The 72,089-nt window shown below is 41.7% G+C and overlaps 1 protein-coding gene across 2 annotated transcripts; it reads right to left on the minus strand.

The window, feature by feature from the left end:
* Positions 1–15,533: 15,533 nt before the first annotated feature.
* On the minus strand, positions 15,534–47,427 carry AQP1 (aquaporin 1 (Colton blood group)). 2 transcript variants are annotated; one of them, XR_015740312.1, is made up of 5 exons: positions 46,786–47,424; positions 28,775–28,939; positions 19,615–19,695; positions 18,334–18,416; positions 15,534–17,610 (listed from the first exon to the last, which is right to left on the minus strand). XR_015740312.1 is itself a non-coding variant. In XM_026720291.2 (4 exons), the coding sequence occupies exons 1-4, from the start codon at positions 47,173–47,175 to the stop codon at positions 17,437–17,439; spliced, it is 810 nt and encodes a 269-aa protein (XP_026576076.2). In that variant the 5' UTR covers positions 47,176–47,427; the 3' UTR covers positions 15,534–17,436. The 2 variants fall into 2 exon arrangements, 1 of the variants encoding a protein (XP_026576076.2); XM_026720291.2 differs by lacking the exon at positions 18,334–18,416 and having other exon boundaries at positions 46,786–47,427.
* Between the last annotated feature and the right edge of the window lie 24,662 nt (positions 47,428–72,089).

The following is a 72,089-nucleotide window of genomic DNA, read 5'->3' on the forward strand; positions in this document are numbered from 1 at the left end:
ATGAAATGTTTGTAAGAAAACAACCAAGTTCATAGGGCCACAAGGACCATGCTATTGTTCACTGTTAGCTTTTTTGTCTGAGCTGGTAGTTACTTGATTGGGGTATTGTTTATTTTTTGATCATCAGCTTAGTATTACTCTGTGCTCTTATGGTATTGATTGTCATTCTTTGTCTTAAAAGAGCAATACCCAGGCTATGCTGATTCACCCTCAATTGCATCAGCCTAACATTGCACCAGACTCACAGCAGCTGGCAGCTATTAAATTTTATACCTCAACATCTTTGCTGCTCTTCTCTGCACTCTTTCCAGAGTCTTTTTTATATTGTGATCACCAAAACTGGATACGGTATTCCAAGTGTGGTTTTACCAAGACTTTTTAAAGTGGCATTAACACTTCATGGGATCTGGATTCTATCCCTCTGTTCATGCAGCCTAGGATTGCATTGGCTTTTTTATTTTTGCTGCTACAACGCATGGCTGGCCACTTTTCTCACCACTGAATTTCATTTTGTTAGACAGGGCCCTGTGTTCAAGTCTGTCTATAGTCAATTGCAGGTGAAGAACAAATTCTCTGCTGTCAGACTGGTTATTTGAACATCAACATAGAGAAGATGATGGTCAAGGCCGGTAATCAAAGATGGAGATTTTGGGATCCATGGGCCATCAGAGGTTAAACAGCTTTTCAATGAAGGCACAAAGCAGCCTTCTTTCTTAGGAATGGGAACACTTTAAATCTAGTCAATGTTTTATAAAATATAAGTGAAGAGGGGGGGAAATGATTATGGAAAGTTTATAATTGTTCCCATAGAAGTATGATATTTAATTGAAAAGTAAAGTGAAAAATGTTAAGACTGTAATGAATATTAATATCAATGATAGAATTGAATTGGAATGGAATGTTGTTTTAATTACATACATGTATAACTTTTTATCTTCTTTTTTTTTAAGAATACTGTGTGTAGTTTAAGAATGTACCAAGCAGAATCCGAATGGAAGTTGATCCGAATATATTGTGTGTTATAACTTTAGGGGAAAGATATAAAGGCGTCATACTCCAATCAGTAACTACAGGAGAAATTTTGTTTAATGAGAAAAGATAATAGACAATTGAAATAGGACAGACAAAAAATATAAATATAATGATTTGAATTGAGATGAAATAAATACAATAAAATTGAGGAAATTAAAAGAGGGGAGAAGCCATGTAGAAAATGTAAAATTGTAATAAGATATGGAATAGTATATAAAAATGAGCATGAACCTGAATTTGTGTCTGTACGAAGAAATGTAACCGGGGATTATGCTGCTTTCAAAAAAGATGTTTTAATTGTATTTCTTTTCTTTATGTGAAAACTCAAATAAAATTTACAAAAAGAAGCAGCCTTCTTTCTTTCTTCTATTAATGCCTCTTCACAGTTAATGGAAATATTATATAACGAAAAAGAAAGATGAAATGATCTCACTGCATTTTGAAAGGCAAAACGCATAAGAGGATTAAGAGTTTTTTAACTATCTCCATCAGCTGCCTTTTTAGTTTTTGCAGGAAGAAGCCACTTACAAATTAAATGTTGCCAGACACAGAATAGATGGACTACTGTTGAGCTGTTGAGAGGTGCATCTTAATTTTCCTACATCTTTATTTCTATTAACTGATCCAAAATATTTCTGAGGCTAATTGCTATGTATGGGAAGATAACTGTTAATGTATTTCATTTTAAAGTAAGATGTGGGGCTTGGGGCTTGAATGAATAAAGTCTTCAAGTCAAGGTGGATATGAGGACATGTTTGCCCAGTTTTTTAGTCAATAGAATAGAATAGAATCTGGGAGGAACCTTGGAGGTCATCTAGTCATACCCCCTGCTCAAGTGGTGGCTGTCCAGTCTCTTCTTAAAAAACTCCAGTAATGAATCACTCACAATGTCTGAAGGCAAGCTGGTTAATTGTCTTCACTGTTAGGAAGTTTCTCCTTAAATTCCAGGTTGCTTTTCTCCTTGATTAGTTTCCATCTATTGCTTCTTGTCCTGCCTTCAGGGGCTTTGGAGAATAAGTTGACTCTTATTCCAAAGTCTCAGCATCCTTTTTGTAGTATGGTGACCAAAATTGATTGCAGTATTCCAGGGGTGGTTTTACTCAGGGGTGGGATTCAAAAATCCCAGCAATCGGTTTGCTACCCAGTTGCTAGGTGGGCATGGCCTACTGGACCTTCCAGAGAGCTGTTTTTCACCTTCCCAGGGTCCGGAGGCTTCCCCGGGCCTCTGGGAGGGAGAAAACGGCCTCCTCCGGGCTCGGAGGCCCACCGGAAGCTGGAAACAGGCCGGTTTCAGACTTCCAGAAGGCCCGTTTTTCCCCCTCCCAGAGCCTCTGCACAGACCCTTCACTTACCTGCATCGAGAATGGGCCACCTGGGGACTCCTGGGAGGGGCGGGAGGGGCCAGCCAGTTGACTGAAACACCAGTTTGGCGAAACAGAATGAAAACATAACATCCGCTTCACCCTAACCAGCCTGAACCGGTAGAATCCCACCCCTGGTTTTTCTAGGGTTTTGTAAAGTGGCAGTAATACTTAACGTAATTTTGCTTCTCTGCCTCTGTTTATACAATCCAGGACTGTATTAGCTTTTTTGGCTGCCTCTGCACACTGCTGGCTCATGTTTAAGGGATCCTTCACTGGGACTCCAAGGTCCCTCTCACAGTAACTGTTTTGGAGCTGGCTCGTGTAGTTTGGTTTTTCCTTTTTGGGTGTCCTTGTTGCTCCCACAGCTTGGTTGTTTTCCTGAAGATATTTCATGACCCAGCTAGGTAACATAATTAGTGCCAGGAGGAGTGGGGTTTAGAAAAAGGAGGAGGAGGAGGAGGGGAATTGTGCAATCCTCGATGCTCATTGAGATAGGTTGCAGACATTTCATGACCCAATTAGGTAACAACATCAGTGCTAGAAGTGAATGGGGTTTGCTCTTTATTTATATACAAGTGGCTTGTCCTATCATTGTGGGTGACAGTGTCCTTCGTAGTTAGGCTGCTGTTTACTGTTAGCTTGTTTGTCATTTCCTTGAATGGGGTATCGTTTGCATATAAACAGAGATTAATAGTACGATTAACATTAGACCAACAATAAAAAAGGATACAACATCCTACCCATTTCCACCCACCCAAGCTCACTTCTCACCTCTGAAAGGACCTAATGGTAAAGACTGCAACGATGACACCATTAAAGCCAACCTCTTTAACACATTCTTTGGCTCAGTATTTGTAAACAGCAATGGATTGTGTCCAGCACTACGCAATCTAAAACCATCTCTATCTATTGGACCGGATGGAGTTTGTGCCTACTTCTTAAAAAAGCTATCCACTGCCATAGCCGAACCTCTAAGCATAATCTTTGAAAAATCTTTCAGGACCAGTTCCTTGCTTAACCTATGGTCAAAAGCCATAGTCATCCCCATCTTCAAAAAGGGAGACCCCAGCCTAGTTGAAAATTACAGACCAATCTCCTTATGCTGCGTCACCTGTAAAGTCATGGAATCAATCATTAACCAATCCATCATCCTCCACTTAGAGACAAACAACCTACTCTCTAATAAACAATTTGGTTTCAGGAAAAAGCTATCATGTAATCTGCAACTCTTACACTTCAAAAACATATGGACTACACAACTCGATCAGGGCCAAGCAATAGATGCAATCTACATAGACTTCTGTAAAGCCTTTGATTCAGTGGTACACAACAAACTACTCCTAAAACTAAAATCTTATGGTATCTCTGGACACCTGCATAACTGGATAGAAGCATTCCTGTCAAACAGACAACAAATGGTCAAAACTGGGAGCATCCTATCAAATTCTGTACCTGTCAATAGTGGTGTCCCCCAAGCCAGTGTTTTAGGACCAACTCTCTTCATACTCTACATAAATGACCTCTGTGATCATATCAAGAGCAACTGCGTCCTCTTCGCTGATGATGTAAAGCTATTCAACACCACAGACAATACTGCTACTCTTCAAAAAGACCTTGACTATGTATCAGAATGGTCAATCAAATGGCAACTTCAAATCTCAACAAATAAATGCTCTGTCTTACATATCGGCAAAAAAATCAGAAAATAAGATACAAGCTGAATAGTCAAGATCTTGTTGGTGATCCAAGCTCTGTAAAGGACTCATCTCTAATGATCTAAGTGCTAGAGCCCACATAGCCAAAAAGGTGTTAAGAGTTGTTAACCTAATCCTACGTAGCTTTTTCTCTGGTAATATCACACTACTAACTAGAGCATACAAAAATTTTACTCAACCAATACTCGAATGTAGCTCATCGGTCTGGAACCCACATTACGTATCTGATATTAGCACAGTTGAGAAAGTCCAGAAATATTTCACAAGAAGAGTTCTCCACTCCTCTACTCATTGCAGAATACCTTATGTCACCAGACTTGAAACTCTAGACCTAGAAAAACTAGAACTACACCGCCTTCAGTCCGATCTGAGTATATAATATCATACGTTGCAATGTCCTACCTGTCAATGAATACTTCAGCTTCATCCATAACAACACAAGAGCACACAATAGATACAAACTCAAGGTTAACCGCACCAAACTTGATTGCAGGAATTACGACTTCAGCAACAGAGTGGTCAATGTCTGGAATACTCTACCTGACTCTGAGGTTTCTTCCCCAAACCCCAAAAACTTTAACCTTAGACTTTCTACTATTGACCTCACCCTTTTCCTAAGGGTGTAGGGGGCGTGCATAAGCGCACCAATGTGCTTACTGTCCCTGTCCTATTGTTTCTTTTATTTTTCTTATATGTATCCATGTACTCATAACTATGTTTTTACTTATACCTATTATCTTATAATCACTTGACAAACCAAAATAAATTAAAATAAATAAACTTCTGGAAGGAAGCTGTCCCACTGATTAATTCTTCTCACTGTCAGGAAGTTTCTCCTTAGTTCCAGCTTGGATCTCTCTGTGATTAGGTTCCATCTATTGCTTCTTGTCCTGCCTTCAGGTGCTTTGGAAAATAACTTGGCCTCCTGCTCTCTGTGGCAGCCGCTCAAATACTGTTATCATGTCACCTTCTTTTTCCTAGACTAGACATGCCCAATTCCTGCAACCGTTCTTCATATAGTTTAGCCTCCAAATAAACCTATTTTTTGCTCTTCTCTGCACTCTTTCCAGAGTCTCAATATCTTTTTTATATTGTGGTGACCAAAACTGGAGGCAACAATACTTTTCTGAGTGATCCAAAGGAATCCTTTACTTCCCCAGGAAATCTTGAGCACTTTTGCCTCCTCCAAAGGAGAACCTCAGTTCCTCAAGCGTTTATTATCACTTCAGGCATCTGATTTTCATTTTAACGTGTGTCATCGTATAACCAGAAAAGCAACAGTAAAAGTTATTCCTCTATTACTCTACTCTTACTCGAGAGTATTATTTTGCTTATCTGTTTCCACGGGCGTTTTGTTTTAAGCTTCTCTACAGAGATTGTATGCTCTTCCAAGTAACCACATTGACTCAATGAGATGAGAGACCTTGACATTAAACTAAAAATGGGAAGCTACCGATGGCTTGGCATGACTCACTATTTTCCCTGAGATTCAGGAAGAAAAAGCCAATATTTAGTGGCTTTGATTTCCTTTTTTTGTGTGTAGAGAAGTGCTTGCTTCTAAGAGAGTCACGGAGAGTGGCCTTGTCACAGGAGGGAAGCCACAGATAGAGGAAAGGTTGACAGACTCCGATGGGCAGAAGAAAATAGGCATGGGATCCCCAAAAAGGCCCAACAGGTTTCACATTCAAATACAGGTAGTCCTTGACTTACAACAATTCACTTAGTGATCGTTCAAAATTATGTCACTGAAAAAAAAGGGACACGGCCAGTTTTCAGATTTACGACCGTTGCAGCATTCCCATGGTCACATGATCACAATTCATGTTTTGATTCATATTTACAACGGTCGCAGTGTTCCTGGGGTCACGTGATCCCCTTTTGTGACCTTCTGACAAGCAAAGTCAATGGGGAAGACAGATTCACTTAGCAAATGTTACTCAACAGCTGCAGTGATTCACTTAACAACTGTGGTTGTAAAATGGGGCAAAGCACGCTTAACAAATGCCTTGCTTAACAACATAAATTTTGGGCTCAAGTGTGGTCATAAATCAAGGACTACCTGTACAAGGCAATGCTTTAGTGGGCTGCTTAAAGGCAGGATTATCAATTGCCACTTGTTCATTACCTGGAGGAAAAATATTTTTCATCCAGGTAATGAACAAATAGTAATTCTGAAGGATCAATTAACGTGTCTCTCTTTTGTGGAAATAGATATGGATGATTTCTAGAATTGGAGCAGATTTCTGAATTTCAGTTTATACCCAAGGAAGAATAAACTAAATTTTCCCTCCCTTCATTTTCCTCCCACTTTCCCTCTCCTTCTTTCCTTCCTTCCATCTTTCCTCCCTCTCTATCCTTTTTCCTCTCTCCCTCTCTCTTTTTCTCTTCCATCTTTTTGTTTCTTCAGTCTTCCCTTTCTTCACTCTCTCTCATTTTTCTTCTTCCTCCTTCCTCCTTCTCTCTCCTTTTTTCTTTCTCTTTCCCCTTCTTCCTTCCTTCTCTCTTTCCCTTCTCTCTCTTGCCTTCTCTTTTATCACCGTCCCATCATTCTCTTCTTCCATCTCTCTTTTTTCTTCCCCCTTGTCTTTCCTCCCTCCCTCCCTCTCTTCCTTCTCTCTCTACTTCCCTTCTACATATTTCCTCCTTTTTTCTTCTTCTTTTCCTTCTTTCCTTCTTTTACCTTGTCTCGCCTCCCTCCCTTCATTGATTAAAATGTCCATCCGTGCTGTCTACTCCATTCACAGATATGGACTCCCTCTTGAGTGTCACTGAACCCACAACCAATAACCCAAGATACCCTAAATCTTTATACCTATATTGACACCTGGTCTGAAACCAGGTAAGTACGTCTTCCTTTAGGCAGTTGGCAAAACCTGGCAATTCAATCCTACCTAGAGAAAATCTGCTCAAAATATGAAAATCCTTCACTCACCAAGGAAAGCTCTCAACACCCAAAACTCAACACCTGGACATATGAGATTCCATACCCTGCAGGGTGGGAAAACTGCATTTCACACATACATACAGACACTGGAACCTGTACATTTCCTGAGGCAGACAGACCAGCAGACATGTCCACACACCTCAGAAACAAACAACAAACTATATATACGTATATATGTGTGTGTGTGTTTGTTTTATACATACTTACATATATGTGTGTGTGTGTGTGTGTGTGTGTTTTCTTAAGTTTTCGCAAGTACTTACATGTATGGCATTCAGCTTCATTCGGGTATTTTCCCACGTCATTGTAGTTGTGCTTTTAAAGTTGTAGCAACGTTTCGGCAGAATCTCATCTGCCATCATCAGGCTTCTGTGCGTTGCTACAACTTTAAAAGCACAACTACAATGACGTGGAAATACCCGACAACTGAATGCCATATATATATATATATATATATATATATATATATATATATATATATATATATATATATATATGTATGTATGTATGTATGTATGTATGTATATATATATATATATATGGTTATTCGGGTTTTCTCCTGCGTAAAATTCAGGAGAAAGCCCGAATAATTTTTACGTGGAGAAAACCCGAATAACCAAAGATACATACACAAGTGTGTGTGTGTGTGTGTGTGTGTGTGTGTGTGTGTGTGTATACGTGTTTCTCATATAATAAGGCAGGGTCTTTTTTTTTTTTGAGCCCGAAAAAATGGCTAGGGCGTCTTTTGGGGTGACTTAATTCCTCCCCTTGCATCTTTGGGCAGGCGGGCAGCGATGGCTGGGATGTTGACCTCGGCGTTGGTGGGGCACTTCATATCGGGGTCAAGGCAGGCAGCACCATATCCGGGTGTGCAACAAAAGTACTTCCTAACGGCAAGCCCCCCCTGCCATTTCCCCCCCCCACATTCTGCATGTTTTAATATAGGCCTTAATTTGTGGGGAGGGGCTTAATTTCATTTCATGCCTATAAAACATGCTGGGACTTCCTATTGGGGGAGGCCGTATTGTTGGAGAAACAGGGTATGTATATGTATGTGTATGTCTATGGGTATGGGTATGCGTGTGCGTGTGCATGTGTATATGTATATGTATATGTATATGTATATGTATATGTATATGTATATGTATATGTATATGTATATGTATATGTATGTATGTATGTATAGCTGTACTGCCTGTAACATTGTCCGATAAACCCTCTTCCATTTCAAGCAACTTGATCTTCATTGGAACCCAACTCAGAACAAATCAAGAACTTTCTTTTCCTTCCTTCTTTCCTTTGTCCCTCCCTCTCTCCCTCCTTCCCTCCTCCCTCCTTTTTCTTTCTTTCCTTTCTTCAACTTCCCCCATCCCTTTCCTATCCTTCTCCCTCCCTTCCTTTGTTCCTTCCCTTCTATCTCCTTCCCTCCTCCTTTTTCTTTCTTTCTTTCCTCCCTCCCTCCCTCCCCGCTCCTCCTTCCATCTCCCACCATCTCTTCATTGTCCTTCTCTCTTCCTTCCTTCCATTTGCCCATCCCTTCCCTATCCTCCTTCCTTCCTTCCTTCCTTCCTTCCTTCCTTCCTTCCTTCCTTCCTTCCTCCTCACTGCTTTCTCCCTCCCTTCCTCCCCGCTCTCCCCTTATACCTTTGGACAAATTTCACTCCAGTCCAAAAAGATGGCAGAAGAAGTAATCGTCAATATTTTGAAGAACAACCTCCATTAGAGAATGTTTTGTGAAATCACCATGAAAGGAACATTTGCCTTCTTAAAACATTGATAGGCAGTTTATACCAACAAGAGAATCTTCGGGGAGTTGGGAAGCATTGAGTATTTTACAAAAGTTCCCATTGTGATTCAACGCTGTCTGATAAATATATTTCTGATCGTTTCCCACCCTCTTAGTTTATTTGTTTATTCCTCCAGATTGGGGTTCAAATCCTCCTCACCCTAAAATCCCCATGGTTAGGGAAGACATTGGGGCATTCTAGCTGTTAGGATGTTAACATTTTATTGGCAATAGAAACTAGCAAATGGTGAGTTACTAAGTGAGTAATTGAATCCAGCTAGGAAGGTAAGATAATTTGAACTCTCACCAATCTGTAAATAAATTTTTGCCCCTAAAAATTCTTATATCCTTTGCAAGTTCTCTCATGCCTTGAATGTGGCATGAGTCCCCATTTCAAATATGTTCAAACAATGTTGATGAAATTTCATTCATGCTGTTCATGTGGAATTATCAGGGGGAAAGACATCCCAATTTGCATCAGCTATCTTTAGATCCAAAAATCAGAATGGATGAATTAAAATTGACTTTGATTTTCAATATAATATTTGTGCCCAGAAAGCAAATGAACACTTGGTTATAAAGGAGAGGTCAGTTTTGTTCAACATGGCCACCAGGAGGTTTCCAGGGTGGGCAAAAAAGTCAAGATGGCACCCACAATCAAAGTCCTGTTCCTTTTTTAAAAAGTACCCACCTCACTACTGTTTTTGCAAATCAATTAGCAAAAAGTGAATTGAAGGATTAACATTTTATCCTGATTTTAATGGTCGATAAACAATTTCTGGTAGGAGAGCTAAAATACAGGTAGTTCTCAACTTGCAACCATTCATTAGTGACCATTCAAAGTAATGATGTCATTGAAAAAAGTGACTTAGGACCATTTTTCACACTTACAACGGTTGCAACATCCCCATGGTCATGTGGTCAAAATTCAAATGCTGGACAACTGGTTCATATTTATGACAATTGCAGTGTCCCGGGATCGAGTGATCCCCTTTTGTGACCCTTTGACAAACAAGTCACTGTAGGAAACCGGATTAACCTAACAACTATGTCACTAGTTAAGCTAGAATTGCACTAGTTAACTGCAAGAATTTGTTTAATGACTGTGGCAAGTAAGGGCATAAAATGGTGCAAAACTCACTGTCTCACTTAGCAACAGAAATGTTGGGCTCAATTGTGATTGTAAGCAGAGGTGGGCTGATGGTGATTTGCACCAGTTTGGGAAATCCGGTAATTATAATACTGTGCAATTCGGTGAATTGGCAAATCCCACCACTGGCTGACCCTAATCCCACTTGTTTTTCAGCCTGATTTTCAGCCTGTTTTCAGACTATTTGGGGGCCATTTTCAGGCCATTTTGGGGCCAAAAATGGCCTGAAAATGCCCCCCCAAACAGCCTGAAAACAGCTGAAAAACAGGCCCCAAAATAGCAGAGGGCGGGGCCAGCCAGTGGTGGGATTAGCCCTAATTGGCTGAATTCTACCTCTGCCTTTGAGGCGAATGGCCAGGAGGCGGGGTGAGTGTGATGAGTGACATGCCTATCCAGCCAGAGAACCGGTTGTTAAAATATTTGCAGCCGTCCACCGGTCGTAAGTCAAGGATTACCTGTAAGGCAGGCATTTATGCACAATTTTCTGCCGACAGGAGAGATTTATGAGAGAGCAAACATATCTTTAGCCTTTAAATCCCTTATTATTTGAGGAGCTCCTGGGAAATGTAAAGCTTTAAAAAGTAATCCCAAAGGTGCTAAAGTGCTTTTTTCAAGAGACTGTTGAAAGGTGTCAAAATGCCTTTCTTTCGAGGATTCGATTTTCCCACTGGGAGAGCTCCGGTGCAAGGATACGGACAACTGCTTGAAAGCTGGATCTTTTTATTTTTCAGGAAGGCGGGGAACAGTGAGAAGTCTGCGTTCCTGGGCTAGCTAGCTTCTTATGGTAAGTCCCTGGTTTTTTATACCCTTTTCTCCCTTTGTAAGTTGATTTTGTGTGAGTGTTTGTATTTGCGCTTAATGTTTCAAATCCTGTTTGAGTTTGTCTTTATTTCCGCCGGAGGGCAAACTCCGTGGGGTGGCCAGATTGTATTATTGGTTTTCTCTAATCTCTTTTAGCTTTAAGATAGTTTTTTCATATTTGTTCTGTGGCAATCTCCTGTCTGTCCCTTTTGTAATTTGTATTTTGTGTCTTTTGTCTGTTTGTTTTGCTTATTTGGTATGTCCTGTGTTTGTAAGGGTTTTCTAAATTATCTTTTTGTTTCCTTTTCTTATTTGTCGAGTTTTCTTAATTACTTAGGCTTTTGTCTATAGGGATTCTTTAATACCATTTTTATTTGATTCCTTTTCCTAGGTAAGTTTGCTTTCTGGCTGACCTGATGTTCCCCTTGAGCTTTTCCTGTTTTTTTGTGACACTACTGTCTTCGTGAAGTTCCTTTTCCACGAGGCAACTGGATTTTCTTGTTTTTCTTTTTTCTTTGAAGATGTTTCACTTGCCATCCAAGAAGCTTCCTCAGCTCTGACTGGGTGGTGGGGAAAACAGGAGAACAAACCCACCTGGGCAAAGATTCAATGGTCCGTCTGGATTTGAAAGACAAATGTCACTTTTTTGAAGGTAACCAAGTCCACATTTTGGACAGAGAAGACCGCTGGTTTGAAAGAGGGGTCCAAGAAGCCACCTGTGTCAAAATTGAACAGCTCTCTCTCTCAACAGAGGGGAAGGTATATGGCATCTCCAGTCTACCACACCGTCCTTTCAGCAGTTCCAAGGAGGCTCCACACCCATTTGCACTCTTCGGGTGACTTTGAGGACACAGATAAACCTCTGGGTGGCCTCAATGACCCTCTAAAAGGATGCAAATGACCAGCTGTCTGCAAGGAGTATAAATCCTCCCATTCCCCACCATCCAGTTAGAACTGAAAAGGCTTCCTGTCTGAGAAGGGAAAGGTCTTCAAAGAAAAAAACCCCAGAAAGTCCAATCGCCTCTTGAAAAACAACAACCACGAGACAACCATGACTTGGAGGACTCTTCACTGATTTCAAAAAGCAAGGATAGCAAAATTCTTCCTCGAGCTAATTGGAAAGAAACCCACCTGAGCATATTCACACAATGTCAACCTTGGAGAGGTTTTTCTGGACTACTCTACAAGATTTGCAGGGACTTGTAAAAATCTTCCAGGGGAGGAAAAACCAATTTCTTTCTCAGCTGCTGCAGAAATTTCCTTCCTGGAAACTTCTGCAGTTATAATAAAGGCTTGGGGAAAATTAAAAAGAAAAACAAAACACGTTAGATATGTTTTGTCTCTTCTTAATTCAAACAACAGCAGACGGCACAATGGCAGCAATCATGTTACAGGGAGTTAAATAACTGATGGTAAATTTCCAGGGTCAGTTGCTTTGGAAGCCTCTGGGTGGGGCCTGTAACTTTTCTCATAAAAGCAATCAGTTTGTGTGGGGGTGTCTTGTGTGTGTGCATCTGCTTCTCTTTTGCTCTCTCTCTCTGTCATTATCATCATGTACTATCTAGTTAGCTATCTATCTATCATATTATCTATCTCCATCTTTAATCTATATCTCTATCTGTCCATCTATCATTATCTATCTATCTCTATCTATCCTTATATCTATCTATCCATCGATTTATATCTATCTATCCATCTATGTATCTATGTATCTATGTATCTATCTATCTATCTATCTATCTATCTATCGATCTATCTATCTATCTATCCATCCATCCATCCATCCATCCATCCATCCATCCATCTCTATCAGTTATCTATGTATCTTCTATGTATCTATCATCTATATCTGTCTGTCTATCAATCTATCTCTAACATTATCTCTATCATTTATCTTTCTCTATCTATCTATCAGTATCTATCTCTGTCTGACTATCTGTCTGTCCATCCATCCATCCATCCTACATATCTATCTATCTATCTATCTATCTATCTATCTATCTATCTATCTATCATCTATCTATCTATCTATCTATCTATCTATCTATCTATCTATCTATCTATCATCTAGCTAGCTAGCTAGCTATCTTACAGTATCTATCTCTGTCTGTCCGTCCATCCATCCTACATCTATATCTATCTATCTATCTATCTATCTATCTATCTATCTATCTATCTATCTATCTATCTATCATCCATCCATCCATCCACCCATCCATCCATCCAGTCTGTCGGTCTGTCTACTGTACCTACCTACCACTCTTTCTCATTATCTTTCTCCCTCTATCTCTCCTCTAGCCTTACTAGTTCTCTACATCTATCTATATGTCTGTCTATCTATCTCTATCAGTTAACTATCTATTCTATGTATCTATCATCTATCTCTGTCTGTCTGTCTATCTATCTATCTATCTATCTATCTATCTATCTATCTATCTATCTATCTGTCTGTCTGTCTATCTATCTATCTATCTATCTATCTATCTATCTATCTATCTATCTATCATCTCTCCCTGCCTGCCTACCTGCCTGCCTTCCTGACTGTCTGTCTGTCTATCTATCTATCTATCTATCTATCTATCTATCTATCTATCTATCTATCTATCTATCTATCTATCTATCCAAGTAGTCCTAGGACCGCAGTTCCCCATGTTAAGCAAGACAGTTGTACAGTGAGTTCTGCCCAATTCTACACCCCTTTTGCCTGCTACACCTGTTAAGGAAATCACTGCAGTTATTAAGTGAATCATGAGGTTTTTAAACAAATCTGGATTTCCCCCATTGACATTGTTTGTTGGAAGCTTGCTGGGAAGGTTGCAAATGGTGACCACATACTACAACCACACTAAATGTATGCCAAATTTTATTAGCTATGTTACATCAAAACACACAGACACACACAATTTGGCTCAGAGGGAATGAACTGCGTTTGGGAGAAGGCCGGTCTGCCATTTTTCTCCAGGCATGGTGAATGTAACAGCCAAGGATTAACCATCGTGTAAAATTGGGGAGGTTTATTATTGATAAGTTTTAAAATGTGGTCCATCCAGAATTCTATTGGAAGCAAATTTGGGCCTCTCCTTTTTGCAAGATTCTCGGTGGAACAGGCAGTGGAATAAATATATCTCTTCCTAATATTAATAGTAATAATGAGGAAGAGGAGGTAGAAATTGAGTTGAGGCCACCAATTAGCAGAGAGCCATATTCTGCTTAGTTCGCTGTAAAAGCAATTACAGCTTCTTTTCAATATTTCCTGGAAGAACTATCCAAATAATTGCCCTGGACTTCCATGAAATGGAGAAACTGATTGCTCCCAGCTCTTTACAAACAGCCTCGGTTATTTCCAAGGAAATAGGAAACGGAGGACATTTCCAGGGGAAGTTGAAAGAGTCTGAAAATCTTCCCTGGAGCCCTTGAACCTATGGGAAGAGATGCCACAGGTTTATCCTGGGTGCTCTCTGAGCTGGGTGGTTTTCTTGCAGACGTCTCATGACCCAACTAGGAAACATCATCAGTGCTAGGAGGGAATGGGGTTTGTGGAGAGGAGGAGGAGGAGGAGGAGGAGGAGGACTGTGACTGCTTGGTGCTCTCTGAGTTTGGTGCAGGGTTTCCTGCTTGGGCCGGGGGGTTGGACTAGATGACCTACAAGCTCCCTTCCACCTCTGATTATCTGCATCAGATTGCATTTTAAGCTTCCGCTCTTCGTTTGCATTTTCAGCCATACATTTCCTTTCATGCACATCATGAATCCAAGCGCATCGGTGCAGAAGTTGTTTATATATTCACGAGATGTCAACACAACTTGTTTTGGTAGGGTTTTTTTTTATACGTGGAACAGAAATAATGGTAGATCATCATTAGAAACAAACCTGAGAAGATTTACATAAAGTCTGGCTTGTGCTACATAGCTCAATCTTACATAGTACAGGTAGTTCTCGCCTTACAACCACAAAATTTCAGTAACTAAGCGAGGCAGCTGCCATTTTTACTAATTTACTTGCCATCATTTGTAAGTGAATCCCTGCAGTTGGTAAGCTAATATGGTTGTTCAATGAATCTGGCTTCCCCACCAAATCTGCTTGTCACGTGACCCTGGGATACTGCAACCGTCATAAATATGAATCAGTTGCAATGGTCTTAAGTGTGAAAAACTGTCTTAAGCCCCTTTTTTCAGTGCTGTTGTTAACTTCAGTTATTAAATAAACAGTTGTAAGTTGTGGAGAACTTGTACATAAAAATCTGCAATGATTCTGACAGAATTCACTTTACGTCCAGTTAAGCTGACCGTCCACTTGTCAGAGGACCAAACCAGAGGTGGTATTCAGCTGGTTCTGACCAGTTTTGGAGAACCAGTAGCGGAAATTTTGAGTAGTTTGGGGAACCGGAAAATCCCACCTCTGACTGGCTCTGTCCCATCTATTCTCTGTCTCCCAAGTCCCAGCTGATTGGCTGGGTCTCCTTTGGTTGCCCTGCACTGGAGAACGGAGCTGGAAAGCAGGTCAGTGGGGTGGGGAAAGAATGGGGATTTTGCAGTCACCCTGCAACACCCACCAAGCCACACCCACAGAACCGGTAGTAAAAATGTTTGAATCCCACCATTGGATCAAACACAAATTTTAATTCAGTTTGATCCGGATCGATGTCCCCAACTTGTGCCATGTTCTAAACCAAGCGAAATGTTTTTAAGGGCAAACCAGCCCTCATTTTCCATGGAGAGAAGAAAAACAATGACAACCAGCAATACATTCAGATATTCAGATGTTTTTACTTGGATTTTGTGGAACATTTCTGGATGGAAGATACACAGCGAATAATCAATACACTTTAGGTTCCCAAGCAAGGCAACTGTGAAATTGTCACCAATTTCACAATTTTAGTGACAGTTGACATCCGTAGAAAATGAAGTTAGGAAATAAACATATTTAGAGAAGCGGTTTAGAGAAGAGAGATTCTTACATTAAGGTATGGCGGTAATCTTGTAATATGTATAGCTTCTTTATCAAAGTATTTTTTTTCTTTCATGGTTTGGACAACATGCAAAGTGGCACGCATATATGTACATGCTAAGCAAGAGCTGGTTATTAGGCACCACGCTTCCAAGTGACCCTGTTTAATGCCTTGTGGGGATATAATCTATAAGTGGTCATCAGTGAGCCATGTCAAGCGATGCTAAAACATACGAAGAATGGTTGCAGGAATTAGTCTAGTTTAATGCAAAGAAGGACTAGGGGTGACATGATAGCAGTCTTCCGATTTGAGGGGCTGCCCCAAAGAAGAGGCAGTCAAGCTATTCTCCAAAGCACCTGCAGGCAGGAGAAGAAGCCATGCATAGAAACTAATTAAGGGCAGATCCAATCTAGAACTAAGAAGAAATTTCCTGACAGTGGAGAACAATTCAGTCGGTTGAACAATTTCCTTCCGGAAGTTGTGGATAGCTCCAATACTGGAGGTTTTTAAGAAGAGATTAGACAGCCATTTGTCTAAAATGATATAGAATCTCCTGTTCTAAAGATCTTCAACAAGCGAACAGGATACCTTGGGTGATGAGGGATATCTGGAGATGCTTCAGCAGGAGAAGGCATCTGTCTGGAATGCTATAGTAGTGCTTCCTGAATTGGGCAGTGGGTTAGACTAGATGATCCTAAGGTCTCCTCTCACATTCAGTGATTCTAGGAGAGGCAACTACACCCTCATCCCAGAGAAGGCCTACCTACCTACTGTATGCCAGTCTCTGTCAACCTTGGTGACTTTAAGATGGGTGGACTTCAACTCCCAGAATTCCCCTAGTCGCATGCTTTAACAAGTATAGACTTCAACTTTCAGCTGGATAATTCTGGGAGTTGAAGTCCACCCAAAGGTGAGGAACACGGCTCTGTTGCTATTACGAGTCAACGCGGATTTGAGGGCATCAAAATGTGTGTGTGTGTGCGTGTGTGTTTATGTGTGTATTCTATTCTCTAAACCAGGGGTTCCCAAACTTGACAACGTTAAGACTTGTGGACTTCAACTCCCAGAATTCCTCAGCCAGCATAGTCTTAAAGCTGCTAAGTTTGGAGACCTCTGCTCTAAACAAGGGAGAAAAATATTTATTTTCCTAATATCTCCAAATGGCCCAGGTTCTCTAGAATATTCTACTAAATTTATTTTTTGCCATTGACTTTCTCGTTTCTAAAATCTGGAACTTGGTCTAAGATCAAGGCATTTCTCTTCCTTGGCTTTTTTTTTCTTTTCTCCTCTCTCTCTCTGGATAACATAATTCCATATTTATTCCTTGCTTCAGGCAGGCTCTTCCTATCATTCTAGGCTGAAATAATACAAAAATAATCTACTTTTTCAAGGCACCTATCCCTTTGGCTCCAGAACAACAACAACAACAAAAAAGAACACACGAGGCTCCAGGAATATCTCCCTTCAATTCTCCCAAAAGGCTCAAGTTTAGAAATTTGGAGAGGGGAAAAAAAAAAAGTAAAAACACAGAAGGAAAGTCATCGCAGCTTACAAAAATGGAAAAATGGCAGGTCATTTTAGAAAGAGTCTATAATACTGATCCAACAGATGCACGTGTGAAAAAAAAAGAGAGAGAGAGAGACAGAGCACGTTTTCGGAAATGAGTGCTTTGGCTTTCCGAGATCCCCCTCTTCCCTTTATTTCGGTTTCATCTCTACTGGCGAGTCGTCAGCGTCGAGATCGTACTCTTCCACGCTGCCACTGGTCCAAACCTTCATACGGTCTGTGATCTCGCTGCTTCGTGGGGCCAGGATGAAGTCGTAGATGAAAGCCGCAGTGGCGCCCCCCAATAAGGGGCCGACCCAGAAGACCTGAAATCCAACCCAAAAAGAGCACCGATCAATCATACGGCTGTGCCCGCCCGCAGGTTGGCAGAGCTTCCAAGCCATCAATCAATCGCTACCCTGTGTGCAGGGGTGGGATACGAAAGGGTTAACTACCAGTTCGGGATTTACCAGCTTCCTGCCCACTGTAAATCATCATCAATCATCATTAGCGAGTCATTAGCACGCTTGCCTGCAAGAAGCAGCCTTTTTCTTGTTTTTTTTTTTGTAACTGCAGCTGTGCCTCGTTCGGCAGCTGAAGTTGAAAAACCAGGAAATAAAGATCAGGTAAGAGCCCGGGTGGGCTGGTGGGCAAAAACATCAGCAGACATAGAACCGGTTCTAGGTCTGCTGCTCTTCGGAGCTACCGGTTCTACAGAGGTGGACAGAACCGGTTGAAACCCACCCCTGCCTGTGTGTTCCCTCAATGCATGTTGGATAATCTCTACCCCAAACAATGCAAGAGAATATTTGGATCTTGGGGTTGAATGGTCAGTTCCTTGGTTCTCTTTGAGCCTGGGAGTTTTCTTGCAGGCATTTCGTGACCAAACTAGGTAACATCATCAGTCCTAAAAGGGAACGGATTCTAGCTTCTAGCACTGATAATGTTACTGTGATGACTCAAAGGGGCGTGGCACCAGGGCAGCACAGTCAGATAATCAGTAGGGGTCCCTTTATTAGCTCCAACTTTGCCCCCAATGTCCTGGTTACCTTCTGGCTGGAGAAAAACTCTCCCAGGAACAGCTTTTGGATGCAGAGAATCAAGTCCAAAACATGGTCAACAAAAACGGTAACTACAAGTCCAAACAAGGCAAAATGAGGTAATTAGTCCGACAGGGCAGGAGAAGGAATTCCAGATGTGAAGGAATGGCAGTAATTCAACATGATTGAGAGGATGCCAGGAACACAGATAAGCAAAGTCAACACAAGATAAACTCACATTTGCGACCAGCAGCTGCCGCACTTAGCATGCATCTCTTTTAAACTCTCTTCCCAGGTGTGCCTAATGAAGGGAATCAGGGCCCTTTCCTCCCCCGTAAGCCACGCAACCCATATTTCTCTCTTCTCCATTCCTCCCTGCGTCCCCTGGGATGAAGAGGGGCTGGGCCTGGGTCTTCCTCTGAACTCCCTTTCCCCTGTTCTTCATCTCCCCTGCTCTGCCCAGCCGGACCTTGCCCTTCCCCAGTTTCCTCCATAGCCAATGGAGCCACACTCCCACTCCCTGCCAACTGTTCGGATTCAGACTCTGACAGGGGCATGACAGTTACCTAGTTGGGTCACGAAATGTCTTCAAGAAAAGAACCAAGCTCAGAGGGCATCAAGGATGTTACAATCTCCTCCTCCCCCTCCCCCTCCTCCTCTTCCTCCTCCTCCACTCTGATACCCAATCCCTTCTAGTACCGGTGATGTTACTTAGCTGGGTCATGAAACGTCTGCAAGAAAATCATTAGGGAACTTACAAAATGACTACACCAATAGTCCTCGACTTAAAGCCCTTCACTTAGCGACCTTTCGAAGTCACAATGGCACTGGACAAAGCGTCTGAGGACCAGTCATCGCACTTATGACCATTGCACGCGATGGTCATGCGATCGAAGTTCAGCATTCGGCAACCAATATGTCACCTGCTTTAGAAGCAGAAAGAAACAGCAGAAGGGCTGAAGTTTGGGGTGACGGTTGTCAACAAGGTCGTGTGCACATGTGTGTGTGTGTGTGTGTTTGTGTGTAACGTGACACTGCTGGAAACTGTCACCCCAAACATTTGGAGGGCAGCCCCTCCGACGTTTCCTTCCGCTTCTAAAGTGCTTCTCTTTGCCTTTTCCTTAGCTTATCATTTGCTTTTGCTGTTCCCGCCGCCATCTGTATCCTGAAGTGACACCCAGCAACTTTTAAGGTAACTTCGATGAAGCTTCTTCTATCCAAGCCTGGGATTCTCCACTTAGCCCTTCCGTGATGCATGTGTCCGGCTTGCGATCCCGATCGGAAACCTACCCAGTGGTCAGCGAAGTTAGTGGTCACCAGAGCTGATCCAAAGGAACGTGCAGGGTTGATGCCGCAACCAGTGTAATCAATCTGTGAAGAGCAAAGAGAGGGAGGTTTGGTTAGCTGGGAGTCGTGCCTGCAGGCCAGGATCAGTCATTTCAGCAAGAATTGTTTAGGGACTTCCGTTCAACGCAGGAGAGCTGAGTTTCCAAGTTTTAAAGATAAACGGGCAATTCAGGCCAGAGTTGATGAATGCACCATTCAGAGGGTGTTCTGACTTGATAAGGCCTCATTTGGAATATCTGCATCCAGTTTTGGTTGCCAAGATGTAAAAAAAGATGTTGAGACTCTAGAAAGAGTGCAGAGAAGAGCAAGAAAGAGGATTAGGCGACTGGAGACTAAAACATACAAAGAATAGTTGCAGGAATTGGGTATGTCTAGTTTAATGACAAGAAGGACTAAGGGAGACATCAGAGGTGGTATTCAGCAGGTTCTGACCAGTTCTGGAGAACCGGTAGTGGACATTTTGAGTAGTTCAGAATCCCACCTATGACAGGCCCCGCCGACCCCATCTCTTCTCTGCCTCCCATTGAGTCCCAGCTGATCAGCTGGGTCTTCTTTTGTTGCCCTGCAGAGGAGAAGGGGGCTGGAAAGCAGGTTAGTGGGGTGGGGAGGGAAGGGGGATGTTATAGTATCCTACCCCCTGGAGCAGGGAGGGAATGGAGATTTTGCAGTATTCTTCCCCTGCCACACCCACCAAGCCACACCATGCCCACCAAGCCACGCCCATAGAACTGGTAGTAAAAAACATTGAATCCCACCACTGGGAGACATGATAACAGTCCTCCAATATCTCAGGGGCTGCCCCAAAGAAGAGGGAGTCAAGCTATTATCCGAAGCATCCAAAGGCCGGACAAGAAGCAACAGATGGAAACTAATCAAGGAGAGAAGCAACCTAGAACTAAGGAGGAATTTCTTGACAGTTAAGAACAATTAATCAGTGGAACAATTTGTCTCCAGAAGTTGTGAATGCTCCAACACTGGAAGTTTTTAAGAAGAGATTGGACAGCCATTTGTCTGGAATGGTACATAATCTGAGCAAGGGGTTGGACTAGAAGACCTCCAAGGTCCCTTCTAGCTCCGTTATACTTTTATTCTATGCACTGATTTGCTTTCCAATTTGAGGACATGTCAATATCTTCCTTGTTCCTTGAAAAACATTGCAAAGGGCGGTGATAAATGAGGCAATCTGAAAAACCGAATCAGGTTTGTGTGTCGACCAAATGCCCAAGTTAATACTTATTGTCCTGCCTTAGACAGGAAGGCCGTTTGGGTGACTTTGAACCAATCACCAGGAGATGGTGAGTTCTAGTCCTGCTTTAGTCATGAAAAAGCCAGCTGGGTGATATGAATCAGCCCAAGGTTGTTTTTTGTTGTGAGGAAAAGAGGAGGAGGGAAAGTATTAAATATGTTCACTCTGTTGAGTTACTTGCAAAAATAATGAAGGCAGAATAAAAATAAATAATATCTTTCTCTCATGTATCTTTCATTGATGTTTATGTAGTTTATGCACTCTGTGTGAGTGTGTTTGTGTGTGTGTGAGAGAGAGAGAGACAGAGAGTGGGGCAGAGGCAGAGAGAGAGGCAGAGAAAGAGAGAGAGACATAGGCAGAGACAGAGAGAGAGAGACAGAGAGTGGGGCAGAGGCAGAGAGAGAGGCAAAGAGAGAGAGACTTAGGCAGAGACAGAGAGAGAGAGACAAAGGCAGAGAGAGAAATACAAAGAGAGAGACGCAGAGAGAGAGAGAGAGAGACAGAGAAAGACACAGAGAGACAAAGACAGAGATAGAGACAGAGAAAGACAGAGACACAGAGAGAAACACAGAAAGAGACACACAGAAAGAGACACACAGAGAGAGACAGAGAAAGACAGAGAGACAGACACACACACAGAGAGACAGAGAGACAGACAGAGAGAGACAGACAGAGACACACAGAGAGAGACACAGAGAGAGACACACACACAGAGAGAGAGAGAGACAGAGAAAGACAGAGACAAAGAGAGAAACACAGAAAGAGACACACAGAGAGAGACAGACAAAGGCAGGGACAGGGACAGAGAGAGACAGAGAGACAGAGACAGAGACACACAGAGAGAGAGACAGAGAGGGAGAGACAGAGAGAGACACAGAGACAAAGACAGAGACACATAGAGAGAGAGACAGACAGACAGAGAGACAGAGACAGAGAAAGACAGAGAGAGAGGCAGAGAGAGAAAGACAGAGAGACAGAGACACACATACAGAGAGACACAGAGAGAGACAGAGAGAGAGAGAGACATACACAGAGAGATAGAGAGACAGAGACAGAGACACATAGAGAGAGACACACAGACACAGAGAGACAGACAGAGAGACACAGAGAGACAGACATACAGAGAGACAAAGACAGAGACACAAGAGACAGAGAGACAGACAGAGACAAAGATAGAGGGAGAGTGCGACAGACAGAGAGAAGCAGAGAGAGGCAGAGAGAGACACACACACAGAGAGACAGAGAGATAGAGATAGAGACAGAGAAAGACAGAGAGAGAGGCAGAGAGAGAGAGAAAGACAGAGAGACAGAGACACACATACAGAGACACAGCGAGAGAGAGACAGAGACACACAGAGAGAGATAGAGAGACAGAGACACACACAGAGAGACACAGAGATACAGAGCGACACACACACAGAGAGTGAGAGACAGAAAGACACATAGAGAGAGACAGAGAGACACCCAGAGAGAGAGAGACATGGAGAGAGAGAGAGAAAGAAAGACAGAGACACAGAGAGAGACAAAGATAGAGACACAAAGACACAGAGAGAGAGAGACAGAAAGAGACAGAGAGAGGCAGAGAGAGAGACAGAGAAAGACAGAGAGACACAGACATAGAGAGAGACACACAGAGAGACAAAGACAGAGACACACACACACAGAGAGAGAGAGACAGAGAAAGAGAGACAGAGAGAGAGACAGATACACATATAGAGAGAGACACAGAGACAGACACTGAGGGGGGGGCAAAGACAGATACATAGAGAGAGAGAGACAGACAGAGAGACAGAGACAAAGACACACAGAGAGAGAGGCAGAGAGAGACAGAGACACAGACACACATACAGAGAGACACAGAGAGAGACAGAGAGACAAAGACAGAGAGACACAGAGAGAGAGAGAGAGAGAGAAAGAGACAGAGACAGAGAGACAGAGAGACAGACAGAAAGACAGAGAGAGAGACAGAGAGAGAAAGACAGAGACACTCATAGAGAGAGACAGAGAGAGAGACAGACAGACAGAGAGACAGAGACAGAGGGACAGAGACATAGAAAGACAGAGAGAGGGGCAGAGAGAGAGAGAGAAAAAGAGGCAGAGAAAGATAGAGAGACACACATAGAGAGACAGAAGACACAGAGAGAGAACAACCAAGAGAGACAGAGAGAATTTTTAAGGCGGGGGGTGTATTTTGCAGAGATGGAGCTTCCTAATTAAATGGATTGGATACACATTGCCCAATATATGGAAAACAAGATAAGGCAAACCACGATTGATTGATTGAACATCTTAATTACCTTAATGGACTCTAGCGTGTGAAATGCGTCAGGAAGAAAATGAGCAGTGGCTGTTTTTGTTTTCATTTGTGGCAAAGAAAGAAAATATTCCCTTTTTTGTGTGTTCCTTGCAAGTACAGAAGAATTAGAAAGTTGGGCGGACTCTGTCCAGAGCAGTCAAACATACGTGTTCTCTTGGCATGTCCAAGGTGGAAGTATTCTATGGTCAGGCTAGTCCAGAGATTTGCAAACTATGCAACTTTAAGACTTGTAGACTTCAACTTCCAGGGGAATTCTGGGAGTTGAAGTCCACATGTCTTAAAGTTGCAGATCTCTGGAATAGAAACCAGAAAATTGGAAGAAAAGAGGAGAGAAGACATGAAGGAAAGGAAGGGAAAAGAACAAGTAGAGAATGGAGGGATGCACTGAAGTGATAGACATAACAATTGTAGGTGTGCACCCAAGAAGAAGTGAGGAAAAGGAAGATAAAGGCAGAAACTTTCAACCAGTTGATATGCTGTGATTGAATTCAACCATGGCACCATCAATACAGGTAGTCCTCGACTTACGAACACAACTGAGCCCAAAATTTCCATTGCTAAGCAAGGCAGTTGTTAACTGAATTTTGCCCCATTTCATGACTTTTTTTGCTGCAGTTGTTAAATTGGTGTCTGCAGTTGTTAAGTGAAGTCCGCTGGGTGCCATTTTACCTGCTTTGTTGCCACAGTTGTTAAATCAATCACTGCAGTTGTTAAGTCATGACACGGTTGTTAAGTGAATCTGGCTCCCCTCCCCCATTGATTTTGCTTTTCCCAAAAGTGTGTTGGGAAAAAAATCCTTCTGGGTTCAATTCCAAGCGGGAAAAAGACGCTGGAAACATGGAGGCTGTTTGGAAAGATGGTTTAATGGTGGACAGGAGGACCTCGTGGCCTGGAGCTCCAGAGTGAAAAGGAAGGATGATCACCTGCTCCAAGGTGAAGGAAGAGATCAAGAAAAGGGGCTGAGGGGCTGAGAGTGCCTGGGTTTTATAACTTTTGGGGTTTGAATTGGAGCTTGTCTTCTGATTGGTTGTCAGACTCCCGTGGGGCCACGCAGGGGCAACTCTGTAGGCTGTCCTGAGTTCCAGGCTTGGCTGAGCCTGGCAGGATGATGATGTACTGAAAAGGGCTTTTGGCAATTGCTATAGTTTTAGATGGAGATCTTTGTTATGTAAAGTATTCTGGCCCAGGCCTTAATGGTCCACCCATTAACAAAGGTGGGGGTGAGTTTCTTCTTCTGAGTTTCTATTCTTTTTAGATGAAATATTTTTAATATCTCCCAGGATATTTCATTTTACTAGGAGGCGGGTGGGTGCTAACTTCCTACAAGTAGATCACACGATCCCAGGGCATTGCACAACCGTCATAAATATGAGCCAGTTGCCAAGTGACTAAACTTAGGGCTCAGTTGTGGTTGTAAGTTGAGGACTATCTAAGTGGGAAATGAACAATATTCCCTGCCCAATCTGTTCTTTCTTCAGAGCAGCCCAATCCAGCTGTTTTTTGGGTGGTCTGGGACTTTTTTAAAAAAGCAAACGTTCTGGAACAGGAAGTGGTTTGGGAGAGCCAACTTGGCACGTTCCGAGTCCCTCAATTGTGGTCTGGAGAAAGGGTGGAAAGTTCTAGAGTCCCTCGGAATAGTCTATTCCAAAAACAGAATTTTTCACAGATCTACCGTAGAGGGAGAATATGATCTGCAGCTGAGATGAAAACGACTAATCCAACATACTTTCCTACCTGATTTTAAATAGCCAACATTGGATGGTGTATGCTCTCCATCCCCGGAACAAAGATGGTTTAGCTTTTGAAGGTTTGTGGGAATCTTGACAACACGAGAACTTGTCTCAAAGAATGACACATTCTAGGGATGAGCTGCGGCCTCCTCTAGGAATGGTGCTTTATCTGCCTCCACAGGTAAAGTTGGACATCTTAAATGATGTAAAGATACGCCTTCTCCATTATCTAGATCATTCTCCAACCCATCGAGTAGAACATGGGAGACATTAAAAAAAACCCTCGACAGGTTCTTTCATCAACAGAAGAGAATATTGGTAGCTCAAGGTTGAACTGTGGGGTTCTTAGTGCTCCTTGATCCGGGTGGTTTTCTTGCAGACGTTTCATGACCCAACTAGGGAACATCATCAGGGCTAGAATAGGGTTTGGGGAAGATAGGAGGAAGAGGAGGAGGAGGAGAAGGGGAAGATGGAGAAGAAAGAGGAGGAGGGGGAGGATTGTGGAGTCCTTGGTGCTCTCTGAGCTTAGTGGTTTTCTTGCAGACGTTTCATGACCCAAGTAGGGAACATCATCAGGGCTAGAATAGGGTTTGGGGAAGATAGGAGGAAGAGGAGGAGGAGAAGGGGAAGATGGAGAAGAAGGAGGAGGAGGGGGAGGATTGTGGGGTTCTTGGTGCTCTCTGAGCTTAGTGGTTTTCTTGTAGACGTTTCATGACCCAAGTAGGGAACATCATCAGTGCTAGAGGGGAAGAGGGTTTGGGGAAGGGAGGAGGGAGAGCGGGAGAGCGGGAGGACAGGGGGAAGGTGGAAAAGAAAGAGGAGGAGGAGGAGGATTGTGGGGTCTTTGGTGCTCTCTGAGCTTGGTTGTTTTCTTGCAGACATTTCATGACCCATCATCAGTTCTAGATGGAAACGTTCTATCATGCCATTGCAACTGTTATCTTGACTTTTCTGACCTTTTTGTGTCCCCTATGGCAGTATGCTGACTGTTTTGCAACACTTTGGAAGTATGGAGTCTTTGTTCCATCACCTGAATTGGGTAATCATTAATGCTGGTGAGTGTTCATCAGCGCCACTGTCTATAAAGATGCTAGTTACTAATATTCTAGCACCAATGAAGTTACCTAGTGGGGTCATGAAATGTCTGCAAGAAGACAATCAAGCTCAGAGAGCATCAAGGATTCCACAATCTTTCTCCTCCTCCTCCACCTCCTCCTCCTCCTCCTCCTCCTCCTCCTCCTCGCAAACCCCATTCCTTTCCAGCACTGATTATGTTCCCTACTTGGGTCATGAAACGTCTTCAAGAAAACCACCACGCTCAGAGAGCACCAGGGACCCCACGATCTTCCTCCTCCTCCTCCTCCTCCTCCTCCTCCTCCTCCTCCTTGCAAACCCCATGCAAACTACCCAGCTCAGAGAACACCTAGGACCTCACAGTTCAACCCAAAACTACAAATATCCCCTCTCTCTCTCTCTCTTTGTTAATCTTTTCAAAGACCGTGTCAGCCCCCAGTAAGTGAACCAGATCAGAAATCAATCCTACAGTTGAAAGCTACATGTTGATTGAGAGTGGGTACCGTAATTGAATCTTGCAGGCCTGTGCTTTTATCTCTTCCTTTTATACTCACATGAATTATTGTGGTATCAGTCTGAGCTGCTTCCATATCATTGCTGCTTGTTTGGGACTTCAGATATGTTTTGATTTCTGTTGCTTTGGTAACAGACCTGGCCTGTGTTAGGGTTTTACTTAATATGTACACAACCAAGACAGCACTTCAATTCTTTTCCATACAACACTGTTAAAGTATAAAATATAATTCCCTACCGCATTCTATTTTCCATCAGTTTCGATTCTTATTTAATCTATCCCTTTTCTATCCTTGTACTCTACTTCTATGTTCTTATTCCTTTGTGTATAAATCTTATGTTTTTTTTTAAAAAAAAATCTTATCTATTTCTGAGCTCTTGAGGTTTTTTTTTTTCCTTTTGATTTCCCTCTTCTCTATGTTCTTATTCCTGTGGGTATAAATGGCGTGACTTTTTAAATTATTTCTTAATTCTTTTTAAAAAAATCTATTTTGAGTGTTTTTATTCATGTATGTATAAATCTTACGTTTTTAAAATCTAAACTACATCTTAGATTTCTTTTTAATCTTTTCCATTCTGTAGTCTGTGTATATATTGTATGTTTTTTCTTATTTAGGTTTTTTAAATAAATCTAAATAAATTATCTAATTAAATTATTTAATTGGGTTTTTTTAATTACCCTATTTTCTGTGTTCATGTTCCAGTATGTATAAATCTCATTTTTTTCTTTATGTTAACTATTTCTTATGGTTTGTTTTTTAATTCTCTTTTCTTTTCTTATTTCTGTATGTATAAACCTTATAGTTATTTTTTTAACCTCAACTATTTCTTAATTCTTTTCAATTTTCTTCTTTATGTTCTTATTCCTGTATGTATGAATCTTATGTTGTTTTTAATCTTAACTATTTCTTAGTTCTTAGATTTTTTTAAAAATTTCTTCTTTTCAAGGCATGTAATCCTATTATGTATAAATCTTGCTGTTTTTTTTTAATTTTAACTATTTCTTAGCTCTTAGGTTTTTCAAAAAAAATTCTCCTCTTCTACATTCTTATTTATCTGTGCATAAATCTTATTTTTTTTAAAAAAAATTATCTTATGGCCAAATTCACACAATTTGTGTAAATAGGCACGTGAAAGCATAGAGGCTACCTTCACGCAATATGCTAAATTTGTGTTGACTATGGTCAGATTTTATGGGCTTATTGTATGAAATTAATCCAGTATGGTTGATTAATTTATGATTCAGTATATTGCATTAACCCAGAAAATGGGTTAATCCAATAAAAAGGTTACAGATAATCCTCGAAATACAACTGTCACAGTGCCCGTGCAAAATGGTAATACTCCTTAACTATTGTAGAACGGATCAGCCACATGAAGAACTGCAGTTGTTAAATTAGTAACTGTGTTGTAAAGTGAATCTGGCTTCCCCGTTGACTTTGCTCACCCAGACGTGACCCCAGGACACTGCAACCATCATAAATATGAGTCGGTTGCCAAGCGTCAGAATTTTGATCACGTGACCCTGGGGGTGTTGCAACGGTGTGAGAAAAGGGTCTGAAGTCAGTTTTTCAATGCCGTTGTAACTTTGAATGAAATAGTTGTAAGTCGAGGAATACCTGTAAGAATAGAGTTCCAATAATCCTGGAGGCATTTGTTTCCTGACCTGGCCCACCTGAAAGGGCCAACGTAGGCATCTGGATTAAGCCAGGAAACCATGTTAGGTTCATTACGTGGCATAGTGGTTAGAGTGCAGTACTGCAGGCTCCTTCTGCTGATTGCTGGCTTGAGTTGCAGTTTGAGTCTCACCAGGCTCAAGGTTAACGCAGCCTTCCATTCTTCTGAGGTGGGTGAAATGAAGACCCGGATTGTTGGGGGCAAGAGGCTGACTCTGTAAACTGCTTAGAGAGGACTGTGAAGCACTGTGAAGTGGCATATAAGTAAGTACTATTGTTTCTTGCTTCCTTGCTTGCTTGTTTCCTTCCTTCCTTCCCTCCCTCCCTCCCTCCCTCTCATCTATCCACCCATCCATCCATCCCAGCTCAAGGTTGACTCAGCCTTCCTTCCTTCCGAGGTGGGTAAAATGAGGACCCAAATTATTGGGAGCAAGAGGCTGACTCTGTAAACCGCTTAGAGAGGGCTGGAAAGCACTGTGAAGCGGTATATAAGTCTGCTATTATGGTTTCACAAACGTGCCGATACAGCTCCTGAATTCGTACTCACCGCCAGCAGGTGACCCAAAGCTACGGAAAGACCGATGGCCAGTGGGGCTGACCCAGAGAGGTCCGTTCGCCTCTTGTCCGTGGTAGCGAGCACGCAAAGCACCAGCTGCAATGTAGCGATGATTTCGATGCCCAGGCCTTGACCAGCATTGACCCCCGGTGCCAACTGCAAAGGAAAAAGGCCGCAAAGAGGAGAAATCACAGCTCTGCGCCAGGATGAAGCTGAATTGGACACTGGCTCACTTAATGACCACGGTAGCCATTTTATGACCGCCGAGTTCACTTAACAACCTCCACAAAAAAGATCATCAAATCGGGATGGATACATGATCAAACTGACCTGTTTTGCAACCATCGCGACCTATGGGCCAGCTCTAATATGGACTTATGTCCGAGACTATCGGAATTGCTTTGTCTCCAATACGGTGGTTTGTTTTATGACACTGTATTTCCCTCCTGATGTTTTATAGCTCCAAGCAACATAATAAACAAGCTGAGGCCAAAATCCAAGGCCATTTGAAAGAGGAGGATTTGTTTAAACTTACGGTAGGGAAGCTAGGCCTTGACTTACAACCATTCGTTTAGTGACTTCTATATCAGTGGTTCTCAACCTTTTCCGGCTCCACAGACCTGGGAAGATAGTGCCGGCGTGTGTGGGGGCATGGTTTTACATATGCATGTGCAAGTGAAGTTTCACACACTCGCCTGCCACTTGCGTGGACCAGTTCCCAACCGGCCCTGGACCGATTCCCTGTCCTACATAGAAAAATCAATCGTGTTGCTTTGAGCAAGGTGTGAAATGAACTAATGGGATTACTACACAATTTTGCGGCTATGTGTTTTGAGTTTCTCTCTCTGGAGCAAATGTCACTGCCGAACTTCTACAGAAGGTCTTTTGATGACCTTCTAAAATAGCTTTCCTCGGCCTTTCTGGGTTGGTGCCCTGGTGTGTGTGTCGGGGGGCGGGAAAGGAGGGGAATGGTGTTGTGTGAGAGGTAGGCATGCGGGAACAGGGACACAGCTTCATTTGTGCTTCAGGCATGCGGGCACACAAGTGGAGGCTGTGTGGGCACATACCAGAGGTGGGTATTCAGCTGGTTATGACCGGTTCTGGAGAACTGGTAGTGGAAATTTTGAGTAGTTCGGAAAACTGGCATATCCCACCTCTGACTGGCCCCGCCAATCCCATCGATTCTCCGCCTCCTAAGTCCCAGCTGATTGGCTGGGTCTTCCTTGGTTGCCCTGCACAGGAGAATGGAGCTGGAAAGCAGGTTAGAGGGGTGGGGAGGGAAGGGGGATTTTGCAGTATATCCTTCCCCTGCCACGCCCACCAAGCCACGGCCACAGAACCGGTAGTAAAAATATGTGAATCCCACCAGTAGCACACACACTCATTAGGCGCTCGTGTGGCCCAGCTCCCAATGGTCAGTGGCCATGGCTCAGGAATTGGCAATCCCGGGTCTCAAGCAATCTCACCATAGGATGGGCCTGTAGATTCCCAAAGGAACAAAATGGCAAGATTGCTTTATAGAGAATCACTTTGGTTTTAGTTACTCAGCATTAAGGGAACGAAAAGAGATAATGGTTTCTGGTAATTTCTAAGTAGTTGCTGAGAACTGGGTGGTGGATAATAATATGGAGGAGGAGGAGAAGGGCGGGAGAGGAGGAAGGAAGGAAGGAAGGAAGGAAGGAAGGAAGGAAGGAAGGAAGGAAGAGGAGGAAGGGAAGGAAGGAAGATAGAAGGAGCAAGGAGAAGAAGGGAGGGAGAAAGGAAGGAAGAAAGAGGGAGGGGAGGGAGGGAGGGAGAAAGATGGGAGGAAGAAGAGGAGGGAAGAAAGGAAGGAAGGAAGGAAGGAGTAAGGAGAAGAAGGGAGGGAGAAAGGAAGGAAGAGGGAGAGGGGAGGGAGGGAGAAATGGGAGGAAGAAGAGGAGGAGGGAAGAAAGAAGGAAGGGAGGGAGGAGTGGGAGGAAGAAGAAGGAAGGAAGGAAGGAAGGAAGGAAGGAAGGAAGGAAGGAAGGAAGGAAGGAAGGAGAAGGAAGAAAGGAAGATAGAAGGAGCAAGGAGAAGAAGGGAGGGAGGGAGGAAGGAACAGGGGAGGGAGAAAGGAAGGAAGGAAGAGGGAGGGAGGAAGGGAGGAAGATGGGAGGAAGAAGAGGAGGGAAGAAAGAAGGAAGGGGGAGAAAGAAGGAAGATAGAAGGAAGAGGGGGAGGGAGGGAGGGAGAAAGGAAGGAAGAGAGGGAGGAGGAGCAAGGAATTGGAGGAGCAAGGAAGGAAGAGGGGGAAGAGAAGGAGGAGCTGAAGAAGGAGAAGGGAAGAGATTATAAATGCAATCAATGACTACAATTTACTACATTTTGAGGGAAACAGGCATTTACTTCTGGTATCTGGCAAAAATGCCCCATAGTGAACAATGGATTTGCTTAACAATGGTGGCATCCACTTAACAACCATCATGTTTGCTTTAGGACCACCACAGAAAAAGGTCATAAAATTGGATGTTGTCACATAGCAACTTCCTTTATGACTGTCATGCCTTACGACTGAAATTGCTGGCTCAATTACATCCATAAGCTGAGTGTCAGGATTCCGGCAGTTGCCCTAATTAAATCATTTTAATCAATTAAAACATTTCTGTGCTTGTTTTAGAGTTGCCACTGAGGACTGCTCGTATGCTTATGCATGTGTTCTCTTTTTAAGCTGTCACAGGGTGACTTCTCTGAACTATAAAAATATAAACATTAAAACCATGAAACTAGGGGAGATATTAAGCTATAGTAAAGGAGCATGCCACAGATGTAAAAGAGACACCACACCCCCCATCGTGGGCAGAAAAATATCACAAATTTAAAAGGCACGCCCTACTTGTGACAAAAGTAAACACTTGTGCAAGTAAAGGCTTTGCACATTGAAGGAAAAGCCCAGAAATTCCAAAACACTCCATGCAAAAAAGCAGTGGGGCTACCATCTTGACTTTTTTGACTTCCTCCCTTCCCATTGATACTCTTGGCATGGAAAAAGACCTTCCTACTTCCTCACATTGTTGTCCTAGGAATGTATGAACTATCATCAAAAGCCAGCTTGGGCATTTTCACACAGGAAATCATGGAATTGGCAAAAAAAAATTAATAATGATCCATAGGCAAGGCAACTTGACCTAGGCTGCAATATCCCCGATGGCCACAAAGTGCTGGTGAGAACTCATCTAAATTCTTGACCACCATCTAGTGGTGCTCTGAAGTATTAGCATCTTAGCTCTTCTATGAGAAAAAAGAAAAATCCATGAATTTTTATTTTATTTATTTTAATCCCACTTTAATTGTGGTGAAGTGGGTGGCAAACAAGTTTAATAAATTAATAAATATATGAATGAATAAATAAGAAAAACATGAATAAATGCACAAATAAACAATTTTTATAAATAATTAAAGAGGGTAAATATTTCTAATACTCATCCCAACTCCTATTTTCCCCACAACAACTGGACTAAAACACCCTTCATGTTCATGGCCATCTCAGCCAGAGTAATGACACTTGCGGTTCCAGAGTGCTGGAGGCCTGGAGAGAACCGGCCGCCTATCAACTAAATAGGAGGAATTGTCAGAATAAATGTCAAAGTGGACTAAGTGCTACTGTGGAAACATGTCTCCTAACATCTACGTTGTTTGTCAGAATCAGTGAGAACACTCAGTCCAAGGAAAGCGCACGTTTCTGGCCTCCGCAGGCATGATCCCCAAGCGCATACGGTGCATCAGTGCATCGGCAGCAAAAGGCCAGGGTGTAATTGGCCGGATTAAAGTGCTCCCTGCTCATTCTTGGATCTGCAGACGTGAAAGACCTTGTCCTCGCTGACAGCCCCACTTTGGGTGCCCATTTCCTGTCGGCCCCAGCCTTCGCTCCAAGGCAGATTGTAAACCTCTTGAGACTTATGGACACTTTTGGAAGAATGGGGGAAATGTTATTTGGATGTTGGAAGAGATAAGGAGAGCATCTCAGACAGGGGTTAGGGACAGATGGAAGCCAACATGGTAGGGAGGAGGAGGAGGAGGAGGAGGAAAAGGTGAAGAGAGATAGGGAGGAGAAGAAGAAGAGAGACAGGGAGGAGGAGGAGGAAAAGGAGAAGGTGAAGAGAGACAGAGAAGAAGAGAGAGAGGGAGGAAGAGAAGGAGGAGAAGAAGAGAAAGGAGGAGGAGGAAAGAGAGGAGAAGGAGGAAAAGGAGAAGAAGAGAAACGAAGAGGAGGAAAGAGAGGAGAAGGAGGAAAAGGAGAAGAGAGACAGGGGGAAGAGGAGGATTATTGTGGGGTCCTTGGAGCTCTCTGATCTTTGATATTTCTTGCAGACATTTCATGACCCAACTAAGTAACATCATCAATGCTAGAAGGGAGTGAGGTTTGTGGAGAGGATGACGAGGAGGAAAGCTGACATTTCAGAGCATCTTAAAGATTTTCTAAATGCATTAAGCTAGATTTATATTTTAAACCTACTTTCCTTCCTTCCTTTTGCCTTTCTGGAGTTCACTTGACACAATCTTTTGCATTCTTCACGAATCAAAGTACTGTTGGAACACAGAAATGGCTTCATTCATGATCTGCTTTACTGTCAGCCAACCAATATTGGTCTCTCTGTATAACAACCTGAAGGGACGTTCTACCTCTCCACATTTTGGCTCCCCAAACGGTCTCTGGCTATTGTTTTGTTTCAGGTTCTTTTCTTTTTTCCTTCTTCTTTTCCTAGGAATTTCATTTCCACCATTTGAAAAAAGAAATGCAGATAACAGGGTACATATTTCAAAGTCAGGATTCTCATTTTCTGTCTGAACTTTAATGCACAAAGGGCATTAAATGCCGCCTTCGGTCTGATCTAAGTATAGTATATAAAATCATACATTGCAATGTCCTACCAATGTCAATGAATACTTCAGCTTCAACCATAACAATACAAGAGCACACAATAGATACAAACTCAAGGTTAACCGCACCAAACTTCATTGCAGGAAATACGACTTCAGCCACAGAGTGGTCAATGTCTGAAATACTCTACCTGACTCTGTGGTTTCTTCCCCAAACCCCCAAAACTTTAACCTTATAGACTGTCTACTATTGACCTCACCCCTTTCCTAAGAGGTCTGTAGAAGGCGTGCATAAGTGCACCAACGTGCCTACCGTCCCTGTGCTATTGTTTCTTTTATTTTTCTTATTTTTGTATTTATATGTGTCCATGTATTCATAACTATGTTTTTACTTATACCTATTATCTTGTAAGCAACTGACAAACCAAATAAAATAAAATAAATAAATAAATTCTGGTGTTGCTTACAGAAACTGCCTCTCTGTTAACCCTTATTACATTCTTAGCAGGACTAGACTTCCTGTCTCTGGAACTTCTCTGGAGTTTTTTTCCCCCTCCTTTGCTGGTACTTTGCTTGTGTGGAGTGACCATTCGAAGTTGTAATGGCACTGAAAAAAGTGGCTTATGACCGTTTTTCACACTTACGACTGTTGCAGCATCCCCACAGTCACAAGAGGCTAGGCGAGGAGATGCGTGCCTTGATATGAGTGATGTTGAGTTGGCCACGTCCAGCCAGTCACATGACCACAAACCACGCCCACCAACTAAGCCATGCCCACAGAACAGATTGTTAAAAAATTTGAATCCCACCCCTGATTGTAGGCCTCTCTTAAGACAACAACCCTCAAAACATTTGAGCAATGTAGCTGAAAAATCCTATCAATTTAGGATTCTGAAGGTCCTAAGGCAAGGGTCCCCAAACTTGGCAACTTTAAGACTTGTGGACTTCAACTCCCTGGGAGTTGAAGTCCACAAGTCTTAAAGTTGTCAAGTTTGGGGACCTCTGTCCTAAGATATTTGAAGGACGCCAATTGAGAAGATGATACAAAACAAGGACTGTCCTGCTGGACTGGTTCAGACAAAAGGTCCATCTTTACTTCTCATGGAGATCAACCAGATGAATCTGAGATATTTCCAATAAGGAGGGACCCCGTTCTTCTGCATGGTTTACATGCAGCTGCAGTTTGGAAGCATCTCAGAGCTAACTATGCCCAACTGGGAGCCAATATTGAAACATCAAGACTGAAAACCCTCAACAGACTTGTTCTTCATGAAGTTTAAGCCTCTTCTAATAAAAATTCAAGAGCAACTTACCCACTGGAGAAGACCAAGAGCCATCTTAGATCTTTATACTGGCGGTCTAAGTAGCCATCCAGATGCCATTGGGACACTAGCAGAAATGGACACTATTTATTTATTTATTTGTCAAACCAAAATTGCAGACTTGAACCAACAAAATGAAAAAAGAAAACTAAAATATGACAGGGATGGTAGGCACCTTAGTGTTCTTACGCACGTCCTCTTAGGAACCTCTTAAATATGGGATGGAGTCAGAGGTGGGTATTCAGCAGGTTCTGACCAGTTCTGGAAAACCGGTAGCGGAGATTTTGAATAGTTCGGAGAATTAGCAATACCACCTCTGAGTGGAGATTTTACGGTATCCTTCCCCTGCCACACCCACCCAGCCACGCCCACAGAACTGGTAGTAAACATTTTTTGAATCCCACTACTGGAGAAAGTCCACAAAAGTTAAGTTGGAATTAAAACTATGAAAGTTTAGTATCTGAAACAACTGGCTTGAGTAAAATATTCCAGATTTTGACAATACAAAAATTGAACTGGTTAACAACCAAATTTAAAGTAGTTTACATTAAGTTTGGAACTGTTGCTCACAAGCGTTGCATTACAATTAAAGCTAGAGTAATAGAATAAAATATTCTTTATTGGCTAAATATGATTGGACACACAAGGAATTTGACTGCAGAAGCCCTCAGCGTACATACAAGCCACAAGTGATAAATCATGACCGTAATCATAAAATACAATCAACATAAATCATAAGATACCAACAACAAAGTGTTAGTCATAAGATGATAGAGGGATATGCAATATGAAAGATGAGAAGGTTATAGTAATACAGTCTACTACATGATCTGATTATCCTCGAGCATAAGACAGTGTAGTGTTTAGCAGAGTGATGGCATGGGGGAAGAAACTTGTGTCTAGTTTTGGTGTGCAATGCACAAGGGTGTCAAATTGGATTTCTTGGTGGGCCGGATCAGAATTGTAGCTGTCCTCTGTGGGACGTTTGGGGAGTGGGGAGGAGGAGATGGGACGAATAGCTTCCTGCAGCACCCTGCTGGCCGAAACGGTTTGCAGAGGAGTGCCCACATACCCCACTTTTGCTAGAAGAGGCACCGCAAACCAGTCCTTTGCTATTTCCAGGCTGGCTGTGTGGGCCAGTATCCAGTTTGACACCCCTGCCTTATAGCATCATCTTGAAGGAAGATGTTGAAAATAAACTAAAAAAACCTTTTTGAAGCAAAAAAATGTCATTTATAGGTAAGACGCTCCTATGTACAATTTTGTATGCAATACCTACATTTGGCCACAAGTGTCACAGTTCTAAACTACCCAACCTGACACTTTCAAGCCTTGTAGCTTAAGGTATTGTGCACAGAAGAGTGCAAAACATGCCTTTGTCAGAGTGCAAGAAAGCACTTAGGTCCTCTCCCTCCAATGTTCTTGGGTGATTGGGTTTTGGAGGCAGTTAACCCACTCATGGAGGAATGCTCCCCCACCCATAGAATGTCCTCTCGTCACATCCAAGAGCCATGTCTTCCCTTGTAATATTGAGGAATATTAAAAGTTTGGGAATTGGGAATCAAATCGGGGCATAGTTTGCAAGGCTGTGGATCAAGTCTCTGGCACCCACCTCAAGATCCCATCATCACTTTGGGGCATGACCCGCTTTTCATGCCAACATCTGGAATAAAATTAAAAACCACCTTCAAAAGAGCAGAGAGAGGAGAATGTGAGCCAGAAGTGTGTTCCAGCTACAAAAACAACAGCCTAATTAAGTCCTAGGCTGCATCAACAGAGGGATGGAATCAAAATCACGTGAAGTATTAGTACCACCTTATAAGGCCTCAGTAAGGCCACGCGTGGAATACTGCATCCAGTTTTGGCCACCATATTATAAAAAAAGATGTTGAGACTCTAAGAAAGGGTGCAGAGAAGAGCAACAAAGAGGATTAGGAGACTGGAGGATAAAATATACAAAAAATGGTTGCTGAAGTTGGGTATGCCTAGTTTAATGGAAAGAAGGACTAGGGACGACACGATAGCAGTCTTCCAATAGTTGAGGGGCTGCCCCAAAGAAGAGGGAGTCAAGCTATTCTCCAAAGCGCCAGACGGCAGGACAAGAAGCAACGCATGGAAGCTAATCAAGGAGAGAAGCAACCTGGAATTTAAGGAGGAATTTCCTGATAGCAAGGACAATTAATCAGTGGAACACAACTTGTCTGCAGAAGTTGTGTGGGTGCTCCAACACAGGGAGCTTCTAAGCAGAAACTGGACAGCTATTTGTCAGTAATGGTATACAGGGTTTCCCGTCTGAGGAGGGAGTTGGTCTAGAAGACCTCCAAGGTCCCTTTCCAACTCTGTTATTCTATTCTACCCAGAAGCTGGCATGTGGGTTGTAACATTTCATAACCCAACTGGAATGTGGGGATCAAAAAGCCAATTTCACATAATACTGAATCGAGCTTGCAATCTGAGCCGGGTGGGGAGAAGGAATAGAAGTAGGCAATTAAATTAAGAGCGAACGACTTAGCTGCATCAAGATCTCCTTTTCAACTTCTGGGTCAAATGAGGCATTTCAGACAGAAGAGCTTTGATAACACAGCCCAAGACGTAAGTGGTTTAATTTTGCCAGAATTATTATTCTTATTAGATTTTTTTTTTTAAATCCTGTTTTCATTAATTTTTAAGTTACTTGAGGAGGGAAACTCCTTCTTTGTGCTATTTTCCCACAACCACAAGCCTGTGAAGTGGGTTGGGTGAGAGAAAGGGATTGGTCCAAGGTCACTCAGCCGGCTATCATGTTTAAGGCAGCACTAGAACTCACCGTATCCCGGTCGTTGGCCTGGAAGCACCCAGCCAACTTTTAAAGTGAGACTAGAACTCACAGCCTCCAAGTTTTTGGCCCAAAGTCACCCAATTGGCTTTGTGTCTAAGACAGGACGAACTCACCAAGCTGATTTTCATGTCTAGGTGGTACTAGAACTCACCGTTTTGTAGTTGATCAGCCCAAATCACCCAGCCGGTTTTTGTGCCTAAGGCAGAACTAGAACTCACCGTCTCCTGGCAACTGGCTCAAAGTCACCCAGCTGACTTTCATGCCAAGGTGGAACTAGAACTCACCGTTTCCTAGTGATTGACCAAAAAGTGGAAAGCCCCCACATCTTGCCATATCAACGTGCAAGAATGCTACATTTACCCATCAGAGTTTTTGCAAAGTTCTTTCCTCTTCTGCAAGGATTTTTCTTCCATAATTGAATGAGAAACAATTAGGGAAAAAAATGAGATAATTTTCCTGACTTACTATGGTTGGCCTAGATAGCTATCCGCACCTAGAAAGTGCTAAACAGAGTTTGGTTAGTACTTGGATGGGAAACCACAAGGATTTATCCAAATTGTGAATTCTACATAATTCACATTTATAGTAAACCATATTTGTAGCAAATCACATTTATCCACCATTCAAAAGCAGTGATGGGATTCAAAAAAATTTACTACTTGTTCTGTGGGTATAGCTTGGTGAGTGTGCCTTGGTGGGCATGGCGGAAGAAAGATACTAACCTGCTTTCCAGCTCCGTTCTCCTGTGCAAGGCAACTAAAGGAGACCCAGACAATCAGCTGGGACTCAATGAGAGGCAGAGAAGAGATGGGGTTGGCGGGGCCAGTCAGTCATAGGGGGTATTTGCTGGTTCTCCAAACTACTCAAAATGTCTACTACCGGTTATCCAGAACTGGTCAGAACCTGCTGAATATACCACCTCTGATTTGAAGGAGAAAATGAAAAGGCTAAGCAGGAACCAAAGATAAAGAGTCTACATGCAGACAAGCAGGGATTAACACCAAACAAGCCAGCACACAACAATATCCTAAAGAAGGAACTACCAAGGAGAAAAGCGCACCTCACCAATAGAGAGGCAGGACTAACTATTATATGGGTAGTGCAATCATTTGTTCAATGATCCAAAGTTACTGTTGCACTGAAAAAAGTTGCTTATGACCATTTTTCCTACTTATGACCATTGTAGCATCCCCATGGTCACATGATTTAAATCAAACCCTGGGCATATTAGCAAATATTTAAGACAGTAGCAGTTTTGCTACTTTTGTGATTTTCTGACAAGAAAGGTCAATGGGGAAGCCTGATTCACTTAACAACTGGGGTGAGAAAAGTCATAAAATGGGACAAAACTCACTTGACTGCTGTCTTGCTTAACAATGGAAATTTGGGGCTCAGTTGTGATCATGAGTCAAGGATTACCTGTAGATAAGCAAGAAGCAAGCCCAAACTCACGAGCACCGATGATGTTACTTAATTGTGTCATCAAAAACTCCAAACTCAGAGAGCACAAGGATTCTATAGGAATGGAGACCACCAAGAGAACTCTCAGAAATCGAAAGCCATTCTGGAAAAAGACAGGGAAAACTGCCTCCACAGTTGTTGCCAAGAACACAACACAGATATGTATCCACAGATGTCCATCTATCACCAGAAGCTTCATCATCCTTAGAAGTGTGTTTCTCAAATTTAAGAGTGTGTTTTGCAAATTTAAAATGTGTGGATTTCAACTCCCAGCATTCTAGGGAATTGCATGCTGGCTGGGAAATTCTGGAAGCTGAAGTTCAGACAAGCTGGAGAATTCTGAATTATAATGTTCTACCTTGCCAGGAAACGCAGAGGAGAAAAAAAACATATCTGTTTTTCTCCCTTCCTTGGCAGGATTTCTTTAACGTTTACCTCTACATATGCTCTCTGTCTCCCTCCCTTAGTTGCCATAGGAAAAAGTTAACAAAAGTTTCCATGCCACAAAATTTAGCCACAAGCTTGGAAACCGTTCCCTTGAGAACACAAGGGATTTCTACACAAATGAAACAATGCCGAAACACACTGTTGGGACCTTCTTGTCCTGCACATAGAAAAGTGTACTGCTACGCCCAGCAACATAACAGAATAACAGAGCTGGAAGGGATCTTGGAGGTCTTCTAGTCCAACCCTCTGTTCAAGTAGGAGACCTTATACCGTTCCTGATAAATGGCTGGTCCAGTCTCTTCTTAAAAACTTCCAGTGATGAAGCAGCCACAACTTCTGGTGGCAAGCTATTCTGCTGGTTGATCGTTCTCAGTGTCAAGAAATTGGCGATGGCCTGACCCAGAGATACTGCAACCATCGTACATTCATGGCAGTTGCCAAGTGCCTCAATTCTGACTCCATGACTGTGGGGTGCAAGGACTGGTCATAAGGGCAAGGACCGGTCATAAGTAAAAGTTTTCAGCACTGTCATAACTTTCAAGAGTCACTGAGGAACAACTGTAAGTCAAGGATTGCCTCTGTTATCCTCCGATATATTCTTCTAACAGGTACAGTAGCTTCTCAAAAGCCAGTGCTGAGAAAAGTCAAAAGTCAAGCTTCTCTTTGTTATTTTTGTGCCTTCCTAATGCCATTGTTAGATAAAATACTCAGCCTCTTCTCAGGAACAAGTTTTTGTTATTATCAGTGCAGCCATGGAAAGCGTACGGTCCCAGGTCCTTAAAACAAAGTCTGATGATAGATCGATAGAGAGACAGACAGAGATAGATATCTAGATAGGTAGGTGCGCAGTAGATTTGTGTGAACCTCACGGTAGACCTCATGAAACCTCTTGAGATGTTGGTGGTCTTGGAAAGGAACGGCTCATGGCTGGTTTCTTCTGTCATTTGGCCCATCTGAGAAGACTGCAAAACTGCATCCTAAGTGGTCAACAGATTCTTCCGCCTCCCCCGCTCCACCACACACACTAATCCTTCTGATAATTCATCTGGATCTTGGGACATTTTACCAACATACAAATTCTATCAAGAAAGAAGTCCATTGAAACAGAACCAAGTTGAAGAGCAGCAGTGGAAGAGGGAGGAGGAAGAGGAGGAGGACGAGGAGGAGGAGGAGGAAGAGGAAGAGGAGGAGGAGGAACATAGAGAAAAGAAAATCAGCTCATTGCTGCAAATTTCAGGCTTTGAAACCTGGAGACAAACCGTTAGTAACTTGGAAATGTAGGTTTTGTGTCCAAAACTTTTAAACCTTTGAAAAGTTTAGTTGACAACTTTGTAGAGGATTTTTTCTTTCTCCTTTTTGCAAATCTCTTTTTCCCCTCTCACCCCTCCCTCTCCCTCCCTCCCTTTCTCTCCCCCTCTCTCCCCCTCTCTCTCCCTCCCTCTCTCCCTCCCTCCCTCTCCCTCTCTTTTTCTCTCTCCAAAATAAAAACCTGACATGAGGGGAACTGACTAGCTGAAGTGAGAATGAAGTGGGCAACCTTCCATTCCAAATGGGTAAAATTAAAATCTAGTAGTGGTTCCCAGATCTTCTGCATGCCTGAACTGGGCTTTTTCTCCAATCCTACCTCCAACCCCACAACGTCGCATCAAAAGAAACTATAAGCCAACTATAGAGAAGTTGGAAAGGCAAAAAAGCCCGCTCTTCTCACCCAAATGTTTGAGATTTTACAGTTTTTTTCTACAGAACAGGGATCTGCAAACTTGGCAACTTTAAGACTTTTGGACTTCAACTCCCAGAATTCCTCAGCGGTTGAAGGTGAACTTGGTGGGCGAGGGAGAAAGAACTTTTTGGATAAGCAATATATTATCTTTGGTATTATTTTTCCATCTCTCAGTGTTGTTTCTTGCATGCTCAAAATTTAGGGCTGCTGAAAACACCTGTTGAATTGTGATCAAAAGAGATGAGAACTGGGGTTCCCGATGCATCCTTGAATCACTTAGTTTCTCCCTGAGGCAAAACCAGACGGGAAATGAAACTTTCCTGAAGAAGAAAAACAATCCAAATATCTAGTTGGACCTGCAAACCAGCCTGCAAGACTTTGTCTAGCCAGAGATGGCAGTCATGAGTTTAAGAGTTTTTTCCTGCCCCTTAGTGGTCACTGGTAAGTTTGCAGTCTAAATGTGGAGGTTTCCAATAATTTTTCCAACATTTGTCATCACGTTTGCTAACCAAGCGTCATATTTTTAAACATGTTGTTCCTTGGATAAGGAGATTGCTTGCCTAATAAAGTCAGCAAATGATTGTTTATAGTATTCTGTTTCTGTTCTCTGTTAGGAAGAAAAATGGATTCAAAAAGCAGAGGAATTGGCCCGAGGTGGCAAATGGTCAATGAAACTTCTGTTCCCTCTCTGACTCGTTCACTGCATCTATTCATCAGCAATTCAGTTCTGCAAGTGCCAAGAAGCTTCTCCAAAAAATGATTTAAGTGCATACAACAATTGAACATTACAAGATAGGCCCAAAGCAGCAGAAATATAAAAGTCCAATGTGTTCTGACTAGGATGGGCAAGGCGGATTTCTTCAAGATTCAGGAGCAAAAAAAAAGCAGGGTTGAGCTAGGGTGAAACAATTGAAACTTCCCTTCATTTATCCTCCCTTCCCCTTCCTTCCCTCTCTTTTTTCTTTCTTTTCCTTTCCTCTCCTCTTCCTTTCCTTTTCTTCCCTTCCTTTCTCTCCTTCCTACTTTCGTTTCCCTCTATTTATCCTCCCTTTATCTCTTTCTTTTTTTTCTTTTTCTCCTTCCTTCCTTCCTGTTTCTCTCCCTCCCTCCCTCTCTTCTTCTTTTCATCCCTCCCTTTCTCTGTCCTTTCCCCCTTCACTTCTTTCCTTCTCTCTTTGGCCTCCCCGATTGTTTTCCTTCCTGTAGCCACAGATGGCAATATCTAACGGGCCAAGAATGGAGGTGGATAAACCGTAGCATTTCGCCCCCAGAACATAAGCCCTGGTTTGCTATTGCAATTTAAAAGCCAGATATCATTACTAAGAAAAGGGGGATTGGGCTGCAACATTGCATCATGAAAAAGAAAAATGGTGATTCTCATTTTTTTTTTCATGGGGCAATTTCCAGGTTGGGGGAAAGTTTTAAAATTATATTTTATTTTTGAGAGAGGGGACAGCCCGGACAGACCACATTAATAGCCTCTGTTGCCCCTGAACAAGAAACAGATCATTCCTCATTTCTATGCCAACTGCTCTTCCTCTGACAGTAGTTAGTCTAAACAGCTTTCTAGTCCTCACTGTGCCTCTTGTGTAATTTCCTATAACGTAGGGAAGAAAGGTTCTTCCCCAAGCTGATTTCCTCCCGTGATTTCCAACATTCTCTGTCCCCACATTTGCAATGCTGCCATAGTCAAGAAAGTAGGCATTTGGAATGAAGAATCAATGTTTAAAAATCCAAGCCAGGTAGTTTAGCTGGTGTTCTAGACAGAGACCAGCTGGTTTGATGGATCCTGAAGGAATCACTTCACCGTGTGAAGTGCTTTTGCTATAACTCAATAACTGAGGATGGGGTGTTTTGTGTCCTTCCTTCCTTCCTTCCTTTCATCCATCCATCCATCTCTTCCTTCCTTTCTTCCATCCACCATCCATCCATCCATTATCCATCCATCCTCCATCGATCTACCCATCCCTTCCTTCCTTTCTTCTATCCATCTTTCCATCCTTTCATCAATCCCTTCCTATCTTTCATCCACCATTCTTCCATCCATCCATTCCTCCATCCATCCACCCCTTCCTTCCTTTCTTCCATCCACCATCCTTCCATTTATTATTCATCCCTCCATTCCTCCTCCCTCTATCCACCCAACTTTCCATCCTACTATCTATCCATCCCTTCCATCCTTCTTTCCATCCATCCATCCATCCATCCCTTCCATCCATCCATCCTTCCTTCCATCAATTATGCGTCCCTCCATCTATCCATCCATCCATCCATCCCTTCCATCCATCCATCCTTCCTTCCATCAATTATGCGTCCCTCCATCTATCCATCCATTCATCCATCTCTTCCTTCCATCCATCCCCCCATTGTTTTTAGGCCATAGAAGGAGAAGGAGAAGGAGAAGGAGAAGGAGAAGGAGGAGAAGAAGAAGAAGAAGAAGAAGAAGAAGAAGAAGAAGAAGAAGAAGAAGAAGAAGAAGAAGAAGAAGAAGAAGAAGAAGAAAAACTCTTCACATGTTAAGTTGGGAGATATAAAGATATAGTATGTGAATTTCTTTTTGCCAGTATATAAAAACGCTACCAGCATTTGTAAATGAGGGAGAACCATGTTAGGATATTTAATTTAGTAGATAGGACAGTAAAGGACAGTTGCAGTTGATTGACTAGAGAGTGCTGGCTCCTGCATGAGGCAATCTACGCTATGATTGGCTGTCGTAGGTATGAAGGGGGCGTTTCCTTTCTTTCCCGCCTTTTTTCTTCTGTGCGTTCTGCCTGTTGTTAATTTTATCTCATGAAGTTCCTGTGTACCTGACTATTTTATGTTCTTCCTTTTCTGAACGATGACAAAGACTACTGAAAATTTGAACATTAAATATATTTACATAAAAGACTACAAATTTATGTCTGTGTCTCCGACTTCATCTGGACAGCTGCTGTGCAATTCCATGACACGAAGCTTCTACTTGGTGGCCCCTAAAAACTGTCATCAAATATGCTTTGGGAGGGGAAAAAAGTTGCCGTAATTTGAGGGAATCCTTTTTTGTTTTAGCTACTGGAGAAGATTTTTCTTGCAGATATTTGAACATAGGCAAACAAACTGGACCTCATCATGCAGGGAGTTTGCAAAGTATGGTCAAAAAAAGTCAAACATGCAATGTGCATAAAAATACTTGAGGCTTCGATAGGACCAACTGAGTCACCAGCTTGCCTTTTTTGACCTGATCCCGTGGACCGCTTGCCATGGTTATGTGTGCACCCCCTGCCCCAATACTCAGTCAGCCTGATTTTAAAGGGAGGCGGATAAATAAGAAGCAACTCACTGCTTAATTTAAAAAAAAAATTACAAAAATGATGTTGAGGCTTTGGAAAAAGTGCCAAGAAGAGCGACTAAGATGATTAAGGGCTTGGAGATTAAAACATACATGAAGAACGGTTGCAGGAATTAGCCAGTCTAGAGAAAAGAAGGAATAGGGATAATAGAATAGCAGTATTCCAGTTGTTAAGGGGCTGCTGTAAAGAGGAAGGGGTCAACTTATTCTCCACCTGAAGACAGGACAAGCAGCAATGGATGCTTCTAGACTTCCAGCTCTATTCTGATTGATTGATTGTTTTAAAACTTTGGGAAATTTCAGTTTGAAGTAAAGAGCAATTTTGAGCTGTTGCCAGATGGGGCTTCAGGGGTCATAGAGCAGGGGTCCCCAATTCCCAAGCCACAGCCCAATTCTGAGCCTTGGATTCTTTGGAACCGGGCTGCGGAAGTGACGAGCGTATACATGCCTGTACATCCCCATTTGTGCAAGTAGCGATCGAGTGCATGCATGCATGCTCCATTTATGCGATGGGCATATGTGCCTGCTACTCATGCAAATGGAGCTGTATGCATGTGCTTGCTTGCCGTTCACCTGGAACCATTCCCTCTCCTCTTTTCTCCATTGGGCCGCAAAGCTGGAAAGGTTGGGGAACTCTGTCGCTAAGAACCAAGCGCCCCCATGGATTCTGCAAACTGGGCCAGGAAGATGACCAAATGTCTGCTGCAACTGACAGCTCCACAGAGGCATGTGCCGAGGAACATAGATTATTCCTGAGTGTGCAAAGGGCATGTGCAAGGGTGGAAGATGGCCAAATGCTCACTCTTTTGGGGTCACTCCTATTAAAGGAGACTGCATCAAAACATGAAAACTGAGTGTCTCTTTTGTACATTTCTTAAAGACGCAGTTCTGGAATGGGCTGCCCCAGATTGGTGTCTCTGTTTGCCTTGGTAACTATGAATATCTCCAGAGGGGTCTGCTAGAGAAGATAAGAGACCATCTATGAGCACAGACTGATGGAATATCTTTGAATCTCCCCCAGTGGAGTGAGTCTGCCAGAGAAGATAAGGGTCTGTCTATAGGTAGAACCTGATGGTTGACCTGTTTCTGTATTTGAAGGAGATACTTGTTTGTGTTCAAAGGGGCCACTCCCAGTTTTAATTTCTCTGCGTTCTGTTGTTTTGAGAAAAACAGGATAACTCACACACACACAAGAGAAGGGAGGGGGGGAGAGGGAGGAGGAGGAAGAAGATGAGGAGGAAAATAAAGAAGAAAGGAGGAGGGAGGAGAAAAAGAAAAAAGGAGAAGGAAAAAGTATGAGAGAGAAAGAATGAAGGAAAGGAGAGGAGGAAAGTGGGGAAGAGAAAAAAGGGGGAAGGGAGAAAAAGGGAAAAGGAGGGAGATTTCACTTGTTAAATTTCTGCCCGTTGCCTCTCTGTTACCAGCTAAGCCACCAGACCTACCTCTCAATTTTCATGCTTTGATACCCACCAATTTCATACTAGTAAATTCTGGGTTCTGGAATAGTGTACTTACAAACACTTCAAATTCCACTGGAGTCTTTGGCAAAGCATGTGGCTTCAGGGATGAACAAGGAATGCAGGCTGCCAGTGTCCTTTCCACAAAGAAACTCCTCTGCTATCACCAGGTGGACAATTCATCTCAACATGGGACAATTGGAAACCTGGAGCCCCAATATTTAAAATTTATCTTGTCAAGGGATGTTCATCCTATTGAAGTTTATCTCCGACCAAATATGCCTTTGCGTCCCCATGCTCTGCCCTATTCTTATCTCTAGCTACAACAAGCTGTCCTTTGCTTCACACCCAGCTGTTAAAAAGCACCAACTCTGGCTGGAAGCAAAGTTTATGAACAGCTCTTGGGAAAAAGTTCTTGAAAACCCCTCAGAAGAAGAATTTGCTCTTTTGGTTTCCATGAAATGAATCTCTGGACAGCCGAGAAGAACATCACTGACATCCTCAATTCGTTTGGAGCGGCTGGTGCCAATTCATGTCTCCATCCCCCACGAGGACTAGAATCTTTAAAAAATCAACACCCCGAGGAAGAAGAGCCGCCCAGCCCACTTACCTGGTTGAGTCCCAACAGATTGCCATCCAGATTGGATGTGATGCCTGAAAGAATGGCAGTGCCCACCACGGCGCCCAGGCACTGTGCCACAATGTACATGACCGCCCGGAGGATGCTGATTTGGCAGCTGAGCAGGAGACCTAAGGTCACGGCCGGGTTCAAGTGGGCTCCGCTAATGTGGCCCACGCTTTGGGCCATGGTGGCAATGGAGATGCCGAAAGCCAAAGAGACTTTCACGTTGTCTTGAATGGGCGTGATAGTCTTGTTGGCCATCACGGGGAATTGGAAACCCAGGGCTGAGCCGATGCTGATAAAGATGAAGAGACTCATGGCCAAAAATTCGGCCACGACAGCTCTCCAGAATGCTTTCTTCTTTAATTCACTAGCCATGATGTTCTTCTTCCTTCTCCGTCTTCTCTTTGTCCTCCTCCTTTCTCCTCTTCGCCCTTTCCTCCTTTCCTTTCTCCCCTAAGGTCCTCTTCTAGCCTCCTCAGCTGGCTTCCTGCTGCCTTAAGAACTGGGAAGTGAGAAAGACAGGAGAAGACAGGATTATTTATAGGGTTCTGGGTGGCCAGGAGGAGGGAAGGGTGTTGTACAATGGGAGGAAAGAACCTCAAGCTTTCTGCTCACTGTTAAACTGATGCAAAGCACCATCCGTTGCTTGCCAATTTTTTTTCCCTCCCTCTTCCCTTAGCTTCTCCCACCCACAAAACTTTTACTCCCTCACTTCTTCCTCTGCAGACTCTGTTCTTCGCGGCTGCTACACCATTCTTCTTTTTGAATAATTCCCGATTAACCAGCCACCACCGTGGCTCCTATTCAGGCTTTTTAAACACCTTTTCCTCACCTTGCACCTAGGCAAACACAGAAATGAGCCACAATTAAAGCCCTTTCTGACTCTCTTAACCAGAACTGCCCTAGTTGAGTTTTCTGGAAGTGTTTGCAAGTGGTTAAGTCTCCCTTGCAAGGACTGTGAAGACTAAACTTTAATTTAAAAAAAATAATAATCGGAGGTACAATAACCAAATAGGGAATGGTTAATCCTTCACTTTTGCAGCCATAGGGGAGATAGAAGCCTTCTCTGATTGGGCTTTTTAAAAGGTTGTGATCAATTTCTCTCTCTCCGGTAAATGGTTGTTAGGAAGCTAATCCCACAAAGGACAAATTTGCACAGTCTTGGAAACAGGAAAACAAAGCAGAAAAAAAAAATATATGTATGATTGTTTTCCGTTAAATGCCAGCAAAAGAAGTGGGAACTTATACTCACTTGAAAAGTGGCTCCTATCAGCTTCAGAGGCTGCCATGGAAACCCCGGGAATTTGGCTCACTCCGTTTAAACTTTTCGAGTTTTATCTCAGATTCCTTCAGTAGCTTGTCTCTGAACTGCTCTTTTCGAGCCCAACGTGGTGACAGCAGATCTAGACTCGGGATATATTTTATTTGTCTGTGACATTCCTTTTGGGTGAGTAGTCTCCAGGGATCTGAAACAGCTTTAACAGGCCTGCCTAAACCATGATCATATTCAGATTTAATGCAGTAGATGTTTAGCGGCTTTATCAGAATGTCCCGCTGAAGATGAAACTGGGTTTTTCTTTACTTCTTCAAATATTTGCATGGTCAAATTAACCTCCAAAGTTATCCGTTGGGTACAGATCAAAGTGAAAGTGCTTGGATACCACGATGTGAAATTCAAGCAGCCAAGAATAAAGTAGGTTTTATAGTGACAGTGAGAACAATTAACGAGTGGAACGGCTTGTCTCCAGAAGTTCTGGATGCTCCAACACTGCAGGTTTTCAAAAAGAGGTTGGACATGAAGGTGTACGGTCTCCTGCTTGACCAGGGAGGTTGGACGAGGTCCCTCTATTATTCCGCTTTCTGTTATTTTTAAGTTATTCTGCACTGTAACAGCATTTGATATAGGGCAGGAGGGGGAGCTAAGAAAACTTTTCTGCTGGAAGCGATTTCAACCCTGGAAGAAAAGAAAAAAAGATCAAAACAAAAAACTTAAAAGTAGTGTGTAGAGCTGTTTTCCATCACCAGGGACTATACAATTACAGGCCAGGTTTCTACATCAAAAGAGAAGGAAATTCTATAGATGGTACAGTAAGTGTCTATTTAGAAAAAAATGTACAAGATGGCTTCTATATGTGTTTGTATCCAGCCCTCATGAAGCAATATAAAATGCTCCAAGTAATATTTTAGAATTTGATATGTCCTTATATCTATGAGCAGTACAAAATGTATTTCTCTCCCACAACGACCCTGCAAGGCAGTCCAGTTTAGAGGAGACCGATGGGGTACAAAACAGCCTGTGAAGTCTCATGGTTCAGCGGGGACTAAGTAGTCCTTGACTTATAACCACAACTGAGAAGCGAAATCTTCATTGCTAAGCAAGACAGCTGTTAAGTGAGTTTTGCCTCATATTACAACCTTTCCTACCATAGTTGTTAGGTGAATCACTGCAGTTGTTAAGTTAATAATACAGTTGTTAAGTGAATCTGGCTTCTCTATTGAATTTGCTTGTAGAAGGGCGCAAAAGGGCGCAACCGTCATAAATACAAGTCAATTGCCAAGCATCTGAATTTTGATCACATGACCATGGAGATGCTACAATGGTCATAAGTGCGAAAAATAGTCATAAGTGACTGTAACAAACGAATAATTGTAAGTCAAGAACTACCTGTAATCAAGCTGGATCTCTTATTGTTAGATATCTCTCCTGCATTCTTTACAAAACTTCCCAAGCTCAATGCAATATATGGTACTTTCTTTTTTCATTTCCTTTGCAGTAACAACAACCTTTTGAAGTAGTCTGAGTTGAAAGAGGGAGACAGGGACGAAGTCCAACCCAGGAAGCTTCTATGGTGGAGGAAGAGTAGAACCTGGATTTCCATTCTTTCTTCTTCCTCCCCTCCTCCTCCTCTTCCTCCTCCCTTTCCCCTCCCTTTCTCCCTCTCCTCTTCCTCCTCCTCCTCTTCTCCTCTTCCCATTTTTGACTCCTGTCAACTACCAAGTCCCTGCAATATTTTGGCAACATTTTAAAACTGATTTATTTATTTTTTATTTTTTTATTTATTTTTATTTGTCAATTGCTTACAAGATAATAAGTATAAGTAAAAACATACTTATGAATACATGGATAAATATAAGAAAAATAAAAAAATAAACAACAGGACAGGGGTAGGCACATTGATGATCTTATGCACACCCCCTACAGACCTCTTAGAAAAGGGTTTGGGTCAATAGTAGACAGTCTAAGGTTAAAGTTTTTGGGGTTTGGGGAAAAAAACCACAGAGTCAGGTAGAGTATTCCAGACATTGACCACTCTGTGGCTGAAGTCGTATTTCCTGCAATCAAGTTTGGTGCGATTAACCTTGAGTTTGTATCTATTGTTTCCTCTAGTGTTGTTATGGTTGAAGCTGAAGTTTTCATTGACAGTAGGACATTGCGATGTATGATTTTTTTATACTATATTTAGATCAGACCGAAGGCGGCGTAGTTCTAGGTTTTCAAGGTCTAGAATTTCGAGTCTGGTGCCATTGCCTTCTTTCTAGGGCTGAAAAATACTTAAAATCACCTAGCTGGCTCCATGCCTAAGGCAAGACTAGAACTCACAGTCTCCCTGTGATTCTAATGTACTCCAAAACATGGTTCTCACCCACCAGCATGGAAATCATATCCTCCAAAATGCAGAAAGTACTTTTTGTTCTGTGTTGGACCTCCTTGTGGCACCAGTTGTTGTTTTATCTTAACACATATACACAGAGAGAGAGAGAGACATTTAAGTCATTTCCTTGGGCAATGCTTTGCTTAAATCGTGCGCATGATTTGTACTTTGAAATCTGAAGCAGGCCCAGCCCAGGACTTTCCTCAATTAGTGGTTCACAATTTTTCTGAATCACTAGCACAATATTGAATTCTGTATAGCAGTTATTCTATCGCACATCAGAAAATTATTAATCATAAATACATGTTTTTTAATATGTTAGATATGGTCGAAGGCCAGTTATACATATATGTTTAACATCTGCACTGTATCAAATATATAGAATATGCAGGATATAATTAAAAACAAAAATAACACAAGATTAAAAAAAAAACCTCACAGCACACTATAATCAAGCCCATGGCTACTGATACATTGTAGGAAATTGTTTGAAAATCAATGCCCAATGATATTCTGGTGCTGTTTTTAAAATTTTTTAAAGCTGGTAGGTTGAAAAAGAAGATAAAATACTGAGAGCCAGTTTGCTGTAATGATAAGGTATTGGCCTAGAAATCAATACGCAATGAGTTCTAGTGCGTTTTGGGTACAAAAACCAAAGGGATGACTTTAGGCCAATTTACCAGGAGACAGTGAGTTCTAGTCCCGCTTTAGCTGTGAAAGCCGGCTGGATGACTTCAATCACCATGAGATGGTGAATTCTAATCCTACCTTAATCACTTTGAGCCAATCACCCCTTGAATATTCTAGCCAGATGGTGACCAGAATGATCATAAACAGAAACTTATGTTCATTTCAAATGAACATATTCTTTTAGTTTTGCAAATTTGTTTTATTGCTCATACTAAGAACTGAAAATTCAAATGCAGTTTTCAAAGATCCATGTTGGATTTTGGTAAATGGTTTTAAAAAAAAGTTCTATTCGTAACCACAATGCAACTGAGCCCAAAATTTTCACTGCTAAGCAAGAAAGTTGTTAAGTGAGTTTTGCCCCATTTTTCAATCTCCTTTGTCACTGTTGTTAAGTGAATCACGGCAATTGTTAAGTTAGTCACCTGGTTGCTAAGTGAATCTGGCTTCCCTATTGACTTTTGAATGTCAGATGGCTGCAAAAGGGAATAACATGACTCCAGGACACTGCAACCATCATAAATATGAGTTAATTGCCAAGAGTCCAAATTTTGATCACATCTATGAGGAGTGCTGCAACTTATATAGGTATAAAAAACAGTCATAAGCAGGGGTGGGATTCTACCAGTTAGTACCTATTCGCTAGAACCGGTTGTTAACATTCTAAGCAGTTCAGAGAACCGGTTGTTAGAAGAAATTACTGGGCTAATCCTGTAAGGAAGGCAGGAAGGAAACATTCTGGTGTTGCTTACAGAAACTGCCTCACCGTTAACCCTTATTATATTCTTGGCAGGACTAGACTTCCTGTCTCAGGAACGTCTCTGGAGTTTTTTCCCCTCCTTTGCTGGTTCTTTGCTTGTGTGGAGGGACCATTCAAAGTTACAATGGCACTGAAAAAAGTGACTTATGACCATTTGTCACACTTTTGACTGTTGCAGCATCCCCACAGTCACGAGAGGCCAGGCGAGGAGACGCGTGCCTCGATGTGAGTGATGTTGAGTTGGCCACGCCCAGCCAATAACATGACCACCAAGCCATGTCTACCCAGTCACATGACCAACAAGCCACGCCCACAGAACCGGTTGTTAAAAATTTTGAATCCCACCCCTGGTCATAAGTCACTTTTTCAGTGCCATTATCACTAAACAAATGGTTGAAAGTTGAGAAAGTCTGAATTTCTGCCACAAATGAACCAAAATCTTGATTCAAAGTGAATTAAATATTTTATTTTCCCATCTACTAAAGGGCAACCTGCAGATTCATGAGGATTAGTGTTTAAGCACTTCTAATAACCAGGATGTTTTTAAATTATCTGACTATTTACATCTTTTCTTGAAACCAGCGTTCACAGGAAGAAATACTCTGGCCAATATCTTTTGAATTTTTTTACAAATTTTTCTTTTGCCAATATAAGCTGTTAAAATCTTAGTATCAATACTGAGGAAGGATAAAATGGAGGCTAACTCAGATCAGGTCTTTACTGACTCCAATATTACAGTAGTAGAAGCATTATGGTTCAAAACTGGAAGCACTTTAGAGTCATAAAATATTTGCAAATTAAATATTTACTAAACAAAAACTGGAAAATAAATGAGGACAAAAAATTACAAAAGCATACCATAATCATAACCACTAGAGCAGGTTTTGACAACCTTTAGTCATTTTAAGATATGTAGACTTCAACTCCCAGAATACCCCACCCAGCATTGCTAGCTGGGGTTTTCTGGGAGTTGAAATCCACACATTTTAAAATCTTTAGACCCAGCAGAGACTTCATAATGTATCAGGAAGAGGATTTAGAGTAGCACTTAGACAGAGGCAACTTGGAATTAAGGAGAAACTTCCAGACAGAACAATGAACCGGTGGAACGACTTGCCTTCAGAAGTTGTGGGTACTCCAACACTGGAAGTTTTCAAGAAGAGATTGGACAGCCATTTATCTGAAATGGCATAGGCTTTCCTTCCCGTCCAGGAGATTGGACTAGATGACCTCCAAGGTCCCTTCCAACTCTGTTGTTAGTCCTATTATTTCTCATACTTCAGAACCTTAAGATATGCGGACTTCAACTCCCAGAATTCCCTCTCCAGCATGTTTTAAGGTAAATGAACTTCAACTTGCAGCTGGAGAATTCGATGCATCTTAAAGTTGCAGAGGTTGAGAAATACTGCTGATAAATTAAACATTAAAAGATAGTAGAAGAAGAAAGAGAATAGGGATGCAAATAACTTGGAACTTTGTCTTTCTGTCCATCCATCCAACCATCCATCCACAATCATTCATTCGTTCATTTGTTCGTTCGTTCTGCTTCCTTTATTATAAGTAACTTAAGGTGGCAAACATACATAATACTCCTTCATCCAATTTTCCACAGGAGCAACAACCCCGTGAGGTGGGTTGGGCTGAGAGAGAGTGACAGGTCCAAAATCATTCAGCTGGCTTTCGTGCCTAAGGCAGGACTAGAACTCACCGTCTCCTGGTGATTGGCTCAAAGTCACCCAGCTGGCTTTCATGCCTAAGGTGGGACTAGAACTCACCGTCTCCTGGTGATTGGCTCAAAGTCACCCAGCTGGCTTTCATGCCTAAGGTGGGACTAGAACTCACCGTCTCCTGGTGATTGGCCCAAAGTCACCCAGCTGCCTTTCCTGCCTAAGGTGGGACTAAAACTCACTGTCTCCTGGTGATTGGCCCAAAGTCACCCAGCTGACTTTCATGCCTGAGGCGGGACTAGAACTCACCATCTCCTGGTGATTGGCCCAAAGTCACCCAGGTGACTTTCATGCCTGAGGCAGGACTAGAACTCACCGTCTCCTGGTGATTGGCCCAAAGTCACCTAGCCGGCTTTCATGCCTAAGAGGGACTAGAATTTACTGTCTCCTGGATTCTAAGCTGCTGTCTTGACCAAACTGGCTCTCATTTTATTTTTCACTGCTTATTTGAACCCACACATATATATTTTTTTTGAAGTTTGAAGTTGCTTTGATATCACCAGGGAGATAGGCTTTAGAGTATACATCAATCCCCCCAAAGCAATCCTTTTTCTGTTTCCCAGGCAGAATGCTTCAGGGAGCGGTAGGCAGTTACTCAGGAAGCATCTGGTTTCAATACTGATTTTATTGCCAACGATGGCAACATTTTATTCCAAGACAGTACCATGATTTCATATGTTAAATCATCCTGCCTAATACTTTTTTAGGTAGTAAAGTCAGTCATGTCAAGACTTGGAGGGAGCCTATAAATGATACTAATAAAATAATTAATAGACCGACTAGGTGAGGGAAAAATTGGTTTGCCAATCAACAGTTTGCATACATACAAACCACAAAATGTTAAATCATAAATCATGTGATTCATAAGGTAAACAGATTTCTCAGGGGTTGCAATACTGAAAATCCCATTAACAACTTCTTTTTTTTAAATATCCTTTTTACATATATGGAAATTGAGGGCTATGTTTATCTAGATAAGTTTTTTAATGGTTCGAGATATTTTTAAGAGCCCCTTTTTTTTGTTTAGTTTATTGTTTCCAAGCGCAGGCACAAACCCTGTTCAGATTTAATTCCTTTTGTTCAGGGTGTTTGAAAAATAGATGTATATTCTGTGAGTTCCCATAACACCTGCTGGTTGTAAAACAAAACAAAAATGCACCCAAGGCCATTGGATATGAAGGGTTGAAACATCTGAGTGGAGTCTAGAGGGATGAGGGCAAAAACTGTCAAAATGGCCTCCGTAACCATGTCATTAAATCTCCACCCCATTTCTAGGTGTGAAAAAAAAAAGATATTTCCATGTCATTCATCTCTCTGTCTAAAGTGACTCTGGTTGTAGTGGCCATTTTGACTTTTTCGACCTTCTCAGAAGAAGAAGCTTCTCAAACACACTGCAGGAAACGATACTGATAATCCTTGACTTACGACGGTTTGTTTAGTAACCATGTGAAGTCGCAACAAGGCTGAAAAAAACGGATGTATGACCGGTTTCCACACTTACTTGCAGCATCCCCAAGGTCACGTGATCAAAATTTGGCTCATGTTTATGATGGTTTCAGTGTTCCTGAGTCACGTGATTACCTTTTGCGACCTTCTGACTATGGGGAAGTCAATGGGGAAACTCACATAACAATTGTCTTGCTTTGCAACAGGAATTCTGGGCTCAATTCTGGTCGTAAGTTGAGGACTACCTGCACAGTGCTGCTAAAAAGAATGACTTACAACCATTACAGTATCCCTTCAGTAACATGATCAAAATTCAGGCACTTAGCAAGCAGCATATATTTTTGACAGTTTCAGAGTCTTGGGGTCACATGACCCTCATTTTAACTTCCCCAACTAACTTCTGACAAGCAAAGTCTCATTGTTTACAAAGCTAATGGCAGAAGCCAAATTCATTTAACGACTGCATGATTCACTTAACAATTGATAGTAAGCAGGCTAGAGTCCCCTTTTAGTCAGATGAGCGGCATATAAGTTTTAACAAATATATAAATAAACAACTGCAACGATTCACTTAACAAAGAGGGCCAAAAAAAAAATAGTTCATAACATCGAGTGAGACAGATTTAACAACTTCCGTGCTTAGCATTGGAATTTCTGGTCACAATTGTTGTCACCACAATTGTTGACTCCCTGTGTTAAAATAACAAAACAGTAAAAACATCCCCCAAATAAATACATTTTATTTGATGCTGAAAACAGAAGCTCTCTCCCACTTCAGAATCCTGAGGCTGGTTCTTATACTTATGACCATCGGTTTTATAGAATAATTGAGTTGGAAGGGACAGAGAAGAGAAGAGAAGAGAAGAGAAGAGAAGAGAAGAGAAGAGAAGAGAAGAGAAGAGAATATGGAATAGAAGAGAAGAGAAGAGAAGAGAATATAGAATAGAATAGAATAGAATAGAATAGAATAGAATAGAATAGAATAGAATAGAATAGAATAGAATAGAATAGAATAGAATAGAATAGAATACAACACAACACAACACAATACAATACAATAGAATATAGAATAGAATAGAAAATAGAATAGAATAGGAATAGGATAGGATAGAGAATGGAATGGGAATAGGAATAGAATAGAATATGGAATAGAAGATAGAATAGAATAGAATATGGAATAGAATAGAATATAGAATAGAATAGAATATAGAGTAGAATAAAAAATAGAATAAAAAATAGAATAGAATAGGATAGGATAGAAAATGGAATGGGAATAGGAATAGAATAGAATATAGAACAGAATATGGAATAGAATGTGGAATAGACTATGGAATAGAATTGTATAAAATATGGAACAGATAGAATAGAATAGAATAGAATAGAACAGAACGGGGATGGGGATGGGATGGAAGAGAAGAGAGAAGGGAAGGGAAGGGAAAGGAAGGGGAGAGAGGAGAGGACAGAGTTGGAAATGACCTTGGAGGTCATCTAGTCTAACCCCTGCTCAAGCAGGATACCCTATACCATTCCAGACAAATGGCTGTCCAATCTCTTCTTAAAAACTTCCAGTGTTGGAGCATTCACAGCTTCTGGGGGCAAAGTCGTTCCACTCAGTAATTGTTCTCACTGTCAGAGAACCTCTTTAGTTCCCTCCTTGATTAATTTCCACCCCTGTCTTCTTGTCTTGCCCTCCAGGTGCTTTAGAGAATAGACTGACCCCCTCTTCTTTGGGGCAGCCCCTCAAATATTGGAAGACTGCTATCCGGTCACCCCCTGATGCCCTTTTCATTAGCCTACATTTCATTAAAGTTGATTTTCTTTAATTTCAATCATTGTGCGTCTTGATTTTTCATTAATAAAATGTGCAGATGGTGTGCAGTTATGGCTAATCAGGGTAATGCTATAGCATCAGGATGTGATCTTTAGCATATTCCAAGATTTCGTTGGGTGAGGCCAAAGCGCAGTGAGTCTTAAACAATTTTTTAATCTCCCTTAACACATTCCACAATATATTAGCAGCTATTTGCTTTGCAAATCCCTGCCAAAGATTTCAACATGTATTGCATGCAACTCTCAGGAAATACTTGCTGTTGATTTATTTATTTCGTGACAGGGCAGTGGTGTTTTTTGTTTTTTTGCAATCATCTCTGGGTAAACAATACAGATAATCCTCAAGTTACAACAATTCATTTAGTGACCTTTCAAAGTTACAACAGCACTAAAAAAAGGTGATCGTTCTTCACAGTTATGGCCTCTGCAGCACCCCCATGATCCTGTATTCCAAACTCAGATGCTTGGCAACTGGTTCATATTTATGACCATTGCTGTGTCCCGAGGTGCTGCGTGGTCTCCTTTTGCGACCTTCTGACAAGCAAAGTCGAGGGGGAAGAGAGAATCACTTAACAACCAGATTACTAACTACTCAGCTGCAATGATTCACTTAACAACTGTGGCAAGAAGGTTGTAAAATGTGATAAAACTTATCTAAGCAATGTCTTGCTTAACAAACACAATTTTGGGGGTCAATTGTGGCCATAAGCCGAGGACTACCTGTATAGAAAGTAACTAAGCAATTCCCTTCTGTTAGAGGTTTGATAGATTTAATCCAGGGGTGGGATTCAGACAGTTTGCACCACTTCAGGAGAACCAGTTGTTAAACTTCCTGAGCAGTTTGGTGAACCGGTTGTTGGAATAAATCATTAGGGCAGAGAACCGGTTGTCAAGTTATTTGAATCCCACCACTGATTTAATCCCACACACAAACACTGCAGCGTGTTTTATACTCCCTTCCATATCTGGGGCGGGAAAGGGGTGTTCCTTTGGACCCTTTCCACAGTCCTACTTTATCTGAAAAGGAGTTTGAACAGTTGCAATCTATATTTGATAGTCCTAAAATATCAGAGACTTAATTTCACCCATCCACTTCCATATAAAAATATTTAGTTCTAAGGCTGTGATTTTCTTGAGCACAAAACCATATGTGAATACTGAGAATACTAAAAAAAAATAAAAAAATGGAAAGGATTATAAAACATAAAATTCCTTTTCTCCAATTATAGTTATTAATCTCTACCTCAGCTTTGCTTCAGGGTTCATGTTCTCCAAGCATTAAGAATGTAAAAAGAGACCATTTGAACACGAGAAGAGTTTGAACAATCAAGAAAAGAGAGTTCCAGATTTTAAATCAATCACAATAGAACTGGAAGGGATCTTAGAGGTCTTCTAGTCCAACCCTCTGCTCAAGCAGGAGACCCTATACAATTTCAGACAAGTGGCTGTCCAATCTCCTTTTTAGAAACTCCAGTGATGAGACACCCACAACTTCTGGAGGCAAGTTGTTCCACTGGTTAATTATTCTCACTGTCAGGAAATTCCTCCTTAGTTCTAGCTTGCTCCTCTCCTTGTTTAGCTTCCATCCATTGTTTCTTGTCCTGCCTTCAGGTGCTTTGGAAAATAACTTGACCCCACCTCTTTTTTGTGGAAGACCCCAAATACTGGAATACAGCTCTCATGTCGCTTCTAATCCTTCTTTTCTCTAGACTAAATATACCCAATTCCTGCAACTGTTCTTCATATTTTTAGTCTTCAGGCCTATTTATTGGTATGGAGTTTTTTAAAGTTATCTAGATTAGTGTGTAGACTTCAACTCCCAGAATTCCCCAGCTGACACAGGTAGACTTCAGGACAATTTAGATTCCATACATGTAGTCCTCAACTAGTTTGTTAAATGGCCATTCAAAGTTACAACAGTAACAGAAAAAAAAGTGACTTATTATTGTTTTTCACACTTAGGACCTGCAAGGTCTTAATTCAGATCAAAATTCAGACACTTGGCAATTGACAGGGATTCTTTGATCCCCTTTTGCAATCTTCTGACAAATGAGCTCAGTGGGGAAGCCAAATTCACTTAACAATCATATTACTAATTAAACTGCACAACAAATTCTAGGTTGCTTCTCTCCCTGATTAGTTTCCATCCATGGCTTCTTATTCTGCCTCCAGGTGCTTTGGAGAATAGCTTGACTCCGTCTTCTTTGGGGCAACCCCTGAGATATTGGAACACTGCTCTCCTGTCTCCCCTGGTTCTTCTCTTCATTAAACTAGACATACCCCAGTTCCTGCAACCGTTGTTTATATGTTTTAGCCTCCAATCCCCTAATCCTCTTTTGTCAGAGCATTTGCAGTGTGTCTACTAATTATAAGACAACCCAGGAACAAAACACACCAGACAGAGACATTTAACAGTGTTTTATATATAAGACATATACAGAAATATATGTGGTAGGCAAATACCTGACAAGCAAGCAAACTTCTGAGCTCTACACAGAGAATTGTGTAAAGCAGCAAGGAGAGAAAACTCGCCCCCTAATGGCTGCCTTATACAAACTTCTGTGAACTCATTCTTTGTCTTAAAAGAGCAATACCCAGGCTATGCTGATTCACCCTCAATTGCATCAGCCTAACATTGCACCAGACTCACAGCAGCTGGCAGCTATTAAATTTTATACCTCAACATCGTTGCTGCTCTTCTCTGCACTCTTTCCAGAGTCTTTTTTATATCGCGATCACCAAAACTGGATGCGGTATTCCAAGTGTGGTTTTACCAAGACTTTTTAAAGTGGCATTAACACTTCATGGGATCTGGATTCTATCCCTCTGTTCATGCAGCCTAGGACTGCATTGGCTTTTTTATTTTTTATTTTTGCTGCTACAACACATGGCTGGCCACTTTTCTCACCACTGAATTTCATTTTGTTAGACAGGGCCCTGTGTTCAAGTCTGTCTATAGTCAATTGCGGGTGAAGAACAAATTCTCTGCTGTCAGGCTGGTTATTTGAACATCAACATAGAGAAGATGATGGCCAAGGACGGTGATCAAAGATGGAGATTTTGGGATCCGTGGGCCATCAGAGGTTAAACAGCTTTTTAGTGAAGGCACAAAGCAGCCTTCTTTCTTTCTTCTATTAATGCCTCTTCACAGTTAATGGAAATATTATATAACGAAAAAGAGAGATGAAATGATCTCACTGCATTTTGAAAGGCAAAACGCATAAGAGGATTAAGAGTTTTTTAACTATCTCCATCAGCCGCCTTTTTAGTTTTTGCAGGAAGAAGCCACTTACAAATTAAAAGTTGCTGGACACAGAATAGATGGACTACTGTTGAGCTGTTGAGAGGTGCATCTTAATTTTCCTACATCTTTATTTCTATTAACTGATCCAAAATATTTCTGAGGCTAATTGCTATGTATGGGAAGATAACTGTTAATGTATTTCATTTTAAAGCAAGATGAGGGGCTTGGGCCTTGAATGAATAAAGTCTTCAAGTCAAGGTGGATTTGAGGACATGTTTGCCCAGTTTTTTAGTCAATAGAATAGAATAGAATCTGGGAGGAACCTTGGAGGTCATCTAGTCGAACCCCCTGCTCAAGTGGTGGCTGTCCAGTCTCTTCTTAAAAACCTCCAGTAATGAATCACTCACAATGTCTGAAGGCAAGCTGGTTAATTGTCTTCACTGTTAGGAAGCTTCTCCTTAAATTCCAGGTTGCTTTTCTCCTTGATTAGTTTCCATCTATTGCTTCTTGTCCTGCCTTCAGGGGCTTTGGAAAATAAGTTGACCCCAGGTGGGCGTGGCCTACTGGACCTTCCAGAGAGCCGTTTTTCACCTTCCCAGGTGAAGGCTGGAGGCTTCCCCCGGGCCTCTGGGAGGGAGAAAACGGCCTCCTCCGGGCTCTGGAGGCCCCCCGGAAGCTGGAAACAGGCCGGTTTCAGACTTCCAGAAGGCCCGTTTTTCCCCCTCCCAGAGCCTCTGCACAGACCCTTCACTTACCTGCATCGAGAATGGGCCACCTGGGGACTCCTGGGAGGGGCAGGAGGGGCCAGCCGGTTGATTGAAACACCAGTTTGGTGAAACAGAATGAAAATATAACATCTGCTTCACCCGAACCAGCGTTTGGTTTTTTTTGTTTTGGGGGGGGTGGTTTTTTTTTTTTTTTTTTTTTTTTTTTTTTTTTTTTTTTAAGGTGGGGTTTTTTTTTTTTTTTTTTTTTTTTCCTTTTGGTTTTTGTTTTTAGGGTTCTTCTTGGGACTCCAAGGTCCTCTCACAGTAACTGTTTTGGAGCTGGCTCATGTAGTTTGGTTTTTCCTTTTTGGGTGTCCTTGTTGCTCCCACAGCTTGGTTGTGTTCCTGAAGACATTTCATGACCCAGCTAGGTAACATAATTAGTGCCAGGAGGAGTGGGGTTTAGAAAAAGGAGGAGGAGGAGGAGGAGGAGGGGAATTGTGCAATCCTCGATGCTCATTGAGATAGGTTGCAGACATTTCATGACCCAGTTAGGTAACAACATCAGTGCTAGAAGTGAATGGGGTTTGCTCTTTATTTATATACAAGTGGCTTGCCCTATCAGTGTTGGTGACAGTGTCCTTGGTAGTTAGGCTGCTGTTTACTGTTAGCTTACACAGCTAACAGAGATTACAACATCCTACCCATTTCCACCCACCCAAGCTCACTTCTCACCTCTGAAAGGACCTAATGGTAAAGACTGCAAGGATGACACCATTAAAGCCAACCTCTTTAACACATTCTTTGGCTCAGTATTTGTAAACAGCAATGGATCGTGTCCAGTATTTCCTAGCTGAACACAGACAACTACAATGATCTAATACATATCGATTTTACAGAAGACAATGTTGAGAAAGCACTACCCAATCTAAAACCATCTCTATCTATTGGAATGGGCAGAATATGTGCCTACTTTTTCAAAAAGCTATCCACTGCCATAGCCGAACCTCTAAGCATAATCTTTGAAAAATCTTTCAGGACCAACTCCTTGCCTAACCTATGGTCAAAAGCCACGGTCATCCCCATCTTCAAAAAGGGAGACCCCAGCCTAGTCGAAAATTACAGATCAATCTCCTTATGCTGCGTCACCTCTAAAGTCATGGAATCAATTATTAACCAATCCATCATCCTCCACTTAGAGACAAACAACCTACTCTCTAATAAACAATTTGGTTTCAGGAAAAAACTATCATGTAATCTGCAACTCTTACACTGCAAAAACATATGGACTACACAACTCGATCAGGGCCAAGCAATAGATGCAATCTACATAGACTTCTGTAAAGCCTTTGATTCAGTGGTACACAACAAACTACTCCTAAAACCAAAATCTTATGGTATCTCTGGACACCTACATAACTGGATAGAAGCATTCCTGTCAAATAGACAACAAATGGTCAAAATTGGGAGCGTCCTATCAAATTCTGTACCTGTCAACAGTGGTGTCCCCCAAGCCAGTGTTTTAGGACCAACTCTCTTCATACTCTACATAAATGACCTCTGTGATCATATCAAGAGCAACTGTGTTCTCTTCATTGATGATGTAAAGTTGTTCAATACCACAGACAATACGGCTACCCTTCAAAAAGACCTTGACTATGTATCAGAATGGTCAATCAAATGGCAACTTCAAATCTCAACAAATAAATGCTCTGTCTTACATATTGGCAAAAAAATAATAATCAGAAAATAGTTGTTAGCCTAATCCTATGTAGCTTTTTCTCTTGTAATATTATACTAAACTGGAGCATACGAAACATTTGCTAGACCAATACTTGAATACAGCTCATCGGTCTGGAACCCACATTACATATCTGATATTAGCACAGTTGAGAAAGTCCAGAAATATTTCACAAGAAGAGTTCTCCACTCCTCTACTCCTTGCAGAATACCTGATGCCACCAGACTCGAAATTCTAGACCTAGAAAACCTAGAACTACGCCACCTTCGGTCCGATCTAAGTACAGTATATAATGTCCTACCTGTCAATGAATACTTCCTCTTCAACCATATCAACACAAGAGCAAACAACAGATACAAACTCAAGGTTAATCGCACCAAACTTGATTGCAGGAAATACAACTTCAGCCACAGAGTGGTCAATGTCTGGAATACTCTACCTGACTCTGAGGTTTCTTCCCCAAACCCCAAAAACTTTAACCTTAGACTGTCTACTATTGACCTCACCCCTTTCCTAAGAGGTCTGTAGGGGGCGTGCATAAGCGCACCAATCGTGCCTACCGTCCCTGTCCTATTTATATTTTTATTATTTTTTATTTTTCTTATATGTATCCATAACTATGTTTTTACTTATACCTATTATCTTGTAAGCAATTGACAAAATAAACAAACAAACAAACAAACAAACACCAAGGATCCCACAGCTGAACTCAGAGCTATAAATATTCTATCAATATCACCTATTTTCTGTGTGTTTTTAATATTTCACTCTTTGGCTAATAATCTTGGATCTCCTAGTGGTCTCCACTCAAGTGCTAAGCAGATAGATAACAGAGTTGGAAGGGGACTTGGAGGTCTTCTCATCTATCCCACGGCCCAAGCAGGAGGCCCTCTACTGTTTCAGACAAATGGATGTCTAATCTCTTCTTTAAAACCTCCAGTCCGCAACTCCTGAAGGTATCTGACGCCCACCAAAAAGGAAGGAAGTATTGATCTGTCCTAATTTGGGGGTAGAACTTGAGGCAAGTCAGTTCTGGTTGCGTGATAGCTTCACACACCATCCGTTTTAACTTGCATCAATCTACATTTTGCAACAAGCTGCTTTAATGCTATAAATCTTTTCCAGAAATATCAAGGATTTTCCATTAGGAAAAAATGAACAACTTCTCCAGGGGTTTGTTGGTGGGCTGATCCTTTTCTTTTGCCCTCTTTTTTTTTTTTGTTTTTTTGCACACATGTGTTTTTCATTTGTGTGAAGGCAAAGGAAAGCAAGTCTATAATCTACCGTCTGCCAAATCAAACACTATTTTCTAAAATATGTATATTGTAAACCGGGACTTCAGGCCAATTCAGAACATTGAAAAAACAAGTTGCCTTGAACGCTTCATTTTTATTTATTCGGAGTTTTATTGAGCAAAAAAAATTAAATGTATGTTGATAAGCATGTTTAAAATCCTGGAAAGTTTTTTTTAATGAGACAATGTTTAGGTAAATATGTAACGGTTGTCTTTGACTTACAACCACAACCAGAATTTAGTTTGCTAAATTTAGGTTGCTTAAGAAAGTTCAAAACATTCTCAAAGATCCATCCCATCTAGGGTACCTTTTTTTTAACCATCTGGCAGAGGTACAGAATAATAAAAATAAGGACAAATAGGCTGAAAAACAGCTTCAATCCCAGGGCAGTAGCTCTGTTGAATTCTGCTGTATAGTGCAGTGTTGGTGTGGTGTCGGGGGTTTCAATTAAATGTGTGGTAGTGTGAAGGATGTGTGTTTGTGTTTATTTTCATGGTCATGATGTGCACTGAAGATGGTGTTTGATTTCATTGTACAAGGTGCAATGACAATAAAGTAGACTAAACTAAACTAAGCAGGGAAGTTGTTAAATGAGTGAAATATTAAATAATAAGAGGTTAGCCTGTCCCCTCACAGTAGCATAGTAACAAAATAAAAACTTCTTTCATTAAAAAAACAACTAATATTTCATGTACAGCTGACTAGAAACTTCTTAGAGGTAGTCCTCAATTTATGACCATAACTGAACCTAAAATTTCCATTGCTAAGTGAGACAGTTTTTAAGCGAGTTTGCCCCCTTTTACAACCTTTTTTGCTCTACTTGTAAAGTGAATCATTATAGTTGAGCGAATCACTGCAGTTGTTAAGTGAATCCAACTTCCTCCATTGATTTTGCTTGTTGGAAACTGATCCGGGAGGATGGAAATATCCATCAATCGACCTCAGGATACTGCAATCATCTTAAATACATACTGGTCATCCAAAAATTCAAATTTTGATCACGTGACTGTGGGGTTGCTGCAATGGCCATAAGGACGACGAGGGTTGTAAGTCAGCCTGAAAATCAGTGTAATTTCCATTCCAGGCTCCATTTTGACGCATCTTTTTTACATCGTGGTGACCAAAACCAAATCCAGTATTCCAAGTGTGACCTTACTAAGGCATTATAAGGCACTCTTAACACTTCACATGATCCTGATTCTATCCCTCTGTTTATGCAAACTAGAATTGTGTTGGCTTTTTTGGCAGCTACTGCACACCGTAATCACAATGTAAGAAAGATGTTGAGACTCTGGATAGAGTGCAGAGAAGAGCAACAAAGATGATTAGGAGACTGGAGGCTAAAATGTATAAAGAATAGTTGCTGGAACTGGGTATGTCTAGTCTAGTGAAAAGGAGGATTAGGGGGTGACATTATAGCAGTATTTGAGGGGCTGCCCCAAAGAAGAGGGAGTCAAGCTATTCTCCAAAGCAGGACAAGAAGTAATGGATGGAAATCAAGGAACCTAGAACTAAGGAGAAATTTCCGGACAATTAGAACAATTAATCAGTGGATTAATTCACATTAATTCACAACTTGTCTCTAGAGGTTGCAAATGCTCCAACACTGGAAGTTTTTAAGAAGAGATTGTATAACCGTTTGTCTGAAATGGTGTAGGGTTTCCTGCCTAAGTAGGGTGTTGATTAGAAGACTTCCGAGGTCCTTTCCAATTCTGTTATTCTAATTCTAGTCCTTGGTTGTATGAGCACTTCACATTGTCTCTACTCTGTTCCTCAGTGATGAGTGTTAAGATCTGGAGATCACTTCTGGTGACATCTGTCTTTTATTAGATGGGATGTGACCGGCGAAAGTTTGGTTCCTCCAAATGAGTCATCATTTTGAGTGACTCAAGAGGAACTTCTTGCATTTAAGGACCGAAATGAAGCCTTCCTCAAAGGATCAGAAGGCTGGAGAAATTTCAGAGGAGCTGTAATGTGTATTTTGGGTTGAATTCAGTGAGCATGGCCTCATTAGCCATCAGAAAGAATGCAGCGGCCTTTGGGGAAGGCGGCTGACCAACTAATGCTTCTGGAATGAGCTAACAAAGAGATGGCTCTGCTCTGATTTGTACACAAAGAACCACAGAGAACTACTACTTTTATTGAGAAAAATGACGGGGAAATTTTGAACAACAGCCTCCAGGTTTCTGCAAGATTGCCATGGTGCTACTTAGAGTTATAGTAGTGCAGGAACGGCAGAAGCAGGCTCCATCTTGACTTGATGATAAGCTGGATTGAAAATTAGAGCCAATACGAGAGAATATTGGTAGCTCAAGGTTGAACTGTGGAATTCTTAGTGCTCTCTTGAGTTTGGTGGTTTTCATGCAGACATTTCGTGACCCAACCAAGTTACACCATCAGAGCTAAAGGGAGTGGGATTTGTGGAGAGGAGTGGGGAAGGGGGAGGAAGACAACTATCTGGTCCTTGGTCCTCTCTGAACTTGATTGTTTTCTTGCAAATATTTCATGATCCAACCAGGGAACATTATGAGGCTAGAAGGGAATAAAGATTGCAGAGAGGAGGAGGAGGAGGAGGAGGAGGGGGGGGGGGAAGAGGAGGAGGAACCTGAAGCAAGCATTGCCACCACCACATAAATTAAAAGGAGCAGAGCTTCAATTATGGATTCAGCATTTTCTTTTCACTTGTTTGAAGTGGAAATGACGGAAATATACATTATCTGTCCCAGATTTCTTGTGTGTTTACTTGCAAGATAAGAAAGTACCACAAAAATAATTGCGTGCCGGGAACTTCAGTCACAAATGACAATAAGGGCCCCACCTCTTCCAGAAAGTTCTTTAACCTCTTCTCTTCCGTGGCACTCTTGGAATTTCATTTTATGTGATGGACAAAAGTCCAACCACCAGATTAAACATCTGGGAATGATTAAAATGCTCAGCCCTGTAGATTACTAATGTGATCCTTTCCTTCTTATCCTCCTTTTTTCATTCTCTTCTTCTCTACCTCCTTTTATTTATTCTGTGCATTTTTTCTCTTTTTCTCTTTTATCAATGTCTTCCCCTTCATCTCCTCTCCTAATTCTCTTTCTTTTGTTTACTTACTTTTTCTTCTTCTCCCTGTCCTTTTCTTTCTTTCTCTTCTCCTTCTTTCTTTTTCCTCCATCTCTTACCTTTCTTTCTCCACCTTCTCTCCCTCTATCACCTCTTCCTCTTTCTTTTCCCTTTTTACTTCTCTATTTCTCCTTTTCCCCTCTTGTCTTAGTACTTTCTTTCTCCCGTTCACCTCTTCTTGTTGTTCATTTTCTCTTTTTCACTCCATTTCTTTCTCCTGCCCATCTTTTCCTTCATTCTTCTCTTCCTCTTCTCCTCCCCTTTTCTTCTCACTTGCAGTCTCTTACCACAATAAAACCTAGGAAGTAGTACACACATACAAAGACATCAATGTAGATAGTTCTCGACTTACAACCACAACTGAGCCCAAAATTTCTGTTGCTAAGTGAAACAGTTTTTGGTGAATTTTGACCCATTTTACAACTTTTCTTGCTACCATTGTTAAACGGGTCATGGCTCATAGTTGTTAATAACCTAGTTGTTGTGAATCTGGTTTCCCCATTGACTTTGCTTGTCAGAAGGTCACAAAAGAGACTTCCAGGACCCAGGACATTACAATGGTCATAAATATGAAGCAGCTGCCAACCATCTGAATTTTGATCACGTGACCTGCAAGGGTAATAAGTGCGAGAAATGGTTGTAAGTCACATTTTTCAGGGCCGTTGTAACTTTGAACAGTCACTAAATGACCTTTGAACAGTCACTAAATGAACAGTCACTAAATGATTTGTAGATCGAGGATACCTTTACTTGAATCAAGTACCCTACTCAATTGAGGCCCTCCCTAAAATTCCACATACAGAGACCACCGAAGAATTCAAAATCCAACAGCCCAATCTGTTATACGTCGTTTGGAATTCCACAACCCGGGAAGAAATTTTAAAAAAATGTAAGATGGGTTTTTAAGTCTTATGGATCAGAATCAATTGCTTGTTTTGCCCATTGAGATCAGGTCAAGAAGGTCACACTAGCTTGAAGATTTAGAAGGAATCATCATGAGGTTTAGCAAAATGGAAAGAACTCAGAGTGGATGACAAATTCCAGATGTGGCTTAAGTACAGCAAGGATATCTTTCTCCAACAGGTCTGTGCATACAATGGACGACTACTGTAAACATACTGAAACACCAGATTTCCTTGACTGGAAGTTCTTCAGGATCTCCCAGCATCTACTAAGCTTCTACTTCCTCCTCCTAATCTCTTCAGCCATCCGTACCTTCAAAGCCCAAATATTTTAATAGGGACCCACATTCCATGTTTATGTCCTGCTTTCTCTTCAGTGTCAATGACCTTCTTACGGCTAATCCATTCTGGTAAATGCGTATATGGCATGTTCTTTGAGAAGGAAATACCCAAATGGCTTTCGCTATGTTGGTGGTCTATCTATCAAGAAGAAGGACCCATCTGGTAGAATTAGTGAAGGCCTGTTGGTCATCATCGGTATTGACCTTAATTGGCATCACAAAGAAATCAACATGGGTCAACTTATTCTACAAAGCAACTGAAGGCAAGACAAGAAGCAATAGATGAAGATTAATCAAGGAGAGATCCAACCTAGAACTAAGGAGAAATTTCCTAACAGTGAGAACCATTAATCAGTGAAAGGGCTTGCCTTCAGATGTTGTGGTTGCCCCACCACTGGACATTTTTAAGAAAAAAGATTGGACAACTCTCAGACAAAGACAATTGTCTGAAATGGTATTGGGTCTCCTGTTTGAGTAAGGAGTTCGACTAGAAGACCTTCAAGATCCCTTCCCATTCTTGTTATTCTATTATTTTGGCATGCTGGAAGACCCAGGCCTCTCCAGAAAGGTCTATGAAAAGGTTCTGCACCAAAGCTGGAAAACCAATATTTGGTTGCACTTGGCAAATATGACAAACTAGACCAAAATAATATTGGTTAATATATAGCTTGAGGTGTTGAGCCATCTCAGCTATTGTCTTGACATGTACAAGCCAGACTATCGCAATAAAGCATAATACTTTGAGTTAGATGCTGTTACATTTCAGTATCACACGCTATGTGAACGCAGGAACTGTGTTTTACAAACTAATGAATTCAAACACAGTTGTGTGAATTAAACTGGCCGCAGTGTAGATCAGGATTTCCCAATCTTGGCAACTTTAAGATGAGTGGACTCCAGAATTCCCCAGTTGGCATGACTGGCTCAGGAATCATGGGAATTGAAGGGTACATGACTGAGGTAGATGATACTAGAATGGTATAATTTCTAATATTTTTGGTTTGCTGGAAGGCCATAGAGTAAGAAAAATGAACCAACATACACCATCAATGTGTCAATGTATGTTTTGCTCACTTTTTGCTCACTTAAATGTTCCAGTTTTGCAAATATTTCCTGACATCAGTCAAAATAACAAGAAATATAAAAGGAAATGCAGAACAGAAAATCCATTAGCAGCAACAAGCGAAAGCGATGATTCCATCTTCAGAAGCCTGGTTGAAGAGGCTTCTTGATGGTGGAAAGAAGGTTGCCAACTCCTGAGAAAATGAGTTCCATTGGTTGCAGAAGAAGCACCACCAACAGCTTATCAAAAATAAATGTGAGGACATTTTTATGCATTCCACCAAGCAACCTTGGCATGAAGAGAATGATGTTACAGTAAGAAGCTAGAAGATCTTGTCCATGAGTATTGGAACACTTAGAAGCCCTGCAGACAATCTTTGGTTTGATTTCATATCTACTACAGCAAAGCCACCACTACATCAACTATGCCTCTACATTCAGGCTGCTCAGTAGGCCATCTGAATTCCCACAAAAGGTCCTGGGTGAAAGTATCTATTGTTTGGGAGATGTCTCTCACCAAACATATGGCCCAGAGAAGTTCAAATTGAGATTGGTGGTCTTTTAATGGAGAAACCATAACTTCTATAAAGCTTTATATCTTCAGACCAACACTGTGAATTGGGATGTCCTTGTTGCTCTCTGACCTTGCTTGTTTTCTTGAAGATGTGTCATTACTGTGAATTGTCTCCAGAAAATATCTGGCTACTAGGGAAGATCTTCCAATGCCCGGTCTTCCAACAAGGCCAACAATCTTCTAGTTTCATACTCAAATTAGTTTTGCATCAACTAAAGCTGTGAGATGTTCTTCAAGAGTCATTCCATGTTGGCTGCATTGCACAGAATACCAATCTGAGTTTATTTCAGATGCTGTCAGTGACACGGGAGGTGAACCACATAATTAAAGGATTCAATCAATCTTCTGATGTTGCCGAGTTATCACATGTTCTCTTGACTGGCTTGGCCAACATCCCAAGGAAGAAACCTGACCCATTTAATACTATCAAGCTGCAAAATAGTTCAGCAGGAAAGATTGAGGTGTCTTAATATTTCAGGACTAGAAAGAAGTAACAATCCACTGCTTCCATGGTGGATTATTTATAGCGGTTCTCTCAGATGGGTTAGTAGTCCTGCCAAGAATGATGGAATCGGTGGTCTTGGGTCTAATGAAGTAGAAGGCTCCTTTTTTTCTGTATTAAGCAAAAAAATGTACATCCAGAATCACTTATGGGCAGCTTCATTTCCCTGAACTATTAAGAGGAGATGCTGAACCAGCATTTTTGATAAATTTGAAACACATTTGTGAGCCATAGGAATGTAAGAGGAGACACCCAAACAGAAGCTGTGAAAAATTAGACAGCCTCTTCCAGTTTATCTCAAGTGTTTGTTGAAATAGTAAATGAATCTAAGGAATCCTGAATCCTGTTTCTGTCCAAGAGCTTAGGCCTCCCAGCCCACCACCAGGAGACATATCCTTCTTCAGTCCTGTATTAGCAAAAACATGTCCAAATGATACAAAGATTATGTTCTGTTTATCAATCTGGTTCTTACTGAATGCCTGGTGATTCTTAGCAGATTTCCACATATCTGACTCAAAACGTGCAACCATTTCTAAGTTGTCCGTGAAGGTCCCCCAAGACTCGAAGTTGTATCATACAGAGCAGTATTGCTCAAACCTTGAAGATGTGTTACTTCAATCCCCAGAATTCCAAGGTCAACATGCCGGCTTGGAGGATTCTGGGGGTTGAAGTCCATATATCTCCAAGGTGGTGAGGTTGGGAAATACTGATATAGAGATAAGCAAAAAGAACACGAGTGTTTCATTTTTCCGAAAGGCATCATTCTAGCCATTTTCTATCCACTGCAGGACAAAGGCCTCTTCTGCATCTTTCGAACCCATTAGTTCCTGAGCTTTCTTTTGCCAAGTAGGCCCACAATACTGGCTGATGTCATCCACCATCTTGTTTTAGGTCTCTTTCGCTTTTTATCAAGTGGGAATCCATTTTATCTTTGCCTTGGTCCTTCTGCTGTAAGTTCTTCTACTTCCTAAAGTAGATTGACCAATATCTGCTACAGATCTATATCTTCTTCTTCTTCTTCTTCTTCTTCTTCTTCTTCTTCTTCTTCTTCTTCTTCTTCTTCTTCTTCTTCTTCTTCTTCTTCTTCTTCTTCTTCTTCTTCTTCTTCTTCTTCTTCTTCTTATTATTATTATTATTATTATTATTATTATTATTATTATTATTATTATTATTATTATATTTTATTTATCTCTTGAATTTATTTGCCATCCATATGGTAGCAAACTATTCTGGGAGGCTTCCAGCAGAAAAATATTTAAAAAAACCCTAAATGGCCTTAAAAGATATTACGTTGTGTGCAGACTATAGAGTTCGTCTCTGAGAGACAGAACAAACAATACATCTCTGGATTCTGCCATCCAATATCATCTTTTACTGAATTTTAGATTAGTCTGTCAGAAAAAGAGAGAAGCATGTATAGCAAATAAATAATAACAGTAATACGGACCTTGGAGGTCATCTAGTCCAGGGGTCTCCAACCTTGGCAACTTTAAGGCTTGTGGACTTCAACTCCCAGAATTCCTCAGCGAGCTGGCTGAGGAATTCTGGGAGTTGAAGTCCACAAGTCTTAAAGTTGCCAAGGTTGGAGACCACTGATCTAGTCCAACCCTCTGCTGTCACAGGAGACCCTAGACCATTTCAGACAGATGGCAGTCCAGTCTCTTCTTGAAAGCCTCCAGTGATGAAGCTCCCACAACTTCTGAAGGCAAC

The sequence above is a fragment of the Pseudonaja textilis genome, chromosome Z (assembly GCF_049901715.1).
Source record: "Pseudonaja textilis isolate UNSWEBS1 chromosome Z, rPseTex1.2, whole genome shotgun sequence".
Classification (NCBI taxonomy): domain Eukaryota; kingdom Metazoa; phylum Chordata; class Lepidosauria; order Squamata; family Elapidae; genus Pseudonaja; species Pseudonaja textilis.

Excerpts from the sequence above, each read along its gene's own strand:
- AQP1 (XM_026720291.2), bottom strand. The coding sequence starts at position 47,175 with ATGGCTAGTGAATTAAAGAAGAAAGCATTCTGGAGAGCTGTCGTGGCC. Across the intron at positions 28,940-46,785 it reads ATCTGTTGGGACTCAACCAG|TTGGCACCGGGGGTCAATGC; the intron begins GTAAGTGGGCTG and ends TTTCCTTTGCAG. Across the intron at positions 19,696-28,774 it reads CTTTGGGTCACCTGCTGGCG|ATTGATTACACTGGTTGCGG; the intron begins GTGAGTACGAAT and ends TGCTCTTCACAG.